General features: G+C 42.5%; 4 protein-coding genes across 5 annotated transcripts; 1 reads left to right on the plus strand and 3 right to left on the minus strand.

The window, feature by feature from the left end:
- Positions 1-462: 462 nt before the first annotated feature.
- ino80e (INO80 complex subunit E) lies at positions 463-7062 on the minus strand. Of its 2 annotated transcripts, none has more exons than XM_083760665.1 (8): positions 7006-7062; positions 5738-5820; positions 5561-5631; positions 4575-4627; positions 4366-4441; positions 2182-2290; positions 1759-1857; positions 463-816 (listed from the first exon to the last, which is right to left on the minus strand). In XM_083760665.1, the coding sequence occupies exons 1-8, from the start codon at positions 7043-7045 to the stop codon at positions 643-645; spliced, it is 705 nt and encodes a 234-aa protein (XP_083616791.1). In that variant the 5' UTR covers positions 7046-7062; the 3' UTR covers positions 463-642. The 2 variants fall into 2 exon arrangements, with proteins under 2 accessions (XP_083616791.1, XP_083616792.1); XM_083760666.1 differs by having other exon boundaries at positions 6981-7048.
- A 3705-nt stretch (positions 7063-10767) lies between these two features.
- LOC310856490 (zinc-binding protein A33) lies at positions 10768-16844 on the plus strand. Its single transcript, XM_083761960.1, has 6 exons — positions 10768-10900; positions 11416-11511; positions 12488-12721; positions 13460-13482; positions 13685-13800; positions 15003-16844. Exons 1-6 carry the CDS (start codon positions 10787-10789, stop codon positions 15560-15562), a joined length of 1143 nt encoding a protein of 380 aa, XP_083618086.1. The 5' UTR covers positions 10768-10786; the 3' UTR covers positions 15563-16844.
- Positions 16845-19450: 2606 nt separating this feature from the next.
- Positions 19451-45928, minus strand: LOC310856462 (uncharacterized protein). The gene is made up of 11 exons (XM_083761925.1): positions 45786-45928; positions 37928-37988; positions 34378-34398; positions 33921-34196; positions 30679-30799; positions 28925-29103; positions 27415-27557; positions 27115-27262; positions 24094-24278; positions 23676-23771; positions 19451-23559 (listed from the first exon to the last, which is right to left on the minus strand). Exons 1-11 carry the CDS (start codon positions 45795-45797, stop codon positions 22486-22488), a joined length of 2316 nt encoding a protein of 771 aa, XP_083618051.1. The 5' UTR covers positions 45798-45928; the 3' UTR covers positions 19451-22485.
- Positions 45929-47748: 1820 nt separating this feature from the next.
- On the minus strand, positions 47749-60689 carry mdc1 (mediator of DNA damage checkpoint 1). The gene is made up of 12 exons (XM_083762089.1): positions 60664-60689; positions 60206-60342; positions 59450-60091; positions 58970-59021; positions 56361-57439; positions 55911-55973; positions 51901-55277; positions 51519-51626; positions 50983-51165; positions 49205-49330; positions 48313-48423; positions 47749-48015 (listed from the first exon to the last, which is right to left on the minus strand). Exons 2-12 carry the CDS (start codon positions 60339-60341, stop codon positions 47806-47808), a joined length of 6087 nt encoding a protein of 2028 aa, XP_083618215.1. The 5' UTR covers position 60342; positions 60664-60689; the 3' UTR covers positions 47749-47805.
- Positions 60690-60948: the final 259 nt, after the last annotated feature.

Genomic DNA, 60948 nt, shown 5'->3' on the forward strand with positions numbered 1-60948 from the left:
ACTACAAAGATATGTAGTGATTTGTCAGTCTTTCTCCGAGAATTAATTAACCACTTAATTAAGCCCTATATGCGTTGTCATTACGACAAATAGCGGAAATAGTTGACCTGCTATTCTTGTACAAATAAAAAATATGTAATAAAATCTTTTTACATTTTTTAAAAATTGCCATTAATTGCCGTCTGGGTAGATTGTCTGGTTCGCCAGAGGAGGACCAGCAATTAGCTAGGAACCATGTCACAGACAGCGTCGCACGAAAATGTCAACTGGGGGACAATTTGTTTTATCCCTATTCTTAAAACTGTGTCTTCAATGATGAAAAACTGATATAGTAATTGATGTAAAAGATGAACATCCTCATAGTATCTACTCTGTATGGGAGAGTTTAGCAGTAGTGTTGCAGTTAAACCAAAGTCCACAAGGGGGTGCTTGGCTCTGCTTTTGCCAATGTGGAATTGGTGGTTTGCAGTGCAGAAAAGAAGACAGAAATAGTTACATATAAAATTACCACATTCCAGCTATTTCTTCACAAATACACACACACACACACACACACACACACACACACACACACACACACACACACACACACACACACACACGCACACACACACACACACACGACACACACGCACACACAGTTCACTCATTGGGGATATCGATGACTAGCTCTGCCTCGTCTTCTCCCCTGTCTTCATCTCGGTCGCTGTCTCCGTCGCTCTCGCCCTCCTCCTCGGCCGCGTCTCCGCTCAGCATCTGCCTGGGCACCCAGCTGAACGGACCGCTGGTCCCCGGGGACGCCATCGGCGCCACAACCTGACCAGAGCAGAGCAGAGAACCAAAGAGGGAGGGAGGGAGGGATGACGAAGGGGGGGGAGAGATAGAAGGAGAGAGGGTGATTGGATGAGGGAAGTGGTAATAGTTCTGTTGAGTAGATATAACATGTATAACATGTAAGTCACTAGTACGGATAGGAGCATCTGCTGTGATGCCTAAATAGTAAATTGTAAACATGTGGTTGTGATTTTACATGACAAATTATTTGCTTCAACATCAATATAGTGGAAGGCCACCCAGGCTTGAGTGAGTGGGAAATGGGAAAAACAATAATATACCAAAACTTTGTACTTTGTAAATCTACCCTAAGTACCCATACTGCCAAAGGTCTGTAAAGTTAAAATGAACAGCAATGTTATAATAATAAATTAGTCTTTAGGCTCTTGGTACAGTAAGGTATAAATAAACCTGGAAAAATTGGAACAGTCAATGCTAGAAATGGCCATTTCTCTTACCATAAGCCCTCAATGGGGCCTTGGGTTAGTGCCAATTTGCTTAATTCCATCGAAATAAGTAGTAAAGTGTGCCGCTTGAGATACTAGTTACATTATGAATACATTTATTTTTATTTTCGAGCGATGGAAATAAGCAAATTAGCACTAAAACCCAACACCCCATTGAGGGCTTATGGTAGGGGAAATAGCCAATAATGCGTTTTTGCACAAAATAACACCTGGACCACTTTGGTGGGGACCTAACAACAAATAAAGGTAAGAAAGCCTTCTAGCCCGAAATTCTACTTTAAGTGTAAAGGCACAGATGAAGTACGCTTTTGAAAGATGTGCTTATCACCATAAAAACAGACACAAACGGACAAGTATGTAGGAAAATATGTTTTTGTGATAGCAACTGACAGTATGGTTTATTCAAAACCACTGAATAATGGCCATTGTCCTAAATAGCTTTTCTCTCCTCTCTCACCTTCCCCGTTGTCTCTTTCTTGTTTTTAGTCGTCTTTGTTTTTCTCTCTTTCTTCATTCGCTCAGCTGGGGGAGCCAAATACTCTGGTGGGAAGGGCATCTGCCCAACACACACCGAGTGAACAGAGTCATGCACGCACGCACATACACACACACATCCAGGAAAAGACACACAAGCATGCAGACACACACAGACACAAAAATACAGTCACAAACACAAAAATGATGAAAAAGACAATGAAAAACAGAAATGCAAAAAGATTTTTAAAAAATAAACAAAAATTTGACATAACCGGTAACAACTTAACCAAATTATATAAATAATGTCAAATGAAAACAGGACATCATGTTCTGCTGATGAGATGGCGGCAATGGCAGTGTTGCTGCTGGTCATAATGGGACAAAGTGAGACAGGGACACTCACTGTGTTGAGGTAAGGTCCAGACTGCATGGAGTTGACACCAGGACGGGACAGTAGGGACAGATGTGAGGACGACGAATGAGGAAGGCTTGCACCGGGACAGCTCCTCCTCCTACGAGGGGCACCAGAGCCATGGTGAGCAAGAAATGGACAGACAGTCAGTGTGAGTGTGTGTGTGTGAGAGAACTGCAAAACTATAAATAATTGGCCCAGGCCGTAGCGTAACGGTCTGGGCACCGGACTGGTGATCCAGTCGCGGTGTGCCGCAGGTTCGACTCCCGGACCCGACATGGCCTTTACCGCATGTCATCCCCCCATCTCTCTCCTGTTTCCTGTCAGCCTACTTTCTATCCCTTAAAAAAAAAACAATAAAGGCGTAAGCCGCAAAAAATATCTTTAAAAAAAAAAAAAAAAAAAACTATAAATAATTTTACTTCTCTCAGAGAGACCATACTGGTCCTCATTTACATTCCTTTAAAGGATAATAATTGTGTTTTCATTCATTTTGAAGTGTTCCAATCAGTCAGTATGCTGCCTACCAATCCATAAGCATATTTTCTATATCTCCTCTGTGACCTGTTGTGTATCATGTGGTGGCATGTGGACCAGACCAGTACAGCCCATTGTTTCCACAACTAAAAGTCCTAAACACATGCAAACAGAGCAGACTTTGATTTCCCTACCGACCAATGATATTAACCACATGAACCCTAGTGTCCCCATATTCAGTAGGCAAACATTCACTGAAAAAAAGCTGATCTAAAGCTATTAGCTTGTAGATCAGTTAGATTTGGCGTCTTGGTTTAAATGAAGCAGAGCTGGTAGAGCCATGGGGGATGCCGGTCTAAAGGTTTACAGTAGGTGATTTTTTTTTTTATCCCACAATTTTGTAACCCATTTTTTTCACCCAGTGTCAATTATCTAATGTAATCCTGGGCTCTACAATTCCTCTGCCAATCTGGGGGGCAGCGGACTGACCTCATGCTTCCTTCTATGCATGAGGAGTCCAAGCTGCTTCTTTTCACCTGACAGTGGAGTTTCCCCGGCCGGACGTAGCACGTGGAAGGAACACGTTATTCCGACCAGTTCCCTTCCCCTCCAACAGGCGCCACCGGGCTGGCCAGAGAGAGGTTGTTTAGAGACCAGGATTACTGCATGTTTTGTGAGGGTACCTAGCCTAGGGGAAGAACATGCAAACTCCACACAGAAAGGCCCTTTCGCACTGATGACGCGGAGGAGAGAACACGCCCACAGCATCTCCAGCGGGAATCGAACCCAGGACCTTCTAGCTGTGAGGCGACAGCACTACCGACTGTGCCACCGTGCCCCCCGGTTTAGGTGATGACCAAATGGGAGGAAAATATATCCATGTACATAAAGGCCAGTGATGTGCTGTCAGGATCAGGACAGGGACTTATATTGTGCTTCATTCTGTTGTTACTTTGTATGTCCATCTTTGTCCGTGTTCTAGTTCCTCCTATTCATGCGCTGCCTGAATGCGTTAAAAAAGCCAACAGCTAAATGTGTCAACATGACTCACACAATTCATGTCTTGTTGTCAATGTCAAACATAAAATGAAAGAGTTGGACACATCTCTCCTGCATTAGCTGATTGGAAAACCCCAACTCAAACATTTCTCTTTCACCCTCCCCCTTTTTGATTTATTTTTTGCCATTTTTATGCTTTATTATTTCAGACATGAGTGTGTCTGTGGCCAAATACAGTCTGGAAACCAAAGGGTAGAGAGAGACATCACATGCAAGACAAGACGGGGCTCAGGTTCTAACCCAGGTCCTGGCACTCACAAAGAAGAAACATACGGTCTGTGCCACCAGGCACCCCCTCAACCAGTGTTGCCATGTGTCTGCTTTTTATAAGCGACTTTGGTCTTGTTTTTCTGGAGTCACTAGTAAATATTGGTGGTTGCGAGTTGCTATTTTTTGGGCTTGATTCTAAAGTGTAGATGCTTATTTAGGCTTGCTGTCCAATGTTCAAACCAGTGGTTCTCAATTTCAAGTCAAGGATCCCCAGATAAATATGCATTTGGCTACAGACCCCCATCTGAAGACATTTTGTTCCAGAGCGCGCCATGTTGTTGTGATGCGTTGTGAGCTTGTAGATCGGCTATATTCAAAATTGTCAACGGGTTCAAGTGGTAAACTTGGGCTTGTTTTTGTAGAGCTCACTTCTTTCCACCGTCTCTTTCTCTCTCCCTGGGCCCCTCCACATCGCTGTTGTCTGAGGACGCAGTTGCATCTGAATCTGGGACAAAACACATGGCATTATTGATCCAGTTGGAACAATGGAAAGGTTGCACAAGTGCTGAAATGCAGACGTGCACATTCCTTAACATTCAGTGATTTCTTCTTAAGATAAGAAACAAAAAGAGAATCACCTGATGAGTCTTCGTCAACCCTCTCATATTGTAGCAATCTGTCCAAGAGGAAGCTAGAAAAGATGTAAGATACCACAATATAAGATCATCTTAATTGGTGCACTGTGCAGCCAAGTTACTGAGGTTAAGTTTAGGAATACGTTTAGGGTTATGCGTTAGGCAGTTTATGAATAATGTTAGGTTTAGGCATAGTATTACTGGGGTTACGTTTAGGAATAAGGTTAGGTTTATGCATCATTTTTCAGAGGTTACGCTTCGGAATACCTGGTGGCGACTGGCAACCATTCCCAGGTTGCTAGATTTGCCCCGGAGTGAGTGTATTTTGGGGGCGAGTGTTCTTATTTCTGTGTACCAAGCAATAGGCAAATATATATAATACAAGTGCAATGGGATTCCCAAAACAGAGCATATACGGAGAGCTATCTACTCAAGATTAAGTAGCTGCAATTTGCAACACCAGATTGTTTTTTTTATGTGTTGAATCTAGAGTTGCAACACCAACCATTGACAGCCCATGCATCCAATCCAAACATCTGATTGTATTAAACAACATTAAACTCACCAACATTGAAGCCAACTATACGGAAATTAGCTACTTTCTGTCAAGAAATTCCGTGCAGGTGATAAGAGTTGGTGTTTGGAAGCGCTCATTTTCAATAACACAACCTCCTGCTGTCTCCTGCATTATGTGGCTGTGCAATTTTGAACTTCCAACGAGTGCTTCCAAACTCGGACACTTAGTAGCGCATAACATGTCTACATTGGATTTTTATGAAACAAGAACTTTGTAGATAGAAAGATAATTCCAGCTTTCCATACTACAGCTGCAATGTTGGTGAGTTTAACGTTTTAATACAATCGGATAGGAATTTTCTGTTTGTCAATGGTTGGTGTTTGTCAACTTTAGAGTAAATATATATTTAAAAAAATCTAGTGTTGAAAATTGCAGCTAAAGATTAAGATGTATTAATTCAGTTTCTACTCACCTTTTATCTCTGGAGACTTTAAGCAGTTTCCTCTGTGACCGCCTTAGTTCTTCTTGGAAACACTCCTGTTCCTGAGTGACAGAAAGGAATAAAAGAAACATGAGAGATGAGACCATAAAAGGCAAGATGAAGATTTAGTTTGAATCAGAGTTCTGAAAATGTCTACTTTATACTCACATAGATCAGAAACTTTAACTTGCGTTTGAGGTTTTTATATTTCCGCTTATAATCCACTTCTACATCGGCCTGGCCATTCATTTCTGAAAGACAACACGTCCATATATACCACAGTTATGTGATTTATTGATGTAATTATTAACAGTTTTCAGAATTACAGTACATTTCAAGTACAACTCAATACAAAAACTGTCAACTGTGAGTGGATGACACCATAAAGTATTACATTTGTTTACAAGAGGCTCCACCATTTTAAATTCATCATAACAGACGTACAAATATACACTTCTATATAGCCAAGAACAGGAAATCATCATAAAGGATGTAAAAAAGGGGGGAAAACATACTGTATACAGTGGGGGGGGAAGGGGTGGATGGGGATTCAGACTTTACGGTGGCCAGTTTTGAATTGCAGAAGTCCGTAGGTGCCCTTTGAGACCAGTTTTGAAGGAGTCAAGGGATTCACATGTCTTAATGACAGTTGGTAGGGCATTCCACATTTGTGTGGCATAGGAGCGACCCTTGTTTGTGCCGAATCTGGGTTGCACATGGTTTGAAACAACAAATGTAAAGAAAAAGAAAAAACGGTATGCACTAGTTTAATAGTTCTCAAACAGTGGTCCTTGAGGGTGGGTTCCAGGTGGTCCCCAGGTAAATTATGGATAGTTGGTAACCGAATGGACCCCTTTAGATCATTAACTCTTGACAGTATAAAATTAAACCAAAATGGACACTTAGGGTCCATTTGGTTTCATTTTACACTCTCAAGAGTTACATTATTGTGTTTAACAATTGGACTACTTAATTTACAAGAAGTCTACACAATTAGAGAATGTAGAAAATCTGTTATTTTGATCAACGTTTGCCTGGCTGGACGACATACGTCTACATAAATAGCATGGCATTGATTGTGGACAAAATAACCGTATCCGACTAGCCTAAATGTTTGGGCTAGTATCCGACGATCATAACAAAATACATATAATAATTAAGTCTTGGGCCCGAGAGACTAAATCTCATAATCGTGGTCCATGGCTCAAATCCTGAATAAATAATGGACCTTGAAAAGATGAAAAGGGTTGAAGACCACTGCACTATATAGTTGGTTAGCTAACGCTGTTAGCTACACTGAGAGCATGAGATAACTATGATGTCCTGAATAGACCTTTCAAATGAACCAACAGCCAAAACGAAGCAGTCATCATTTCAAAAGAGTCGATTAAATTAAAAGTACATATCTGACTTCGAAAGACTAGTATTATGTTCACCTCTCGTTTGAGTCTGCTGCCTGTGCGTCGTGTGCGACATGTTCTGTTGTTTACAACGGCGACGTCATGTTTCAGCGTCGTTTTGGGTGGAGCGGCAGCCTCTTGATGTAAACGCGTGCGTGTGCGTGCGTGATAGTTTCCTAAATTATTGAATTAAATTTCCATGAATATCTGAATTCAAGCGTTAAAGGCTATACTTAACGGAAGGGTAAGTGGCATTTTTTGGTTAAATAAATAAAAATAAAGGCCCTTAATTAAAACAAGGATCCAGACTTCCCAAAACAAACTGCAGGCTTCTATTTGGCCTCTCTCCCCGAACCCACCGAACCCCTGCCAACTTTGACAGGCTGGAATGGCTTAGGGTTGACGACAGAGTACAGCATCTTGCAATGGGTCTGGTCCACAAGATTCTATACAGCACCGAAGATACCCGCATGTAGCCTACCTGTATACTTCCAAGTTCCATGAAGTCCACTGTCCACACCTCACACCCACAACACCAGAGGGAGTACAACAAACCATGTGCAACCCAGATTCGGCACTAACAAGGGACTAAATTAATTTCACTCTATGCCACCAAAATGTGGAACGCCCTACCAACAGTCATTAAGACATGCGGATCCCTCGACTCCTTCAAAACTGCTCTCAAAGGGCACTGACTGCAATTCGAAACTGGCCCCGTAAATTCTGAATCCCCCATCCACCCCCTTTCCCCCTCACCCTATGTTATTTTTCCCCTTTTTGCCTCTATCATTTCCTGTTTTTGGCTATAGCCTAGTGTATATTTGTAGGCCTACTTCTCTAAATGTTTTGATTAATTGAAAACGTTCGGCCCTATTGTAAACAAGTGTAATGCATTCATGGTGTCGTCCATTCACAGTTAACAGTTTTTGTATTGAGTTGTGCTTGAAATGTACTGTAATTCTGCAAACTGTTAATAAATACTTCAATCAATCAATCAACCAAAAGGTAGAATCACTATATTCTCACTTCTTGTTCAATAACAGGGGTCTCCCTGTCTGTCCAGGACAGGTCTTTAAACAGAAAATACAATTTCATGTAGGTGAATGTCATTCATTCAGGGAGTAGTGTATGGCTAGAGTATAGATAGAGAGTATACAGTAGCCATTTGCAGCTTAATTGTCCAGTAAAAATGTGTCTCATTCTTTGTGGCATCACTTACAATTCCACTTGTTTTAATCTGTATCCTGACTGTGTTCTCTTTAAAGGAGCATTCAGTGATTTGGGTGATTTGGAAAACCCCCAGGGTCCGCCCTGGTAACGAGATTGTGCACATGCGTGCACTACAGTGGGGGGACACACAACAGGCCAACAGCACGCACACCAAGGCCCGCCCCCGCTCAATCATGATTGGCGGAAGGCCCCTCTCTATCCTGATTGGATGAAGACTGGGCCACCTAGCCAAAAACGAGGTTTTTTGACCGCAGGGGTTAACTGGGAACTCCTTATATGGTCAGCACACTCTATACTGATAGTAGGGAGGATTACCACAACAAAACCAAAAAAGAAGTGATATTTGAATTAGGGTGCCGGCCCGATTCCTGTGAGCCGGCCCGCGTTCGAAACGGTTGAGAAATGACAGTTACCGTGTGGGTGTGGGGGTCCCTCTACTGTACCTCTACTGTATTGTACTGTACTGTCACTGTATACTGTACTGGCACAACGGAAATCACCATATATACAGTTAATGTGTGCGTGTGTGTTTGTGTGTGTGTTAGGTTGCACACAGGTGGTGAAAAACAACCGTGCTGTTTTCGTGCTCAGACGCACCCACCCACCCACACACATAGCTCCGTGAGAGAGTGGTTGCACCAATCAAAAAAAAAGATTCATGAATATATAAAATCACATTATCCCACTATTTGACAAACAGAAACTGAAATAACAGTTATGCCCACGGTATGGCCCATGCAAGATCAGTTTATAAAATATTTGTTCAGTGCCACCCACTTCATAGTACTGTTACTGTAGTAGCTTACAGTACTGTAGAGGGCAGTGAGTTCTCTCTCTCTGTTCACCCTGCCTGCACACTCACATTGGCAGGACCCAGCATCATGAATTATAGATGAGGAACATTCTCAGCAGGGATGGAGGGATGAGTAATGCAGTTCCTGTAGGGGAGCCAGAATCTGCTCTCTCTCTCTCTCTCTCTCTCTCTCTCTCTCTCTCTCTCTCTCTCTCTCTCTCCCTCTCCGTGTGTGTGTGGCAGTGTGCGTGTGTGTGTGTGTGTGTGTGTGTGTGTGTGTGTGTGTGTGTGTGTGTGTGTGCGTGCGTGCGTGCGTGTGTGTTTTCAGTATACGGCAGATATAAGGTGGAGATTGGAAGATAGTGGTGGTATTGATATAAAAAATCACACCTGTGTGAAGGGAGGGGCGCTAATATATTAAAGTCTAACTCATGTTGCTATGATTAGGTGATGTAATGATGATGTAAAACAAACTGTGTCAAAACAAACATTAAATTATCTTTATTGTTAATGGAATTTAATGTTTGTGTTAGGGACAAAACAAACATTAATTTCTCTTCATTGTCAATGGCGTTTTTAAAACAAACTAACAACAAACATTAAACCTGTAGGAGGGGCTAGCGCCCCTCAAAATATATATCATAGGCCCAGACAGTACAGTGCTGTCATATCTGGCTGGGCTAGTACATACAGGACAGCATGTATACTCTCCCTCAGAGGAGAGAGAGGGATAAAAAGGAAATGCTGACTGTGTTTTGAGGCAGTGCGCCTCTCTCTGAGCTAATAAATAAATCCCAGCTGGCAACGGATAGCCAAACAGCATCCCTTTCTGCGGGCCATCACAGCATTGTCATCTTCTGTATAGTCGCCATATGGTGGCGACTATACTCTCAAACCTCTCGAACCCTCAGACAACATTAATAAACACAGTATAAAAATAAACAGTCGGTATCTCTCTTCCAGGCAGGACCACTCCCATGTAACATGAAACTAAATATCTATAGCTGCTATACTAGGCTGTTACTAGGCTGGTTTCTTGCTCCTATCTCCCATCCTTTTGTTTCCAAAGATACTGGCAGACAGAAATAGAATCTTCTGTATGTGTCGCCATAAATCGCTGCCGCCTGCCAGCTTGCCTTCCAGGCCCTCCTGGGCTGGCAGCTTAAACCCCCCTGCCTCCCACTCTACCATGGTGTCTCTCTCTCTCTCTCTCTCTCTCTGTTAATGGATCCATACTGTGGTCTCCACTCTCCAGCTAAGCACGTGGAGGCAAGAGCGCCTGCTTATTGGTGTGACTTGTGCTTGTCATTGTTAGCATACCTTTGTCTTTCCAGATTATTCCCCACCAGGGTGTCTAATAAATAGTTAAATACATATGTCATCAGGGCTTTTTGTGGCATTTGACAAACTGGTGGGTCAGATGGTGCAGGGTTTCCAAAGTGGGGTCCAGGGACTCCCAGAGGTCATTGAAAGGTTTCCGGGGATCCCAGCCAAACTAGTGATTTCCCTGTATTAACCTATAAATTCACTTAATTATTACATTGCACAGCATGCACAAGTGACTATATTCTAACAATACGTTTCAGTGTATTTCTCATCACATTTTGCAAACAGAAATCTAGTCCATTTGGGGATCTGTAATATGAAAAATGTTTTTCAGTTTGTCACCTGGTCTGGTGTTTGCCTGCCTATCCATTTGTCTGCTTGTCTGTCTGTCTGAAGCCCCAACCTCTCCCCTGTCCCTCCCTCCCCTTAGATCCCTCCCTCTCTTTCAGTGCACTGTCTTCGTTCCTCATGCTTATTCCCAAGAGTCCACCCTGTTTGTTTTCTGATCCTGTTGGAATGCACCAAAATTCCATTAAAGACACCAACAACAACTCCAATAAAAGTCTTCTCTCGGGCCAAAAGGTAAGCTTAATGTGCTTATTATTGTTGTAACCTCATTATTATAAGTCATGACATATAACAGGCAGCTGCTGACATGTGCGTTTTCTCATAAAGTCACAAACTTGATGGACATTTCAATCACGATTTAGGAGGCACGTAAATTCAATCATCATCTGTCAGATTTCATTGTAATGATACCACAGAAGTCATTGAAACGACCTGTCACCATTTTGCAATGTTTGTCTTTCTTTTTGTTTCTTTTGCTGTTTCTCTCTCTGTGTGTGTGTGTGTGTGTGTGTGTGTGTGTGTGTGTGTGTGTGTGTGTGTGTGTGTGTGTGTGTGTGTGTGTATGTGTGTGTGTGTGTGTGTGTGTGTGTGTGTGTGTGTGTGTGTGTGTCTGCGTGCGTGCGTGCGTGCGTGCGTGCGGTGTGTGTGTGTGTGTGTGTGTGTGTGTGTGTGTGTGTGTGTGTGTGTGTGTGTGTGTGTGTGTGTGTGTGTGTGTGTGTGTGTGTGTGTGTGCGTGCGTGTGCGTGCAGGAGAAGCTAATCCAAGCTATTAAAAGAATTAAACATGAGTTAGATGAATCCAGGGACGCGGAGAGATATGCTTATTCAGAGGCCCAGCAAGTGGAGGTATTACAATATTAATATTTGCTCTTAGCTGCATGTCCCATTTCTCTCCACTATCTCTATCGAATAAAGGCTTGAAAATAGCCACACAAAGTAGAATATGGCCAATTAGCAAAAATAGAATATACTGCATGAGTATGTATTCAACAATCAAAAGAGAATGAAGGTGAAGTTCTCATTTAAAAAAAAAAACTGTATTGTTAGCAGAATATGTGTGTGTTTTCTTTTTACAAATATTGAACCAATGAAAAGTATTAAGAAGTGCTTCTAACTAAACCTCCTAACTCCATTGGATCCTCAAAACTGTCAGTCAAACCAGCAAAAAACTCAGACGGGAAGAAAATCTCCACATTAATGGTCAAAAATGTGGGAAAGGCGATAATAAGGAGTAGGACACATTCAAGTATTTGACAATGTATAAGCCACTATGCCAACTTTGATGAGGCATTATTGTCTATAGCTGGTTATTGCCCGACTGGTCATGCAGTCTCATGATATAATTTGTTGCATATACATCTTAAATGTAATGCCTTCCCTCAACCAACCTTCCCATTTGACACAAGTAAAGGTAAGTAAACTGTGTGTTTGTAAAAAGTTATCACTAACATTGTGTTCCACAGGATCATATCCACAGACCTGTGTTTCACACCACAATTCATTTAAGTGTACAAAATGTCATAGATTATGTGAACTCTAAACGAAATCATAATTTCTGATATTGTTGTTCTCCATGACAGTATCTCATCATCATACTACTTTATTCTATGCGATGTCACTGAGCAGTATGGGTGGGACTGGGAGTGAGGCTTTTTCACTCCCACCCATACTGCTCAGTGACATTGCATAGAATAAAGTCATTATTCTTTCCTTTTCCTTTTGTTTTTCATAAGAAAAAAAATGATTGTATAATAATAAAATAAATATGTATTAATTTGACAAAATAATAAATATGTTTATCTACTTCTGCTCCTAATTCCAGTACAGGTTTGAATACCTGGAACGAGAGGTCAGGGCTGAGTTTGAGAACCTCCACCGCTTCCTGGACGAGGAGGAGCGCAGAGACAAGGAGCGCCTGAAGAGGGAGAGAGAGAAACAGGTGAAGTTGTTGAAGGAAAGAGAGCGGAAGATCTACCAGCAAGGGAGGGACCTGGAGAGAGCCATTGAGACACTCAACGCCAAGCTGACTGAGGACGATAGCCCTAAGCTTCTCAGAGTGAGTCCACTAGTACTGAGGACGATAGAGTCCACTACTGAGGACGATAGTCCACTACTGAGTCCACCCTTCACTGTGAGTCCACTCACAGACCAGGTTAAAGGATAGGATACAGAAAAAACATGAACAGATTAAGAATTGTATTTATAACGCACCATGCTGCAACACACTTTGGGTTTATTCCAGGTTGATGTAACAAGTCCCTGAGACTTGGACAACACTTCATGTAATGGGTCTTCAATGTGACTCGGCATAACAAATGTCCTTTTACTGGACCTTCGCACTGGCACTCATTGAATAATAGTAGGCAAAAGGACCATTTGACTTTATCTCAAACCTAAGAAGCACTGTTGCTATAGGTTGTCAGCTGTTTCTCTGTCCTCTGTTGACACTCATTTGATCAATTATAGGCATTGATTGGTTAAGCAGTTCACTTGCCAGGTTTCGCAGGTCTAAATCAATTTCTCATTTGGAGGTGGGAGGAGACAAGGCAGCCAGCGCTGCAGATAGGAATGAATGTGATGTGACAGTGGCATCTAGAGCTCACACTGGGGCAGTTTTTAATGCATTATTGAACATATCCCACACCTTTATTATGACATAAGAGCATGGCCATCATGTGAATATGGTTGGTCAGTTGTTGTTTAGCATAGGGGTAAAGTGTTATATATATTTTGTGCTATATAAGGCTGCCATCTATCATAACAGACAAGATTTCAATCAATTTTCTCATTACAGGAAATTCAAGACCTCGTTAAAAGGCAAGTCATGTACTAACTTCTGTCGTGGCATCTCCCCCTGTTCCTCCCCCAAGCCACATCAATCCTCTACCGTATGAATTCCTGTCCTCTCCATCCCTTTTCTGCCATCAATCTTCATGAACCTTTTTCTGACGTGTGCATCAGGGCTTGTCCCTCTCCTCTCCTCTCTCGTTCATCCTTTCCTCCTCCCCCGCCCATGCAGGTCTAACGTCAGTTTCTTTCCCCCGCCGGCGGTGGAGACGGAGGTGCGCTCTGGTCACTTTGTGGGTCCCATTCAGTACAGGATATGGAAACACATGAAGAGCTGCCTCTACCCAAGTATGTCCACATACACCCAGTGTTGTTTTCGTTGACAAAAAACTAAGATGAAAAATGTTTGTCGACTACCTTTTTCCACTGACAAAAACTGGAAAAATTGGAAACTAAAACAAACTATGACTAAAACTAAATATACTGACAATTTCGTCAACAAATAAAAACTAGACAAAAATGTTAGGAAGGGACTAGTGGACAAAATATCCAGATCCAAGTCCTTTAAACTTACTGTAGTTGCATGCTGAAAATAGCCGATCTACAAGCTCACAACGCGCCGCAGCGCAACGCATTGTGAGCTATTTTCAGCAAGTGTAAAAATAGTCATTACGACGGCATCAAGGCCTGCCAGAATACATTTTAGTCGACTAAATCACTTGTAGATTTAGTCGACTAAAATCTCATGAGAGCACTAACACATTCCAGGTGACTAAAATGTGACTAAAGTAAGTGAAAACTAATCAAAAGACATTATGACTAAAACTAAAATAGAAATTTGCTGCCAAAAACAACACTGCATACACCTTATGACAACAACATACCGTACCCACATATACTCAATAGTACTGTGAATATGAGTCGGACTCGGACGATGAATACGAAGTACAGCTAAGTAGACAGTCAATATATGAATATATACCGGTACACGTAAATAATATGCATAATGTATATAATACCCACACCTTTGACCAATGTACGATAGATAGATAGATAGATAGATAGATAGATAGATAGATAGATAGATAGATAGATAGATAGATAGATAGATAGATAGATAGATAGATAGATAGATAGATAGATAGATAGATAGATAGATAGATAGATTCTTTATTTTTGTATATTTTTGCGCCCAGCCCACATGGACTTACAGGACACACCATATCATTGCTTCAATATTGCATTGTGTACAATAAACATATTTACACAAACAAAGCATTTTGCTAAATTTTCCTAAAACAAAATTCCAGTTTTTCATAGTCCTCTAACCAGAAAAAGTTAGCACAGATTTTACAAAATAATACATGTCTTAATTCTTCATATAAAGGGCAGTAAAACAATAAATGAATTTCGTTTTCAATTTCTTTCAAATCACACACTAGACACACTAGTACGTTCGTTTTAATGTAATGCAGCCCAAACAACTTTTGTGTATTGTGTAACTTCAGTGAAACTCACCTCCTTCCTTCCTGCTTGTCCACCATGCACAGACATCACTTCAGTTACCTTTGACCCGGAGACGGCCCACCCCACCCTGAGCCTGTCTCCCTCCCACACCTCCGTGTGGTTCGAGGATGACAAGGTCGTCACGGGTTGCCCGGACAACCCGCGCAGGTTCAACTACTACTACCACCTCATGGGACAGCAGAAGTTCGCCGTCGGATTCGGCAGACACTACTGGGAGGTGGAGGTGGCCGGCAAGACAGCCTGGAGGCTGGGCGTGGCGCGGGACGACGTCAAGAGAGGGAAGGTGCCTACCCAAGGCAGCTCCAGCGGCTTTTGGACCCTCTCCCTGACGGGAGGCACCGTCATGGCCTGCACCGAGCCGGAGCCCACCGTGGTCACCGTGTCGAAGCAGCTCGTGCGCGTCGGAGTGTTCCTGAACTGCGAGGAGGAGGAGGTGTCCTTCTATAATGCTGTCACCATGGCTCCACTCTTCACCTTCAGCATGGGAACGGTGCTGGTTCCTCTGTATCCCTTCTTTAACCCGTGTGACACGGATGACGGAAGGAACATAGGCCCCTTGAAAATCTTCAGCCCCTCGCTATGATGAGAAAACTGGGGCGACTAGCTGGAATGTTCGCACTCAACAATGGTTTCAAACATTACATGGGATAGAATTAAAGCTCGTACATCTTTAATACCTAGAGGTTTCCCTTTCATGCCATCATCTGCCTCAACTGTGTTTTGAGGGACAGACAGACAGACAGACAGACAGACAGACAGACAGACAGACAGACAGACAGACAGACAGACAGACAGACAGACAGACAGACAGACAGACAAGAAAGAGAGAGAGAGAGAAAGGAAAGGAAAGAAAGAGATAAAGACAGGCAGAGAGAGATACTACAATAATAATAAGAGAGGCAGACAGACAGAGAGAGAGAGAGAGAGAGAGAGAGAGAGAGAGAGAGAGAGAGAGAGTGCAGTGTTATGGGGTATCTGGGGCGTACAGTTGGTGTCAACTGCACTGTGATGTTACCTTTAGCCTGCACTTTATTACCGTATATTAATATCTCCATGTGACTGACACCTACTCCACTGTGACCGTGGCCTGCAGAGGTATGGCTGAGGGAGCTATGCACGAGAGCACAGCAACTGGCAGTTGGGACTGGGTGGTGCTGAGGACCTGATTGGCTGACACAGGGGAAGGTGACACGCAGGGAACCAATTACACAGCTGACATTGAATGAGATAAGCAGTGATGGGAAAAAGTACTCAAATTCTTTACTTAAGTAAAGTAGCCTACTATAGAAAAACTCTGTTACAAGTCCGGAATTCTAAATGTACTTGAGTACTAATTGTGCACAATGGCCCATTTCAAGTTTTCAAATGTATAACAATACCATTGACAATAGCAGATCTACAAGCTCACAATTCGTCACATCGCAACGCATTGTGAACTTGTAAATCGGCTATTTTCAAATGGCCAAAATGTATATAGGGTTGAAGTGTTTAGTGTATGTTTTGTAATAATATTCAATCTACAAAGTAACTACCATACTAAGGTTTTCAAATACATGTAGTGTTCAATTTGGATCCTAGAAGTAGTGGAGTAGAAGTCAAAGTATTGGAAATACTGGAGATAAGTGAGGCGAAATGACGTCAGTCTTTCACACTCTTTCTAACGCACGCACACAGTGACACTCATAACTAATTTGTTACTCGTGGTGTGAACAGTCTTACTAAAAACGAGAGGCTTTGCATATTCTGATGCCATCCTTTTTACAGTACAAATAATAACAGGACGCCATATATGTCATAATCTTCTGTTTATTCTTAGTATCTCTTTAGACATGAAATAAAGAAAGAAACTAATCTCCTTTACAAAACGTCTGTGTGTGTTGTGCAAAAAGGAAGTGGGACGAGAGAAGAAACAAGTTGAACATCACACCAGGCCAAAGGACATGACGACCACCGAACCAGGGACAAAGACCAGCAGACGTAAACAGATGATCAGGGCAGAGATAGCTCACATAGTGCAAGAGGAGTGTCACTCGTAAAAAAAACTATAGTGTTTTTATATGCAGGTATTTTCATGCTTCTCAGTACCAGATACGCTAGAGCCTTGGCAAACTTGATCTTCTCTGAGATGTCAATAAATGCAAAACCAAGGGTTCCTTCAACCTGCTAATATACACAGATTACACACCATAAAAAGCCTGATACTTGTACGCAAGTGTCGGGCATTGGAAATAGCCGATCTACTGTGAGCTTGTAGATTGACTATTTTTGGTGTGCGACACGGCACACAACCAAATCTGGCATAGCTATCTGCCCCCTTTTTCTTGACATCTACACATCCTTGATTCATTACTAGTCTAGTCTATTCATTACTAGTCTTACCAGCTAACCTTTTCTTGACATGTGACCCCCTCTTCTTGACATATCCTGGCTATCTGCCTGCCCAACCTTTTGACATATTCTACATTCTCTTGACTATCTGCCTGCCCCCCCTTTTGAAATCTTGTACACATCCTAACTATCTATCTTATCTCCCCGCCCCCCTTCTCTCAACATCTTCATCGTCACAACCTGACTGCTGCCAGAGAATTGGTAGCTAGCTTGGAGTCACTGATTAAATTACAGCAGTAGCACACTTCAAAATAATGATTTTGTACCACACACACACATACATATTAATCAATCTAACACCCTAATATAATATCTGGAATCCATCTATTGTCATTAACTTACACACGCAACCTATGCCACTCAATTCCTATATTGAAATGGACGACGCGGCGACGCCTTGCTGCTATTGTGTTTTGTTTAATATGAAACCCTGACAGTCAGATTGATGAAGTAACAAGTTCATTATCAAGAGTCTTTTCAAGTGCAGACAAGGTGTGCCCAAGTGCATTATAGCCTATTTTCTTTTACAGCAAATATTTCATATCTCGTCTAAACCCATGACGTATTCCAGGAGTTCTATAGCCTATTATGCTAGCAGAATTCTCCCCATATTTAACTCCTTTAATGTGACCCTGTAAGAATGTGTAATGAGTGACCCCCTCTTGGGCCCCAGGACCACCAGCTGAGAAACATGGATCAGTCAGTGTGCTTATACTGTCCAGGTTGTGAATTCTGTGTAACTCAATGGTTCTCAACACCCATCCTAGACTCCATAAAACCGTTCACTTCATTCTAGGAGCTTGGGCAGATCTAATTTAGACCTGGGACACCAGGCAAATGCTGTTGATTATCTACAGAACAGAAAACCAGCAGTAAACTAGATCCCCACGGCCTAATAATATGTGTAACAAAAAGGTGCCATAAGGAGTCGAGACAAATGCCGAAATTGTACTCCATCATACGATAGTGTTGCGCGCAGAAAGTAGGCGATTTACAAGTTCACAACGACACAACGTCATACAACAAATTATAAATCAGGTTTAAGTAGGCCGGCCTGAATATTTCAGGCACTAAAACAAAGGCAAGAACAACCTCAGAGTTACACATATCCAATACAGGCTTTCCCTTGTGACATGAAACACTTATGACTAAAATAATATAACTCACGTCACTAATTTTTGTTTTTTGTTTCCCTTCACATTGCAAGACAACAGAAGCAGACACATGGATACGTTATAGTACCCACAACAGATGGAGATACACACATAAGGTCCAGTTTCAAATTTAACAAAAGTGCCGATACATTGATTCATGATGCACACTGCATACTGTACAGCCATAAACGCGCACGCACGCACACGCACACACACATACACACACACACACACACACACACACACACACACACACACACACACACACACACACACACACACACACACACACACACACACACACATTTTCTCAATGCATATTGAAAGACAATGCAAAATATTGAATATCACCGATCATCGATTCACACATATTTGTCTTTTTACAAGACAATATAAAATCTGTTTGGAGGACATGTCATGGGCATGCTGCAATAAATGCTTTCTTCATAAAGTGACATACAGTAGATTAATTATTTGAATACAATATGGAATACTGTGAGTGTTATGCTGTGAGTATCGTCAGGTCGGAATGGCAATCACAGAGTTGATCTAACATTGTCCTTGATGGAGTTTTTACAATATTTGGTTCATAAATTCGATTAACTTATTAGTGAATATTAGTGTATTTACTAAATAGCATTATGTGTATATATATATCATCTATATTCTGCATTTAGGTTTGTAAGAGATAGTTTGTATTAGTTGTCTTCTTTTATCAGCAATAATTGTATACAGTAAAAACATTCAACCTTGAAGGGGGAGTCTTTAAGTCAGCTTATACACATGCAATATTTACAAGGCTGGACCAAGTCAGCAGGACAAGGGATTGATTATGTGTGTGTGTGTGTGTGTGTGTGTGTGTGTGTGTGTGTGTGTGTGTGTGTGTGTGTGTGTGTGTGTGTGTGTGTGTGTGTGTGTGTGTGTGTGTGTGTGTGTGTGTGTGTGTGTGTGTGTGTGTGTGTGTGTGTGTGTGTGTGTGTGTGTGTGTGTGTGTGTGTGTGTGTGTGTGGATAAGTGGATAGATACGGCCTTAAGTGTTGCCAAAAACGTATTTTACAATTCCATCTTTGAACCTTGCGGAAGTGCGGAATGTCCTATGTATTTTGTGGGTGTAAGACCATCATCATTAGAAGACCTTCAGTCTCTATCCAGTATATCTATCACATATTGAGCACCATGACCTTTCAAATATGTCTATTGTTTCATCAGTTTGGATTATATACTTTATTCACTGATTATAGTATGATGAAATATGACAAAATCTTATCTTATGGCTTCCTAAGATGCTGTAGCATGTGTTTATAAGAAAATTCAAAAGTCATTCAAGTTTATAAAGAAAGGCCATCATTTGAGTTTGTCGAGGAGCTGCTTTCTAAAGTTCGTTTGAGTAAACGGTTTTCATTGGCCTTTCATAGCTCTCATTTTGTAGCCTGGCTAATAATCCAGACTCAAATCACAGTCGTGTGGCATTTGGAAATGGGTGTACAATTGCACCTCTCCAGACCGTAATCGGCCAGCAGGCAATTTTCTTTTTGCCAACGGCTGATTCGGTCTGGCTTATTAGCCAGGCTACTCATTTTGTGCTTCTCTGGGGATTCTTAAAATGCTTGAGTGCTGACTTAATGCACCAAGCTCGTACCATAGTTGTGGTCAGTTAAAACACTGAGGTAGAGATACACCTTTTTTTGTGAAGCAAAGATGCATCTACACACTTCCAGCCATAGAACACAGGAAATGGACTCCCATTATACTACATTACATTGCACTTCATGTCCACGCACGGCACGGCACGGCACGGAACCCCACATTTGAAACCTCATGGGACACTGCTCCAGAGACAATATGGTTGCTGTTGTGCAGAAACCTCTCACTATCTCCATACTTTTAACTGTGTGTGTGTGTGTGTGTGTGTGTGTGTGTGTGTGTGTGTGTTTAAATGAATGACCTATACTTCGTCATACTACAATGTTACACAAAAGTAGCAAAAATCTATAAGCTCAAAACATGTCGTGATATTTTGAATTAGAATTGTGAAAGGTAACAGTTTTGGACATGAGGTTTCCACCCGACAGCAACGATATGGTAGTACTTTGGTGATGGCCTCCAGCACTGTTTGGAAGCAGACACACAAGCACAAATATCACTGGTGCTCGTCTTGACACCACTCTGGATGTATATAGGCAATAACATTTGTGAAATGTTGTCTTCGGCATGTCTTAGATCGGTGGAGAAGTTGTGGAACATCGCCACATTGCTACTAGGAGCTGATCTTTTACAGAGCCAGTGATAGGTGTGTTATAGGAATGAAGGAAAAAAAGACAGAAGGAAGGATGGACAGAGGGAAGGAAAAAACAGAGGAAGGGAGGAAAAAAGGAAGAAAGAGAGGCAGGAACCTCCAGGTAGTTTAGAACAATCCTCAAGGGCAAACCCACCCCACCTGCCCATAATATACTGTATAATATGTATACTTCTATACGTAAAGTTAATATTTAACATTAATGATCTTAAAGCTGGATTAAGACTTATAATTAGTTACGTGCCCGTGTCCCTCACCCTCACCAACTAATCTACTACAAGCTCATGTGTTGCGCTTTGACAGTGTGAGCTTGTAGATCTGCAGTTTTCGGTAGACAACACTGCACACAACGAAGTATCATTCGTTTCATATTTCCAGCTTTTTCTCCCCACACTATGCCAATTATTAGTTCAACCATTTTGTTACATTTAACAACGGTACTATTACTATTATATACAGTGGTGTAGAAAGCCCAATAAAGAAGCTATACAGAATCACTACCACATTTTCGGCTGAGTTCCTCTGCAAATAAGAATAACAACAAGCTGTCGTAACAGAGGAGACATCGAAAGCCAGCAGCAGAAATGGCTGATCCAGACACTAGAACACATCAATAATAGAAACACGAGCACAGCGGGAGGAAGAAACTGGGGCGGGAGGGGGGGGGGGGGGGGGGTCTCTAGCAGAGAGGCTATAAAATGGTGATGTTAGTGCTGTAAGTAGATTTTAGTATAGTTACAGAATAATGCACCTTGAACCTTGCTTATACAGGTGATCGTACAACAGTACAGATGTTTCCTCAAGAAGAAGGCTGGCACATTTCAAATCCATTTCAGCTTTGAAGATGTTGGCTTTAAAATGTCTTCTTTCCGTTACTTTTGGACGATAGTGGAATACGTCCTCGTATTATCAAACTCACTTGTTCAGGTCGATGTTCGATGGTGCATTCCATGGTGCGTTCCAATAAGAACAAGAATGCATTATGTATATGCTTGAGAAATAGTTTCTGAACGTTTTCATGCTGTTTTAATGTCGTTTTTTTCCCACATGCTGACAGGGGAGCAGGCATCTTAAATGGGTGACAAATGTTATTTCATATCACTAATGGAATTCTAAGGATGGGTGAGTTCTGTCGATGTTGCCATGTTAACTCATGCGTCTGCGTCTGAAATGTTAAGTTGTAAACCATTCTGTCCATCTCTTAACGAGTGTTAGAAAAAGTCCTCAGGGTTTGATGTTTTCAGCTGTAAACTCTGCAAAAGGATTTTTATTTGCAGTCTGGCAGTCATACTGTGAAGTAGACAAATTAGAAAGGAGCCTACAGCTGTAAAAACAATATGCAGCAAGGAGTATACAGTATATAACTAAAAAGGTTTTAACAATCAACAAACTGCTCATACAACTACTATAGTTTAGTTAAGTGAACCGTTTCTGTGAGTTAGGAAGTATCTAAAAGGGTTAAGTGTTACAGGTACAGACAGGGGAGATGCTGTGATTGAGTTACTTCTACGTTCAGGCATTAGAAGTGTTATTGTACTGAATATCAAGGTTCTTGCCCCGGCTGCTGTGGTTCCTTCATTATTTGGTAGGGCGTGTTCGATTGTCTACTGTGGTGGTAATATGGATGATATCTGTGGAGCTTTTCTTGGACCTTTACAAAGTCTGTTCTCAGGTAGCGGTGGACTCGGTGGCCGCAGTGCCATCTTTGCTGGTAGGGGCATCCGCCTTGGACTCTAATGCTGGACTGGCAGAGTCCAGCTCTGGGGTTTTAGCAGGGGTTGCCTTTTGAGCAGATGCCCCGAGAAAATCAGCAGGGTCCGGGGTCAGTTTGGACTCTGGATCGGGCTCGGGTGTGCCGTTGGAGATTGGAACCGGCTCCGGGGTGGTTGGCTTGGGAGGCTCAGGAGTGAGAGCCAGGGCAGACTTCATGGGTTCAGGTGATGGAGTGGCCACTTTGGGAGAAGGAGCCAGGGGTGAGCTGGGCGTAGGTTCTGGACTTGGGCTGGGAGCAGGAGCCTTTAGCTCTGGCGTTTTCGCCTCTGGGCTGGACTTGGAGATGGGACTCGGGGGAGGCTTGAGGACAGGGCTTGGCATTGGGCTGAGCTTGATTTCAGGAGTCTTGGGGACAGGGCTTGGCATTGGGCTGAGCTTGATGTCCGGAGTCTTGGAGACAGGGCTTGGGATTGGGCTGAGCTTGATGTCAGGAGTCTTGGAGACAGGGCTTGGGATTGGGCTGAGCTTGATGTCAGGAGTCTTGGGGACAGGGCTTGGGATTGGACTGAGCTTGATGTCCGGAGTCTTGGAGACAGGGCTTGGCATTGGACTGAGCTTGATGTCCGGAGTCTTGGAGACAGAGCTTGGGATTGGACTGAGCTTGATGTCAGGAGTCATGAAAACAGGGCTTGGGATTGGACTGAGCCTGACATCTGCTGGCTTGGGGACATCCAATTTGGGTAGATCAGGAGTTTTCTTAATCTCAGGTTCCGCTACCGGGCTAGCCTTTGTCTCAGCCACAGGGCTGGGCTTAAGCTCTGCAGCAGGCGGCGCGCTGGGCTTGGTCTCGGCAGCGAGCGGGCTTGCCTTGACGTCCAGACAAATAGAGAGGCTCACGGCCTCGGACTCTGGCATTTGATCACCGGCCTCGGTGTCTGTGTCCAGTGGGAGTGCAGTGGTGTTGAAGCCCACCCCGGAGTCACTAGTCTCAAGGTTATTGCCAACCTCCTTGGAGGACACCTCCAGACCCTGTGAAGAAAGAGAAAAGACAGAACGTTATACAGTATATACTGTCTGCAGTTGGATCCAAACTCAGGTCCTATAACAACTGGCTGAGTTTTGCTGAGACCTCCATAAGTACTCACTTTAATGTCCACTTCAGTACTCTGGGATTTCTCTGTGTTGTTGTCAGCCTGGGAACATTTGGAATCTTCATTGAGTTGGGTGATGTTCTTCACCACCTGTGGAATACAAACACGAACACACATAAAGAAGGTTGAGGGGCATTATGGGCATAGACATGCCACACAGATCTGGAATCGAATGGAGGAGGTTGCAATTTCAGTACGTGACTGACTCTTCAACTACCGCACTGCACTGACAAATGGCATATTATTGCGAGTAGAGAACGTTTTATGATAATATAATCATTTTTTATTTAACACACAAAGTTAACACACAAAGTTTCATTACTTGAAACTGAAATGAATACAATAAGACAGAGGATCTACGTTTACCAACCGTAGATAAGCATGCGAGGTGTTTCTATTTCCCCAAACTGACCTGCCGGAAGGCGTCACCGCCCTCCTCCTCCTTGCCGGCATTCTGGGCGATCTTCTCCAGATCGGAGGCACGCTGGGCTCTCTTCTTCACCTTGTACAGACAGGACAGGAGGCACACCAGCAGCAAGAAGGCCAGTAGACCCAGCAGGGCAATGATGGCCACATAGACCGCTGGCAGTCTGTAGGCTATGGGTGTAGGGAACGGAGGGAGAGAGTGGCGGGAGTCAGGGTGAAGAGATAGAGGGAGACAAAGAGAAGGAGATAGGCCGGGGGGGGGGGGGGTACATAGAACGAGAGAGGGGCAGACAGCGAGAAGAGAGAGATGGAGATAGGGGGTGGACATGGTAGGAGAGAGAAGAGGGCACACAGGGGGAAGGGTGTTGACACATGTGAGATGACGACAGGGGGGGGGGGGGGGGGGAGAAAGGGAGGCAGAGAGCAAAGGAGTGGGAGAGTAAATTATTCAACTGACCTTTGTGTGAAACTCAGAGAATGAATGCAGCGAATGAAAGAAAGGAATTGTAATGGTGTCTTCTAGGTGAAAGAGCATGCCACTGATTGAGAACATTATTTCCACCTGTGCTGATTAGCAAGATGCCCTGCAGCCTGTTGTAGCCTCTGAAGGCCTATTCATAGTCTGGATTTTCGGTGGTGAGGTGACCACCACTCCGGTGGTGAGCTGACCACCGGAGCTGAAATAACGTTGAGCGGTGGTGAGTAAAAACAGAGAGAGAGGGGAAGGGCTGGAGCGGTGGCGGTGGTTTGCTCTTCACCGCGGCTCGTGACGTCATGTTGTAGTTCGGTGGTCACCCCACCACCGTAAATCCAGACTATGTATGAGTGTGTGTGTGTTCAGTTCTGCTTTGAGAGTCACCAAGTAAAGACCTGTGTTTGAATGCTCTCCGACTCCAAGTGTGGTTATATTTAGAGTCCCAGAATATTACCGGAATGATAAACTTCCTCTGTGGTGTCATTCTGTGGTAATGGAATGGTTGAAGCATTATGACCCAGTCTGGGAACCCATTGGCAAAACAAAGGAAAAACAGCACCCTCTTTTCCTTTGATGTGAGTCAAACAGTCTGTCTCTCGAGAGAGAGACTACTTCTGACCTTACCCTCTAGTCTACTCTATACACAACCCCTTTGATGCCAAGGCCATTCACACTGTTATTCAAACATTCACGGCCTGTACGTGAAGTCGACTGGATGCTTTTTATATACAAAGTAAACACAGTGCGAGTCTGTGATATATTTTCACAACACCATCAATCAACCTGCAATTAACAGATTGATTGAGAAATCACGAAAGAGTGTGATGATTGCTGTAATGCTTCCATTTGTCAAATGACGTGACAACACTTTTCAGGGCCCTACTGAGACAATAGAGTGGGGAAACGGAAGAGAGGCAGAGTGGAAGGGAGCGGTTTAGACGTGTATTTGATAATGGAAGTAGCGTGATTGAGGTGTGGTCCTGCTCCTGAAATTCTGCTAATAGATAGCTCCAATTCGAGGCTTAGAAGTAGAGATGGTGTCATCTAATGTTGGTGTTTTAAACATTATGTTATAATTTAGCTATTTTTGAAAAATCGTGAAAATATTTATTTCAGAAAACTGGAGGATTTAGAAGATTTATTTATATTTTTAGGTCTAAATGGGTTAAACACCTTGCCCAATGGCACTTTTGTGGCAGTCACTCTCTTTATCTCTTACAGAATAACACCAACACCAGTATGGTTGCAACTCTCGGTTGTCTTCTAAACAATTATTCTATTGCTTACTTTTTAGATTAATGGAATAATCAAGAAGCATGTTTTTTTTTTACATATTAGAAAAACATTATATATCAACAATCAATTACCCACTTAAGCATTATTTTATTCTTTATTGCATGTTTTCATGCAATAAAGTAATAATAAAAGGCAAATAAAGGGCAAATAATAACAGTAGGTAACTAGAAAAAGTGCCCTTCTGGGCACAGGTCTCCACCAGGATAGGAATGTAGGACATTGCAGCTTGCCTTCATCTGGTGGTTGGATAAAAGGGCAACAAAAGTAAATTATCCACAGATCCGTGCAGTTAGAGGTAAAAACACTTTTCGGCCAGTTATATCGCCACCTTGAGGCTGAGTTGAAATTGTTCATGTGGCATTTCTTCCTCGGCCTAGTGGGAATGTGCGTGCACAATTTCACGGAAATCACGCGATGTGTTCATGATTTGCAGCATTTTGTTTGAAACTGAGCACTCCTGTGAACTTTGGAAGCCAATCTTAACCAATCAGGATGGAGTCTGAGAAATCTGAAAGACCGGTTTCGTTGAATGGCTCTAGAGAGACTGTGTACCAATTTGCGTGATGTTTGGACAAAATCTGTAGGTGTACTGTGCAAAAACTTGTTTTGCACAAAGCGGCCTCCTGGTGGCACTATAACAGGCCGTTCTGGAAAGTTTGGGGCAGAGGTTCATCGTTGGCATCCAGGGAGTGTGTGTGCAAAACCAGGTTAACGGTGGCCGAGATTAGCTGCTCACGGACACACACACACACACACACACGGACGGACGGACGGACGGACACACGGACGGACGGACGGAGTGCCTTCGGCCTGGTGGAGACAATAATGTATTTATTAGTAATGTATTCATATACATGTAACAAATAGCCCATCTACAAGCTCACAACTTTGAGCTTGTAGATCTTCTAATTTCAAAATAATGTTATTCCGCTAGAGGCTGGAGCAACGCGAGACTGGTGACGTACAGCGCAAATGTAAACACAACCTAACAAGACTACAACTCAAAATGATTATGGAGACATCAGATTTTTGTCCCGCTGCTTCCAGTTCATCGTTTCTGCTTGAGAGAGAGACCAGATGCAGGCAGGAAGAGGGAACTTGTGAACTCAATCTGGCCGAGTCAGGTTAGCCCAAAATAATGATTGATTAAATTATATATAATTGTTCATAATCAATCAAATCGATACAAGCCTATAATTCACATGCATGGGACAACCTCCCCTCCTTAGTCCTTACGGTCTACTTTCAGGTAAACGTTGGCGACGACAAATTCCTTCATGTCAGTGATCTTGAAGTCTCCTGCATCAGAAGTCTTGACCTGCTCGAGAATGATCTCAGAACCCTCCAAAGATAGACGGCCTTCGAAACCCAACGAAGCCTGAGCCTGGAGAGAAAAGACATGACATTTTGAGTTAAAAAGATAATGTAGGGCAGATGCGTGTACAAGCATTGAACACAGAAGTATGAGAGAGCATGACATGCTATCATACACCATACAGTTAAGTAAGTATATATCATTCTTTTAAGAGTAGTTACACTGGTGAGTTCTCCCTTGTCCAGCAGGATGTGGGGCTTGGGGTCGGCTGCGGGGGTGTACTGGATGAGGGCCGTCGAGCTGTTAACGATGATGTTGAACTTCATTTTCCCCCCATAAGGAATATTGAGGAAGATGTGGTGTTCTGAAACAAAAATGAGGAGTGGGAGAAAAATTACACTAGAAGAATGACCAGCTTGCTGTTTTACAACAACACCCTGCTTAACCCAATGATTAATTTCATCTTTATGCTCAAATATTGAAACCATTTTAGGGCTGGTGTGCAGGTGTTGTAGGGGTAAAGTTCCTGCTCGCCACCACTGTAGAGAGTAGAGACTGATGTCTCCATGGTTTGGCAGGGTGGACACTGGACACACTGTCTGACAGTATTTGCAGGTACGTAGGAAGCCTTTTTTGGGGGGAAGAACTCTCTCTGTCGTTGAACTAGCGATTCCTACAGCTTAGATTGGGGCACTTGTTCAGCAGGAAGAAGAATTGAGAATGATTTAAGGACTTCTGGGGTGTACACTACAGAACCATAACAGATTATGGTTGTTATAGCTATGTTTTTGTTATGTATGTTATAAACATTTCATAGTAGAGATGAGATATTTATGAATGTAACAACAATTATAATATCATGTGGTTTATCAACGGTCTCTATTAGCAATTATTATTCATTGCTATTGGAGACACGGTAGTTATTCATATATTCATAATCACAAGATATTATAATGTTAATGTATAACAATAGGCTACATCTAATTATTGTTACAGCTGATGAGTATTATTTACTCAAGAGATGAAGCTCAGACAAATGCGAGTATCTATATTCTATCCTATCAAAGACATTGGACATTATTGTTTTGTTTTGGGGTTTTTTGGCATTTCATGGTACACTTTCAGCTTGTGTGAAATAATTGTGACCTACTGTATAAGAACACACACACACACACACACACACACACACACACACACACACACACACACACACACACACACACACAATTCTACTGCAGAACATAACCCTGATAAATGTGAATGTGTTTACTATAGCACCATGGAGCATCTAAAATATGCATTAGTCTGATGGCGCCCATTAAGGCAGTGCTCTTTAAAAAGCCATTATGGCAGACAGGAAGTGAGGAGTAACAACAAGAAGGACAGATTATTACCCAGATAGCATGAGGGGATGGGGGGGGGGGGGGGGGGGGGGAGGATACTCAACATGCGCCCCAGGGACTGCCCTGGTCCATACATCTGCCAGTGTGTCCATGATTCGCCACAGGTTGTGTTTAACTGATGGAATGTCTACCTGTTGATTCACTGTGAACAAGTGTCAGTCAAATGTCCTAAATTGTTTATTAATAACATGTAAGCCTGCCTCTTTGTTTCTCCCATGTAAGGCAAAAAAGTGATTCTTTTTTGCATGTCTTAAAGGCCATGCATGTGTACAGATTTAATCCATCCAATCCATCCAACCTTACTTCATTGTGGGTTTTGACCGCTCACCTTTCACTTTGAGGCAGACCTGCCTTTGGATGGTTCCTGGGCTATCCCTAACGGTATAGCTGCCCTCATCGGCCCCGGTGACACCACTGAGGGCCACGAAATGATCGCTGTGATCAATGATGCGACCCTGGTACCCCTCCTTGGCTTCACCCGTAGCGGTCAGCAGTACTTGAGCAGGCCTGGTAGGACACATTACCATAAGGTAAGCTATGGTTATGGTAAATTGGTAAGGTCAGATAGGTTAACTTAATTGTCAACTTCCTTTGTTGAAAGAAGAGTTGGCATTAACACTGCCTGGTTTCAGTTTGGTTTAGATTGTAAACCAAACCAAATTCTAAACTTTAGAATGATTGCTTTGAAAGCTGATTAAGGAGTCAGTTACGGACAGAATATACTTGTCGTGACTGTGCAGACGTGAGTATCTGGAGACAGTGGAGTCGACACGACGTGGTTGGGATTGAACAACAATTTATGGTTGCAGATGTGCATTCATAGGTTTTTAAAAGAGTTAAAACAGTTATTGAACTAGCAAGCCTGAGGTCCAGTGGCAGGCTGTTCCAGAGTCTATAGGGTCCGGGGCCTTGATTGCAAAGGCTCTGTCACACATCTGGATTTAGGAACAATTAGAAGATCTAAGTCACTGCATGGCAACCAGTGTGGACCAGCTAAAACTGGAGTTAACGTGTTCCGACCTCCCTGTACCGGTTCTGGGGGCTGCCGCATTCTGCACCAACTGCAAGCGTTGTAGGACGCTTTTGCCGAGGCATGATGAGAAGATGAGCATTACAATGATCTAGGCAGGATGAAGTGAACTGTTTTGAGTAGACAGGTTGATCTAATTATAGAAACGTATGTTGCACAGATGGACAAAACACGTTTCAACAACTCTTTTTCACTTGCACACACCCAGACTTTTGCAACCGGTTTTACATTTGCAGTCTTGCAGACATTGAGTTAAGATCGATCCCTGTCATGATCTGTAACTAGGGGGACTGGCAGGAATCGGATTTAGTCTTTAGCCAGCTAAAGGTCAGAGATCTTAAACAACCATTATCTTTGCACAAAATACTAGGCTATAACCTGCTGTCTCTTTTACTCCTACACCTTCCTTATTTTGTACTATTCACTGCTGACTGCCGCAATTAAAGGCCAGGGTTTTCAATCCACCCCAAACACTAGCTACACCAGCTGATGTCACTAATTAGTTCCCCTTCTCTCTGGTTGAAGTTGTGTTAAATACTGAAATCAGCTGGTGTAGTGTTTGGTTGGAAAACCTGCCTAGTGCAGACTCTCCATTGTGCTTGATAGTATGTCACAGGGGAACAATACAAGCTTCCCTGTTATTGAATGACCCTGCGCGTGGCCACGCTTGACAGAGAATTGATATCTGGCCTGTCTGTCTATGTCTGTCTGTCTGTTTGTTAGCAAGATAATTTACAAATGTATTGGCAGACGGAATGATCAGTAGGCTGCCTGCCTGGCCCCAAGACATGATTAACCGTTTAAAATGTTAAGCCCTATACATTCATTATTGCATTACTCATCGTACGAAAAATAGTGAAAGGAGCCGGTTGCGAAGGGTGTTGAGTTTGTAGATCTGATTTTCCCTTTCTTTTTGGGGACCAAAATTGGGTAGTGTGGTTACGTTTAGGTTGGAAAGGTCAAGGTCACAATCGAGGGGCAAGACAGGTTATTCGGTGTTTGGTTAATAAATATCACACCATTTTTAACACACACAATTCAGCTGACAATACCTATGTGTCTGGTTGGCCTCGATGTCACTGGATTTGAACTCCAGCGTGATGGGAGCGGTCACCCCCTGAAGTTGGATGTGGAAATCATCTCCATACTTCACAGTCTGTTCGTTGGAGCAATCTAGAAGGAAAGAAGAGCAGGGTGATAAAGCAGGAAGAAAGCAAGGGTGCACAAATATCACAGAGGCTAGAACAAGGAGGCAAGGATGGAACCCAAATTGAGGCAAGGGGAGTTTAAAGACAGGATGAGGACAGGCTAAACAATAGGGAGGGAAGGATGGGGGGTTGGTTTGACAGTTAAAGAACCGCATAATTACTGGCTGGGGTTTGCTGCACGCTGTTCAGTGCTGCAAACACACATATTATGCAGGTGCACGCACACACACACACACACACACACACACACACACACACACACACACACACACATTTGTGCCTGTTCCATCTCTCTGCACATTGCCGGCTCCATATGGCGTTTCTTCCACATCCTGTTACACTGCAGTCCTCTCCCGTGATGCATTGTGTGTGTGTGTGTGTGTGTGTGTGCGCGTGCGTGTTTGTGTGTGTGTGTGTGTGTGTGTGTGTGTGTGTGTGTCATTGTGTGAACAAGTCACAATCTGTTATTTTTGCTATTTTAGCAAATTGTGAAATTAGATTTTTGTATTCTATTTTTATATTTACGAAAAAGAAAAAGAAAAAAACATTTAAAATGTTTTGTTTCAAGGTGGAGAATTCAATGAAAGGATGGGGCACTCACACACACACAAAAGAAAGAAAACAGAAGGTATAAATGAGGTCACAGGGATCAGTAAGTCAAGTAAATTGTTTTTTTATTTGAAATGTTTTGTCTTAATGGTATGCCCAAAATAGGACTGCCAGGTTGAAAGGGGGTAAGTGCAGAGATCCATTTCAGACCACAATGCATCAGTTCCACGGTGCCGAGTCAACGGTGTTGCGACACACAAATGGCAGATCAGATGTCTACTCCATACGCTAACACTGACAGGAGATCAGATAAAAACAGACTCGACTCAATCAGAGGTTATCTCATCTCTAATGTCCAAACATTTCCTTCCAGTAAGTGAAGTTTCTCCTTGAATCACAGAGTTATATAGGGCCAGGGGATGAGGTATATATAGCCTAATGGGATTCAAGTGTTGTGATTAGAAAAAGCATGCTGCAGGTGGGTGGGTTGAGCGGGAAGCACCCTATGATCCGACGGACCATTGCTCCGAAGGAGCATTGGTCCGAGGAGCATTGGTCCGAGGTGTGCTGGGGGTCGGGAGAGGGTTGGGGTTAGGTTTAGGTGTCTGCCCCGGGGGAGGTTAGGGTTAGGGTGAGGGTTTGAGGTAGGTTGTCGATCGGACCAATGGACCGTCTGCATATTGACGCGGACCCGGGTTGAGCTTCTAGTTACTATATAATCCCTCACTCAGACCTTGGACTTTGTTAGTCACTCTGACTTTAACTTAGAGCATCTGCTGCATTCCTAAATTATATATTTTATATTAATTGATACATGCGGGTGAGATTAAAAGCTCTACTCAAACCCCACCATAAACCACCCTAACCCAAACACCATTAGAATTAAATGTCCTTTTTTTCTTAAAATAAATTTGTCCCACAATTTTGTAACCCTTTTTTCACCCATGCAGTGTCAATTATCTAATGTAATCCTGGGCGCTACACTTCCTCTGCTAACCTGGGGGGCAGCTGACCGAGCTCATGCTTCCTTCTATGCATGAGGAGTCCAAGCTGCTTCTTTTCACCTGACAGGGGGGAGTTTCCCCGGCTGGACGTAGCACGTAGAAGGAACACGTTATTCCGACCGGTTCCTTTCCCCTAGTTTAGAGACCAGGATTACTGCATGTTTTTTTGAGGGTACCTACCCTAGGCCCTAGGGTAGGACACGGGGAGAACATGCAAACTCCACACAGAAAGGCCCTTTGCTTTCACCAACCCCGCCTCGGGTATGGGCCCCCTCGGCACGGAGGAGAGGACACACATCCCCAGCGGGAATTGAACGACCTTCTATAACTGTGAGGCGACAGCACTACCGACTGTGCCACCGTGCCCCATATTGTCCATTCAATGTTATTGTATTATTCCACAAGTCTTGTAGGCAATGAAGCCAAGTGTAACATTTAACACAGAGGATGTCGCTGAATTTCAATCATCCACTGTATTGATTTCAGTTTCAGTATACTGGTAATATGTCATCTGGGAAACAAGTATAAAAAATCCTCCCAACTCTGTCATTTGTACTGCAGAATCCAGTGAAAATGTACTATTCTGCTCAATCTTCACACTGTCTATCAATGTTAAATTAGCACAGGATTAGGGCTTGATCGAAAATATCCGATCTACAATTGTAGATGTATATGCCGGACGGCAAGAAACTAAGTATAATTTACAGTGTAGGGACAGATTCTGTATGATCTCATTGGGTTCTGCTGGTGGGCACTGCAGTTCCACTCAGTCCTTGGTGCAGGTGCTGTACTGTGGACTCCATGCCAAGTGAGCTCAGTGCAGCAAAAGGAGGCTACCGGCCACCTACTGACATTTAATATGTCTGGTAGGCCTAATTACCAATATGCAGGATCTGATGTAACTATCCCTTGTATAAACCCCTTTCAAAATGGAATTTAACGAATGTGTTAAAACCTAGTTTGTGGTGAAGGTGAGATGATGACTATCACTTATAGACATGATGATTTGTGTACAATACATTCTCAAAAGTCAACAAACGTGCGCATAGCTGTATTGCCGAAATGACGGTGAGATTGGTACAGAATTGGCATACTATATAGCCGACCCTTTTCACAGCCATCGTGATGGGTAAACACAGCTGAAGTTAATAACATTCATTGACGGTACATGTGTTCTCATTTGGGTGTTGCTGTGTGCCAGCATGGACAGCTTCTGTACAGATAATTCCATGCTGGCACACAGTAAGTCTGTCTGGGTTAAAGTGTTATTACTGTTTACCCATCATTACAATGGCTGCTGCTACTGTACATATCTCGTATATTAGAAATAGCAATATTACAGAGGGGTGCGTAGCGTTAGCCTGACGTCCCAATAATCCGACATCACTAACCCTACCCCTAACCATAACCATAACCGCATGCGTAGGTCACGGGTGAGTCTTAACCGGGCCACGCATGTTGGACCAACGGGATGTCGGAATAACGCGTGCCCCACATTACAGAGCAGCCCATGGTCACTCTATACACCGATACCTCGGACGATGAGCGCAACGCGGTGGACTTCATCCGGCGTCTCTGGGTTCTTCACCGTGTAAACGCCCTCGTCTGTTTCGACCACGTTGTCCAGCATCAGGAGCATGAGCTGGCGGTTGAGCTTGGCCCGGGTCCCCACCGTGTTGCCCGACTTCATCAGCACCGCCTCCGGCACCCGCTGGGCCGAGTTGCTGCGGAGGAACGTGACCTCCACCGCCAGGGAGGTCAACGGGATGTGGAAATCGTCTCCGTGGAACTTGGTCTGAGACTTCTCTTCTAGAGGGGGACATTTTGGAGGGAAATTATGAGGGATATATTATTTTAGCAAAGGTCCATGGTTTATTTGGAATTTATTCTCGATTAAAGAAGAATTTATGAATTAATGAAACATAGGAGGGCAAGTAAAGTGCATGGCGTTAAATTCATATAAAGAAGATTCACCAGTACAAAATCTTACCTTTCACAGGGGCAGAAAGAGCTATAAGGGAAAAAAGACGAAGAATTCAGATCATCAATGTTACTGTCCTACTACAGAGAGACAGCTTCCTTGTATCTTCCAAAAGATACTTTATGCCTTGAAGCTAAATTAATAGTTAATGCTGAAGTTAAACATCATCTCCCAGGCGAAAAATAAATATATTTATTCCATACTTAAGTACACTTTTAGCACAGAAAGTATGTTAAATATATGCTTGTAGTGTCTCTAATCATATTAATAGTACATTTTTGTTAAATATAATATAAGTGAACATAAATTAATTTGTGATTTAGCACATTTGTGATAAGTTTACTAAATGAGAAATATATTTCAAATAGTACTTAAATACATATAATCACAAATACATTTGTGATGATTATATTTTAAGTACTTTATCAATATATTCACAACAAGTTCTCCTGAACATGCATTTATTGTAAGATGTACTTTAATTATAATAATAAAAAATACATTTGTGATTATTATATTTTAAGCACTTTATCAATATATTCATAGCAAGTTCTACTGAACATGCATTTATTGTAAGATGTACTTTAAATATAATAATTAAAAATACATTGGTGATTATTATATTTTAAGTCCATTAGCAATATATTCATAGCAAGTTCTCCTGAACATGCATTTATTGTAAGATGTACTTTAATTATAATAATAAAAAATACATTTGTGATTATTATATTTTAAGTCCATTAGCAATATATTCATAGCAAGTTCTCCTGAATATGCATTTATTGTAAGATGTACTTTAATATAATAATTAAAAATACATTTGTGATTATTATATTTTAAGCACTTTATCAATATATTCATAGCAAGTTCTACTGAACATGCATTTATTGTAAGATGTACTTTAATTATAATAATAAAAAATACATTTGTGATTATTATATTTTAAGCACTTTATCAATATATTCATAGCAAGTTCTACTGAACATGCATTTAGTGTAAGATGTACTTTAAATATAATAATTAAAAATACATTGGTGATTATTATATTTTAAGTCCATTAGCAATATATTCATAGCAAGTTCTCCTGAACATGCATTTATTGTAAGATGTACTTTAATATAATAATTAAAAATACATTTGTGATTATTATATTTTAAGTCCATTAGCAATATATTCATAGCAAGTTCTCCTGAATATGCATTTATTGTAAGATGTACTTTAATATAATAATTAAAAATACATTTGTGATTATTATATTTTAAGTCTATTAGCAATATATTCATAGCAAGTTCTCCTGAACATGCATTTATTGTAAGATGTACTTTAAATATAATAATTAAAAATACATTGGTGATTATTATATTTTAAGTCCATTAGCAATATATTCATAGCAAGTTCTCCTGAACATGCATTTATTGTAAGATGTACTTTAATATAATAATTAAAAATACATTTGTGATTATTATAGTTTAAGTCCATTAGCAATATATTCATAGCAAGTTCTCCTGAACATGCATTTATTGTAAGATGTACTTTAAATATAATAATTAAAAATACATTGGTGATTATTATATTTTAAGTCCATTAGCAATATATTCATAGCAAGTTCTCCTGAACATGCATTTATTGTAAGATGTACTTTAAATATAATAATTAAAAATACATTGGTGATTATTATATTTTAAGTCCATTAGCAATATATTCATAGCAAGTTCTCCTGAACATGCATTTATTGTAAGATGTACTTTAATATAATAATTAAAAATACATTTGTGATTATTATAGTTTAAGTCCATTAGCAATATATTCATAGCGAGTTCTCCTGAACATGCATTTATTGTAAGATGTACTTTAATATAATAATTAAAAATATATTTGTAGATTGTATTTTTAAATGCACTCTTAGCATATTTTAAGTAAATATATTTGTAGATTGTATTTTTAATACATTATAAATACAATACAAGTCTAAACTTTCAGTATATTAAGTTTAAGTATATTAAGTACTAATGTGCTATAAATACTGCCAGGTGAAATGGGAGTGGCTAGAGGAAGTCCATTTCCCAGCATACACTGGGGCGCCAAGGACCGTGTGTTATTGTTCTTATTTGTGTTATTATTTGAATATTAGAATGTATACTGGAGTTATGTTATGGGTAATTGTGTTTAGGGTTTTGTTGTGGAGTTATTTGGTGATTTATGTTGTTTTATGTGATTTGTTAGTAAAACCATGAATCTAAATGTCTGTTGGTTTAGTCAGTCTCTCTCCCCTTTTCCCATTCATATGTATAGTAACATGGTTGCTACAATTAAGAGTTATATATGCAAATGTATACTTTTCCGAAGTATATATATAATATATATATACTTTGGAAAAGTATAAATTTGCATATATTTGCATATATATTATATATAATGCTTCAATTTTATTTGGAGTAAAAAAGTCATTAATTTGAAGTATACTTGTATTAGTTTCAAGTATACTATCAAATATATTTTAAGCGCATTAGTTTGTAATGTTATTATATTAACACATTGGTAGTATATTTTAAATGTATTTATTTAATACTTGATATACACTTATAATACACTATAAAAATACACTATAAATATAATATAAGTATGCTTTTCACTCATCGGAAAAAGTATACTTGGGATACTGGAAGTATATTTTCAATTTAACACTATTTTTTGTCACAAAAGGGTTAAAAAGTATAGAAAAAATATATTTAAGATATGTTTAAGTAGATCTGATAGTGTATTCGAGATAACAAAGTATATTTTAAGCACATTAGTTCATAATGTCATTATATTAACACATTGGTAGTATATTTTAAATGCATTTATTTAATACTTGATATACACTCGATATATTCGAAAATACACTATAAATATAATATAAGTATGCTTTTCAAAAGTATACTTGGGATACTGGAAGTATATTTTCAATTTAACACTATTTTTTTGGTCACAAAAGGGTTAAAAAGTATAGAAAAAATATATTTAAGATATGTTTTAGCACATCTTAAGTGCAACTTAAGTATAAAAAGTACAACTTAAGTAGTTTCAAAATAGCACAATTTAAATTCAAATAGTTTCAAGTACAAATAAGTACATTTAGTATACTTTAAAAAAGTATACTAAATATATTTATTTTTCGCCTGGGCTTACAACCTTTAACTGCAAATATATTGTCTTTAATTTGCGTCTTTAAGCACTTAAGCCCTATATTCAATTGACTGGAGTCCCCCAGGGAACTAGGCCCCTCCTTTTGTCCCTCTACACCAAATATATTTGCCTAAAATAGCCAATCTACAAGTTAAAGCAATGCTATGGGTATAGATGTTATTTTATGTGAATATTCGCCTCTACTGTAGGGACACAAAGTTACATAGACTATAGACTTTGTTTGTGACTTGCCAATTAATTCAGTGTAACATTTCAGTTGATGTAAAATTCTGAAATCCACACACTGACAAGTGACAAAAGACACAAGACACATTTCTGTTTTAAGAGTATATACAGAGGAACATCAATAACATGACATGACCTACAGTACCTGTACTGAGCAGAAAGCTCAGTGCGACCACGCTGACCGCTGTTCTCATCTTCTCTTGGGCCTAGGCAGATACAGAACACACACACACACACACACACACACACACACACACACACACACACACACACACACACACACACACACACACAGTTTAACAATTTATTCAAGGATATGTCCTCATGATATAGGCCTAATACACACATCACTTAGCACTCCTTGGGCACAAGCAGTGGCAGCTCCGCCATAAAGGGCAGCAGAGATGGCACATTTTGCCAGCCTTGCATGTCTTGTCTTTGGACACCTACAGTATAGTAGGTGCATGGATTGACGGTAGTTACAACGGAGCAGTTTAACATCATGCCCAGGACACACACACACACACACACACACACACACACACACACACACACACACACACACACACACACGGCAAGGTCAAATTTGCTCATACAAATGTAAAAGAAAGCAGTAAACCTATTGCTTGTAGCCTAATAATAACGTCCTCAGCATACTTCTTACTGCCAGCTGCTTCAAGTTTCGACAATGTAGGAATTGGAAGGTTATTCTCAGTATTTTCTGGTCCCTGGGGGGACCTATTTTGTTGGTTCTTTGCTTGCACGGCTTCACCTAGCAGATGCCTGATCAGTACACTCAGATGAGCGCACAGGAGGGAGCTGTTATGTGTCCTGCTCACTGACACTTCAACTGACAGTGCCAACCTTTTCATTACCAGACAGCCTCTTATCTCCACTCCTTCACGTATGGCCACCTTTTGTAAAGACTATCAGCTATAACTAACTGCCTAAACATGTAAACAAGCGAAGGTCATTCTCTATCATGCTTCCACATGCTTGTGTTAATCTTATTCTATGCCTCTCTTCTGTTTCGAGTTTAAGCAATTAGGATACATCTAACCTCTTGTCACACGGCGACTACTCAATGAGTATACAGCAGACAGGAATGGCATCCACACTATTTGGAACTTAGCTTGTGTATTCTGTCCGTCATGACAGATTTGTTTCAGCTTAGCAATGGAGAGCATCTCGTTCAGCCATCTCTTGAAACATGGAGAAGCTGGAGACTTCCACTTTTATCAGAATATTTTTTTTGGCAGCCACCATACCTGCCTTAGTTTTTGGTGGGAAGGAAGGGCCCTTGTTTCATCAGAGCAACCAAAGAATTATTGCTAAACAGCAATCTGGCTAAATACCCTATCCAGTTGTCTGGAGTTCATTTAAAACTTTAAGAGCCAAACAACTGGAATGCCATCTGAACTATGCTTGCTCTCAAAGCTTGCTCTTGACTTTGTAAAGTGCCAAAGTGTAGAGTGCCAGTGATGAATCAATACTTAATGACACTGGAACATTTGTGCTGGCTGTGCGTTCTGGACAGTGAAGCATTTTAAATGCTCTGTTCTCCCATCGCTTTAACACTGTGGCACTGTGGAGGTTTTAACTGGAATGTTGTTTTCATCTCACTGTCTTTCAAACTAAAATGCTGTTATTAGCAATGTGTACTGATCACATGGGTGTTCATGACTCATGACATGAGTAATAAGACGATCTCTCTGAGTTCAACGTCAGTGACTCACACATTACACATTTCCAACAACAGGGCGATGAGCAGACATCTGTGCTCATTGCTTGTAAACACATCCGGCCTATACCAAATCCTGTCCCTTACACCCAACAAACGTAGGCCTATCAAAGACTACCTTAATAATATTCACTCATTTGTGATGTTCACTATTATTCAGTTTTACGCACAGTAAAACAGAGATCTCCATATGTGGGTATAAAAGGGACAAGGACTGACAGATACAGATATCTCCATATAAGGGCATAAAAGGGGCAAGGACTGAACAGATACAGAGATCTTCCATAATATGGGCATAGCAGTCAGATTGGAGGTGTGACGTAGGTGAGAGGGATGCGTAGTGGCCTGAGCTCCAGATTTGAATACGCTAAACGCAGATGTGAAGTCACATCTGCAACAGTAAACAGGCCACGGTCCTGAGGCTTTTTGCTGCATCGCCCACCCCTGTCTCTCTGATCGCTGTCTCAATGTGAACAAAACAGAAATGCCAAATTCAGTCATATGGGTTTCACCTTATCTGAAGAAATGCTACAGTCTTTCATATCCAACCAAAAGACAAATCCTACGGTTTGTGTTGTTTATTTATAGATAATTCTGTTTCATTGTCATGCCACCCAGGTGTCAAGCTAGCACCGACTCTAAAGACGTACCCTTACATCATGTTACACAACTTATCAGCCAAGGAAAATATTGTGTGATGGAAACACCTACTGTATATCTGTAGTGCTACCTAAAGAAATCTCACATTGCTATAATAAAGTTGATATTAAGGTACTGTAATAATACTGTGTGGTTGATCACACAACCAACCAAAACATGGTCTTTGCCCCATAATCATTACATTGACCATTCCACACAGTAAACAGGTACTCTCAAAGTAGGCTACTATCTATTATTCTAAAAACAATCTATTATTTCTTCCTTCCTTCCTTTCTTTCTTTCTTATTTCCTCTCTCTCTTCCTTTCACCGTTTCTCTCCTGTGCATGCTTTAAGTACCACGTTTCACTAGGAATCAAATTAGGTTATCTAAGAGGTCTAAACTCCCTAAAGAGATTGTAGCTGCAGTCAATCTTTGCGGTCTGCAGTAAATTCAATTGACCCCCCCATTGCCTAGAGGATATTATTGGACGTGGAGACAAAAAAAGTTGCCGGTGGAACAAAACGGCCCTTTTAGATAACAAATGAAAGTGTCATCGTGGTTTAATAGCACGTCTCGATTTAATTTAAGTCCAGACCTCTGAGGCTATGACAAAAGACACTATCATTCTTCCAGAAGTCTTTTACAGGGGCATATTGGACTGTTTTGCCATGACCACCCTGCGTACCACCTGGCCTTGTACCACCACCATCAAGTCTATTGATTAGATGCCCCTGCAGGATGCCTGAAGTAAAACAGAACAATTCATGGCACGGCGATAATTAGAAGCATAGCAGTACAGTAGGTTATTGTTTGGCTGTGCATCAAACAATAAACAATGCAGCGGTAATACTATTACTGTACAGTAAAGAATGGAGTGATTCCTCATTTCTGAAGGTGTAATTGAGATGCTGTTATTAATATTGGAACATTGAGAAAGTTATGATGATCTGAGCTGTGTCTGATATCTGCTGCTGGGGAGCGAGATGCAACAGCTCAAGGACACTGTGATTTTGCTGTGGTTTTCATTCCTGGAGCCAATAAGGGAGGGGCTCAAGAAACGCCTGCAGTGTTCACACTAGCAGACAGTGGTTGAGAACACTGTATTCACTATGTATAGTATTCACTATGTAGTATTCACTATGTAGTATTCACTATGTAGTATTCACTATGTGTAGTATTCACTATGTGTAGTATTCACTATGTGTAGTATTCACTATGTAGGACAGAGAGAAGCGGTGATATGATGTTGATGAAAGGAAAGGGTCAGTCCAGTCCACAGCTTGGGAGCCAGAAGGGAGAAGTGTCTAGGATGCTACGGTAGGCCTATTAGTCTGCACGTACACGGACTCTTATCCATCTGTCTGAATGTGTGTATAGTCTGCAACGCATTCCGGTCGTGTGAATTCACATCACCATGTGTCTTTTGCAGACCGGTCTGGCCCCAAGTGCTGGATGGGTATTTTGCAGAACGTGGAAGAGCCAATTTTGCAGAAAGTGGAAGCGTGGGAGTGGGAGCGTTTGCACTCAGGGGACTGAGATCGACAGACCCGAATGGCTCTTCTCCAACAACAAAAAACATCCAGCGCTTGGGGCCAGTCCGGTCTGCAGAAGAGTAAAGACACATGATAATGTGAATTCACGCGACCCGGATGGTTTACCAGGCTACCTATTGTACATATGCATGAACACTCGTCCTGTGTCCAGTCTCATCCGTCTGTTTTTGTGTATCCTAACAGCCCTATTGGTAGGAATCCGGTGCCAGGAAGCTCCTCATCATTAATGAGAGGAATTAACATTTGTGTCATAATCTCCACGTTCACGCTTGCTGAGGGCCACAGGCCAAACGTCTGCACTCAGGCCGGATGTCTCTCTCTCTCTCTCTCTACCACGCATTAGGCACAAGTCCTAAAAGCCTTCTTATGTTATTACATCTGAAACAAAAGATGGAACAAAACAGCGTCTCTCCAAGCAGCTTGAATAACGCAGTTAATTTAACCACCTACGGCCTCCATTGTTTGTAGACCTGAGTAACAGAAAATCACTTCACCAGAAACACCCGATCTATAGAAGCTCACAAAGTGTCACAAATTCTCACAATACAGGGCAACAACCCCAGAATCGGGGTTGTTGGGGTTCAAGTAGCCTCGGTACCAGGCTTTCATTTTTGTTGGTGCAAAAATTGAAAGCCTGGAGGAACGCATTGGCCGCTCTGGTCTAAAAGTGGAGTCAACCCTTCCGGGTGGGCGTCGCTCCAAATGATGTGACGTAGCGCTGCACTAGGGGGGAGAGGAGGGGCCGGGGGTGACGGACAGATCGATGAGATCCAATCAGGGCGTGCGCAAATCTGAGCCGCGACCCGCCCCTCTAGACCAGAAACCTAACACCTTAGCTCAGGCTAGGGTTCAAGTGGTTTAATGCCAATATACCTAACAATTTTTTATTTTTATTTTTTTGCGTTAAGTATCGTTGTTTGACATCAATGCATTATTGCGGAGACACAGCTTCCATTATGGGGGAAGAAGACTTTGACCATTCACTTTCATCATCAATGTTTAATTAGTATGGCAAACTGACGGGGGATGGGACTGGTCAGAGGGACGGCGATGATGGTCAGTGATGGAGGCACGTGGCCCATGTCCATGTGTTTCTCAGCAGTGAGCCTACGTGGAGGGACCAGAGCAATCTGCCATTTCCAGGACACCTTTCGTGAAGCCGAAAATAATTCAAAAATGGTCTCCTTTCTTCTGGGAAAGGGGAGGAAATAAATGAATAACATGTTCGCAACCATTCGAGGCCAAAAAACGAATTCTATGGCTCACCGAGCACAATTATGCACGCACGCACACACACACACACACACACACATGCAGGCGTGCGCATGCCCACCCGCCCGCCCGCACACACTAACACGCACGCAAGCAAGCATGCACATATGCACGCACACGCACACACACACACACACACACACACACACACACACACACACACACACACACACACACACACACACACACACACACACACACACACACACACACGTGTCCTCTCTGTCCTTTGAGCTGTTAACCATGGGCTGACAGACACAGACAAAATGTGCCATGTTCTATCCTTCCCTTGCTCCCCTCAGCACCTCTCATTCCATCGTTCGACTCCACTGCTGAACTGCATTTCTTCTTCTGTTCTTCCATTCACCTCCATTTTAATTGTTCGATTTTCTGTAGCCATTCTTGCCTCTTCTAAAGTTTTTTTTTTTTTTTTAAGTATTTGCCCTATAGTTTTTTCCTGTCATCTTGTCATCATGTCGTCTAGTTCTCTCCTCTCACTTGCATCCCTCCCTTTTCCATCCCTCTCTCTCTCTCTCTCTCTCTCTCTCTCTCTCTCTCCCCCCTCTGGCCATCTCCATCTCACCCCACTCTATCTAATGTCATGTAATCACTTGCTTTTCTATCTTTGCCGTCTCCCCTCTCCCTCTGTTGTCATTTATCTCTCCTCCTCTAACGACATGACCTCTCTTTCATGACGTCTCTCCTCTCTGTCTGTCCTCTCATTCTCCATCTCTCTCTCTCCTCTCTTTTACCCCTCTTTCACAGCATCTGTCTCTTCCCTCACTCATGCTCCGCTCAACTCAACTCAACTCTCTCTCTCGTTTCCCTTTCAACCTCTCCTCCTCCTTGTCTTATATAATCCCAGCCAGTGCATCCCACTCTCAAATCAAAGCCTGTGCCTGTCTTCCGTTTAACTCCAGGCTCCCCTGCACGCCGTGGACACACACACGTCCCTTTGTCCAGGGCTTTAAAGAGGCGGAAAGGCCCTCAATGACTGCAGATGCAGATGCGGGGTCCCCCACAAAGATACCCTCTGTACCTTCATCGTTTCCCTTTCGTTCGCACGTCCCCCCTCACGTAAAACCCAGTGGCAAGAAGCAATGACTGTAAAAAGAAGGGGAAAAAAAGGGAAAAAAAGGGAAAGTGCATCTCGCTCTCTTTCTCTCTCGACAGCAAGGACACAAACTCTGTGGGGGAATTACAAGCCACACACTTTTAAATACACACACTGAAGCACTATTTCTCTCCCTCTAGCTCACTCATTCACTCACTCTCTACACACACACACACACACACACACACACACACACACACACACACACACACACACACACACACACACACACACACACACACACACACACACACACTCACACTCACTCATGCAGCCTATTCTACCTACAATGCTTGACATTTATAATTCACGAGAGCAGAAAAAAAGAGTATTCGCCTGCATATGTGGATTTTTTTGCAGAATAACAAGTTTTGCTGTAAATAATATCACGTCGTTCACAATTCAAATGCAACTCATTCAAACATTTCAGCTGTCTGCCTGACTGAGAGTGGTGGTGGTGGTGATGATGATGGAACTATACCAGCTATAGCCTTTGCAAATTCAATTTCAATCTGCAAAGTGCATTTAGAGACATTGAGCAAGGCACTGAACCACCTGCTCACCACTCTGGCAACTCTCTCTAATTATCCACGAGTAAATGACCCATTTTCTTAAAAAAATTATAATAAACTGAAAGATGACAGGTTTTCCACCATATTGCTTGCACCTGCCAGATCCACTGAAGATCAATGCAGACGTGATGCAGGGCTACAGGAGAGTGGAGACTAGGGTATAGCCTATAGGTGCATGGGTGCCTGGGTGGCTGTTGCTAAACCGTAATAGTTAGGCATAGAATACAGCTTAAAATGTGATTTCGTATGGAGATATAATCAGAAGAGCATGGTGGTCGGACCGTCGGAGGCTAGCTGGAGCCTGCCTTTTAGGTGTGTACCGGTATGCACCAGTGTGGCATCAATAGGCTACTGCAGGCGGGGACGACAGGGCCACACCGCTAGCGGTACGTGTAATGGGCTTGCACCCGCATAGTGCCTACTACTCCGTAGTACAACGGTGTCACGCGACACCATGGCGTGATGGAGTAGCCCACAACAGACTATAGAGTCTAGACACATTATATATTTTGAAGCACAGCACCTAATGATGATAAAACTTGTATTAATTGTTATTATTATTATTATTACACCTGACCATACACAGAGACCCCTCAGACCCTGCATTTCGGGATTAAAAAAAAATCCCAAGTTTTTTTTCTTCCGGATAGTCTACTACAGGCTACTATCCAATAGGCCGCCATGCAATGCGCATTCATATTTTAAATAATCTGTGCCAAATTGTAGGAATATGGATTAGGCCTATGCGTAAATATGTATATAGCCTAGCAATGTTTTAAGCAATCTGCACTGGAATTAATTAAAGGTATCCTCTTAAATTCTAATTAATCTCTAGATCCAGATAAAGCCTATCTGGTCCAGTCTTGGACCAATCAATCCAGCAAACAAATGGGATGGGCAGATTCTTTCTCTTACCTCCTCCATATAAGCCGATATGCTATCTAAACTAAAAATAAAATGCAGAAATATAAGCCTAAAGTCCCAGCGGGCTGCTTGGGACAGCCTATAAGCATGTCTACCCAAAAACTGCAGAATTTAACCCGTCACGCGCCACCACACATGCACATGGAAAGACGCGCACCCGAAATAACACGTCTCCAGTTCACTTACCTTCAATGGCATGATTTGACTTCTCTAGCGGAGGCTTCGGTATGAGATCATAAGTCAAAATAAATCGTTGCCTATAGCCTAGATAGTCTCTGTCTGTCTCTCGGTCTCTCTCTGTCTGAGCGTCTCTCCCTCTCTCAACCTCGCCCCCAACTGTAGGCTGCTAAAGGATGAAGATTTGGAAGATGCTGAGAATATGTCGGACTCTGCTGCTCACTATCGGAGTCACTCGAGTGATGTCGGTAAATATCGGCCTCACACCCTGAGGTGCCTTTTCCTCGGTGTGAATTAATTTAATTATAAAGAGCCAGTGGCATATAGGCCTACTATGGGTGAGGTGACGTGGCCCCGTTAAAGGCAATTCAAACGTGTTGACAGAACAGAAAACATGAGAACAAATTAATTCACCACAGGACAGGATATCCTTATTTATTTGTAGGCTAATTGCATTATGGATGGATAGGGGATTTAATACAGCATAGCCTATTATTCAGTTGGTGGAACATTATGCTTTCAATAGGAAAGAACGGATCTAAAGGATGGATTTTAATGCAGCATAATTCCCCTTTATATCATTCTATCAAAAATAAAGTTAGCCTATAAGCCATGCAGGGTAGCCTTAGCCTAGCCTACTGTATGGTTGTGAACAAAATCTTAATATGACTCGAAAGATGTCAACATAGAGACCACTCATTAACATGGTGGAAGAAAATACCTCACAAGTGAGCAGGTGGTTCAGTGCCTTGCTCAATGGCACTTACAGGCACGTCTTCATGCACATTGCAGAATGATCATCATTGAATTAGCAAAGTCGAAAATATATAAATATTACTGTAGGCCTATATGGTAACATTAAAAAGCATATAGCTCATGTACAAAATGTTTATTTTTTATTAAAGACAGCAGAGATAATACAATACATACACACATTTTCACACATTGAAGCAGCATCGGTACAATCATCTGTTCATCAATCAGTTTGAATATAAACTAAGACATTAAGGTCTCTGTTACGTTTGCAGAACATTCATCACTGTACCTATAGAACATTTGTTTAATAGTAAGGGCATTTTATCAGGTATTTGACCAATCTGGGAACTAAATCGTTACCAAGAAATTTCATCACCAATGTGTTTCTAAAGGTGTCTAATAACATGTACTAAAAGTTTGAAATTCAACTCCCGGGGGAAATTGAGTTATTAGCATAATATGTGACCATACCCATAACATCCTATATAAAGAAAAAAAGTCCAAATTTCATCATTCTTTCAGTAGCATGTGACATATGAAACTAGGGGGTTTTCATGATTCTGAATCCATTCCAAGCATTAGTTTTGCACAAAAAACACTCCTTGGGAGGAAAACGGCCATAGCCGTCATCACAAACGTGATGAGGTCAGCACATTTGGTCAAGTGGATATGGCCTAATTTAGCCCAAGGAGTGTTTTTTGTGCAAAACTAATGCTTGGAATGGATTCAGAATCATGAAAAACCCCTAGTTTCATATGTCACATGCTACTTAAAGAATGATGAAATTTCCCACAAGAGTTGAATTTCAAACTTTTAGTACATGTTATTAGACACATTTAGAAACACATTGGTGAAGAAATTTCTTGGTAACGATTTAGTTCCCAGATTTTCATAGATTTCTCTTACTATAAAGATACATTCCATGTTAAGATAAAAAAAAGACAAGAACAAAAACAGTTCAGCATTCAAATCAAATGCAGGCACTCACAGGTTACAGTTAATAACAATCTGCTTTGATTTGAATGGGAATGTATAAGCATCCAAGATTCAACTACCTCTTTAGAATTATTAAAAGTCACTGACAGTGAAAGGTACGTGTAAGCTCAGGGGTGAGGTGTCAGTGTACGGGAACGGTAAAATTGGGGTCAAATGTGGTTTATTTGTTGTCTCCAGTCTCCAAATATTGGAACTATCCCATTGAGATAGAATGAGCAACGCTAGTGTCGCCACTCTCTTACTAGATTACTCTGAGTTTACAATGCCAGTGCTGACCCTATGCCTTCTTCTTGCCCCTCCCTCTGCCTGCTGCAGCCTGGGGGCTGGAGTTGGCAGCGGAGATCGACAAGGTGTGGGTCTCCAAGTCCACCTTCTGCTGAAGGATCCCCGTTAGGATGAACTCGGCGGTGACGATGGGGAGAGAGGCAGAGGCGGCCGGGCGGCACAGTGCCCAGTCCTCCTCGCACGAGATCACCACTGTGTGGGCCTGAGATAGATGGAGAGAAAGAAATGGCATCCGTATCCTGGGGCAAACACTTAGCAGATCTACAAGCTCACAACGCAGTTCAATGCGTTGTAACGTATACTGTGATCTTGTATAGGTCAGCTATTTTCAGCGAAGAGATTTGGTGTAGAGGGACAAAAAAACAACAACTAATGAAACAAGATGAATAAAATATAGAAATATAGGAAATACATTTGAAATTTTGCAAGTGACATAAATGCAGCAAAGAAAAACAAGGTGCTTATTAACTTATCTCAACTCCAAAACTCCAAATGGTACCTTGTGTTTAGTGGGCATCTTGGGTAGATATTTAGCTCCACTGCAGCAGATGATGTCTTTCATATGGACGGGCTCTGGCTGAACTGACTTTGTGACATGGATTTCATAACCCTGAGCGAGAGAGAGAAGAAAGAGAGTTATAGTTATAATTTATTATTATATAATATAATCTTTGTTGTATCGTAGTAATACACATCCATGTGTCAGTAAACAGTCTGATAAACTCGTATAAGACTAGTATCAAGCACTAAAGACAAAGGCGGCGATCCGTGCACTCAAAAGGTTAAAAAAATGAGGAGAGGGTGGATAAAAATAAATAACGAAATGTGGCACTTTTTACATTCAAAGAGTTAAATGAACGTAGGGCTTTACAGTCTAGATGAGCATCACCTGAACGGGGATCTGTATCCGTGTTGACGCATCCCAATAACTCTCCCATTAACCAACCACCATTATGACACAGGAGGAGGCTCCGTAATGAGTCTGTAATGAAGACTCAACATGCAGTAATTGTCCACTTCCGTTGGAGGGAAATGCCAGTAAAATACAACCGCTACATTATAGCTGAGGTCCAATGGCTTCCCCACAAGCCTCAGAAAGATGGGAAACAACAGGCACTGTGCCTCTCGACCAACTAGCTCAGATTCTCCACCTTTTACATTTTCAGAAATGCATTAGGCCACATTTGATTTAAAAAAATATCGCTGGGACCCCAATCTATAACGTAAACTCCTCAGTGTTCATTTAACTCTAAGAGGGCACAAATGGAACGGTAGTATTTGGTTCCATTTGTACACCCAGAGTTACAGCCTCATAAGGTTTCCATAACGCATCCATAAACAAACAAATGGGTCTCGCACATGACAGTCTGACAGAGTGAGTTAGTGGATACCTGTAGGAGAGGCTGATTACGGGCCATGCTTATGGATTCCTGGAGACAGAATTTAAACTTCTTCTCTTGTTCTGTGTCCTTCACGATGAATCCATTAGGAGGAAGGAAGCTGCCAGCTTTACCACACTGACAGAGAGAGAGAGATATGATTATTAAATTAGTAGAGGGAATGAAAGCCACATTAGTGTCTTTCGTGCAAAACCAAATATGTTTATTACACTCTTTGCATCTTTTATGATTGCCTTCCATTACAACACAGCCAATCTATGACAAACAATCAAATTGCATGCATCTCATGATCCACATGGGATCTTGGCTATCATGTGACCATTTCATCAGTCATCTGACATATCCATGATGTGTGACTCCAAATCTAAAATTTAGGCAAGGTTTCAGTCCGATCCGAGCCCCATTGACTTCCATCATTACGGTTTAAGTTAAATATTAAAAAATCACACCCGTGTGAAGTGAGGGGCGCTTTACCAACCCTTATCATCTTACATCATCGCGATATAAAAAGAATAGGGTGCATTTTGCATCCCAAAACGCAGTTTAGAGTTAAGGGACGCAATAAAATGGGATGGACTACTGTACTACTGCTGTTTATTCTAGTTTATTTTGCTAGCTTTAGTTATAATAATCATGTCTTCTTCTGTTTTCTACATGAATATAACCACATTATGAATCTAAAAGAACATCCCTGCATCCCGGGACTCATTACATTGAAAACCTATTTACATCACTGGTTAGTGACAAAACAAACAATGAACTCTGTCCATTGTCAATGGCGTTTTTAATGTTTGTCTAGACAAGACAAACATTAAACCTGTATACAAATATATATAACATATGTTGCGATTCTCTCTCTCTCTCTTAGATGACTCCTGCATGCGCCACAGCATAAAACATCCCTCTGTGTCTGTAAGGGCAACCGAACAACAAAAGATGCCAGTGAGGGATATGGTGTGAAGCTCTTTCCAACGCGTGGTGATGATGACAGTAACTCAGGTCGTCTCGTTGAGTGCATTTAAAAGGTTTTATTTTTGCTTGCAGGATGGATAAAGCATGACATAAGCCGGGTACTTAAACTGTAACTTAAACAATAACTTGTGATGCAAAATAAACCAAGGATAACTGAAAACAACTGAAAATAAACAAAACACGCACGGTTGAAAAACTGTGTGGCTTCCCTGTGGCGTTTCCCAAATTCCCTGCTGCTGTGCACCTGTGACACATACAAATAGGCTGTGCCTGTGATTGGCTGAACCCACCTATGCCCAGGTTGTCATAGCAACTTCACAATAAGTTAACCACAGTATAAAATCATCAAATTGGCAGTGTCCTTACGCAGAAGGACACTGCAGTGTCCTTACGCAGAAGATTATCACCTGCTGGATTCTAGCTCCTGGAAAAAACTATTGCAGACTGTGCAGATTTTCTGTATGGTTAGCATATTTTTGCATGTTGGTGCAAAAATATAGTAATTGTGTAGTGAGCATAGAGATTGATGAAAGTTGAGAATTTGGTATATATGCCGAATGGTAGTTTGTGATGGAAATGAGACAGCATTTACCGTTCTCCCAGAGCTCAATTAATATTTACAGAAAAGACTAAATCAAACATGTAGTTCATCACAGGATTGTATTTATGCAACCCTAGTGTGTATCGTATGTGTGCACACATACACTGTACTGCCTGTATGCATCACAGAGTGAATGTAAAGATAGTCTGTGACTATCTTTACATCTTTACATTTAACTGTCAACATGTCAACTAACCTTCTGTAGCCATTGGGTGTCCACAATGGGGATTCCCCTGGCGATGGCACACAGGAACTTGACTGTGCGGCGCACCTTGTCTGTCACCAGGTAGGTCATGTCCCACACATCCCGGGCCAAGCTGCCTCCCAGGCGAGACAGCGCCTTCTCCCCTGTCTCGCCCGCCACGCCTGTGAACAACACCTGAGAGCGAGAAAGGAATATTTGTTCTTCCTAAACTGAAATTTAAGAGCGATATTTTAGAAGGAAAGAGAAAATACCTTTTGGTGCCATTATGTGGATCAAAACATTATGAAATTACTATTTACTGTATACCGATTCCTTATCTACAGACACATACTGACTGTAATTACAAGTAATATATAGGATCATCGCTGCAAATTGTGATCTGTGTTATTAATCCAAGATTATTAGTGTTGATTTGGATTAAAAAAATGAATTTAGCAGTGCATCCAGGGCAGGGCTTTAGTGTTTTTAATGTAGCCAATGACAATATTCTGTCATTATTAACTGTACAAATAAGCACGGACACCGACCTTGCAGGTCTGGTTAGCAGTCCTCCCAGATAAGCGAGGAGTCTTAATCACGGGAGAGGAGTCCATTGGAGGCCCTCGCTTCCTGGAGACATTAGGGGTCTCTGGGAGCTAACAAGGAAAGGCAAGTAGAGAGAAACAAGTACTCAGTAAAACACTCTCAGTAATGGTGAGGGACAGCGGTATTCAGGTTACTCAAAGACCGGGAGAGAGCCAGCAAGTGACTAGCGCTAATTGAACAGCAACAACGCCGACGTAATACACCCTGTATGCTTAGATACAAATACTTTCTTCCTAACACTTACAGTATGTTCCAATCAAAACATTTTACAACATTACAGCATTTTACAAACAAAATGTTTAAAAACTGACTATAACAATATACCTCAAGTGAGGTGGTTCCTTTTGATGACGACACATTGGCATCCTGGACTGTGGAACCGTGAGCCGAGGTTTCTCCATCCTCCTGCCCCTCTTCTTCCTTCTTCTTCTGAGCTGCCGACGGCCTGCCTCTGCCCCTCTTCCTAGGAGTCTCCTCTTCCATTTTCTCACTCTCTACTTTGGACTCCCCATCGACAGATGGCACTTTTTCGCTCTTCCTCCCCGGGGCTCTGCCCCCCCTATTGGCGGGGGGGCAGAGCTCTTTCTCAAGCTCCCTCTTTCTTCCTTTTCCTCTGCCAGTCTCTTTAGCCTCAGCTTCTTCATTGACGTCAACCGCAGCATCGACAGGCTTTGCCTTTCGCTCTTGACCCCTGCCCTTGACATTGCTATTAGGTTCTGGCAAATCTTCTGTGGCACTTTGTTCCACCTGAGTTGTTCGGTCCTCTGCAGCTGCAGCAGTGTGCTCAGTATCACTGGCTTTAGCTCGCCTTCGCCCTCTTGTGGTACCAGGCTGCTGGGATTCTGCCTTCTCCTCAATAGCTGGAGAAGCATCGTTGGACGCAGCCTCAACTTTCTGAATCTTCCTGCCCCTGGCTGAGGTTTTAGGAGCCGAGGCCTGGTCATTCTGACTACCTCCGACCACAGCCATCTCAGGCTTTGGAACCGTCCTCCTGCCTCTTCCTCGACCTCTGCCCAGTGAACTTGCACCTGGCGTGGGAGCATCGTTGCTCTTGCTCTCATCTGCCCTGTCGCTCTTGGAGGACTCTCCAGTCACTGTCGCTCGCCTGCCACTGGATCTGTTCCCAGCGGGCGGCCGACTGGTCTTTGGGGTCCCTCGACTCGGACCCTGGCTGTTGATGCTGGAAAATGATGTCTCAGAGCTGACGGAGTTGGACGAGTTGGAGCGAGATCTGGTTCTGCGGAACGGGACATCTATGCTGGTTGAGTTACCCGGCTCGGGTTCCAGTACCTCTGCAGACGTGGCAGCGGCGGTTGTTCTGCTTGCCCTTCGCCCTCTTGTGGTACCAGGCTGCTGGGAATCTGCCTTCTCCTCAATGGCTGGAGAAGCATTGTTAGACGCAGCCTCAACTTTCTGAATCTTCCTGCCCCTGGCTGGGGTTTTAGGAGCCGAGGCCTGGTCATTCCGACTACCTTTGACCACAGCCGTCTCAGGCTTTGGAACCGTCCTCCTGCCTCTTCCTCGACCTCTGCCCAGCGAACTTGCACCTGGCGTGGGAGCATCGTTGCTCCTGCTCTCATCTGCCCTGTCGCTCATGGCAAAGGACTCTCTGGTCACGAGCTTCTCTCGTTCCTCCCTCTCTTTTCTTTCCCTTTCTATTCTCTCTTTCTCCTCGCTTTCCAGCCTCTCCTTCTCTTCTCTTTCCACTCGCTCTCGTTTCTCCCTCTCCTCTCTTTCTGCCATTTCTCTCACTAGCCTCTCTTCCTCCTCTCTTCTTTCTCTCTCAAGTTGCTCTTTCTGCTGCTGTAGCCGTTCTTTTTCTTCTAGTTTCTTTCTCTCCCTTTCTGTTCTTTCTTTTTCCTCTCTCTCTGAATTCTCCCGCTCCAGCTTCTCTCGTTCTTCCCTGTCTTTTCTTTCCCTCAACTCTCTTTCTTGCTCCTCTCTTTCCTTTTGTATCCTTTCTTTTTCCTCCCACTCTTTTCTTTCCCTTTCTATTCTGTCTTTCTCCTCTCTTTCCAGTCTCTCCTTCTCCTCTCTTTCCAGTCTCTCATTCTCCTCTCTTTCCACTTGCTCCCGTCTCTCCCTCTCCTCTCTTTCTGCCATTTCTCTCACTAGTCTCTCTTCCTCCTGTCTCCTTTCCCTGTCAAGTCGCTCTCTCTCTACCTGTTCCCTTTTTTCCGTCTCCTGTCTTGTTCTTTCTTCTTCTCTTTGCCTCTTTTCCACCTCTATCCTCTCCCTCGCTTCTTGTTCCTTTTGCAGTGTGCCTTGCATCTCAGAGGATTTCCTGCCTCTACCGCGTGTCACTAGCTCAACCTTCGCCTCTTCCTCACACTCCGCGTCCCCTCCCTCCGCCTCCTCTTCGGGGACTGCCACCCTCCCTCTCCGCCCTCTGCTGGTGGTCTGGCCCCTACCTCTCGTCTGTCTCCGTGGAGGCCCTGAGGGCTCCTCCTGCACCTCTGCGGCCACTCCTCTGGACGATCTCCCTCGCCTACCTACACCGGCCTCAAACTCTCTCCCTTTCCCTCGACCCCGAGGCCACCTTGCAGTTTGTGCCGCGGCTTTGGGTTCGTCTTCCTTCCCACTCTCTTCTGTTTCACACGTGGCTATAGGCTGTGACTCCTGTGATTCAATGAGTCTCTGAGCTTTGGCTCTTCTCTTGCGTGCGACTGGAAGTGGCTCCTCTTCGTCACTTTCCTCAGTTTCACTTGTAGGCGCCATGGGCTGAGTTTCAGCAGTGTAGAGCAGAGAAACCGTTGCGAGCGATGACTCCTGCGATTCAACGAGTCTTTTAGCCTTGCCAGTTCTTTTGCGTGTGACTGGAAGCTCCTCTTCGTCGCTTTCCTCAGTTTCACTTGTAGGCGCCATGGGCTGAGTTTCAGCAGTGTAGAGCGGAGAAACCGTTGCGAGCGATGACTCCTGTGATTCAACAAGTCTTTTAGCCTTGCCAGTTCTTTTGCGTGTGACTGGAAGCTCCTCTTCGTCGCTTTCCTCAGTTTCACTTGTAGGCGCCATGGGCTGAGTTTCAGCAGTGTAGAGCAGAGAAACAGTTGCGAGCGATGACTCCTGCGATTCAACGAGTCTCTGAGACGTGGCTGTTCTTTTACGTAAAGCTGGAAACAATTGGGTTTCAGCCATGGCGATAGCAGCTGTGGACGAGGATACCAATGGCTGCGTTTCAGCCGTGGCGAGGTCGGTCCTCGCTTTACCGTCTCCTTCATCATCCTCCGTATCACTGTCAGTCTCCGGGATATATGTCTTTGTTGCGTCCGTTGCTACATCTATCTGCTGGGTGGGCTCCTTCTCTCCACCGCCATAGACCTGTGTAGCCTCCATGGCTAAATCGTACTCTGTGGATGTTCTGTCTGCAGGAGCGACCGGTAAGTAGGCTTGGGTAGCTTCCAGACACACATCCCCGACCATGGAGACAAAGTTTTGGGTGCTCTCCATGGCTAGACATTGGGCTTGGGAAGGCGGCGTTTTTTTCAGCCCACGCTGAAAAGAGTCTCCTGCGGTGGAGGCCTGTTCCTCCTCAGATAAAGGTTCCAGGGCAAAAGATTGGGTGTCGTCCAGGGTGGGGTCTCCTTGAAGATTGGCCTGGCGGTCTGGGGTCTCCAGTATGAAGGACTGGGTCTCATCCACAACACGGTCATCATCCTCATCATGGCCGTCTGAACCGGATGGTAATATAGGTGGAAAAGGGCCTTGGAAAGACAGAAAAGACAAAATTACATTTACAATATACACAAGACAGTACACATTGTGGAGGCTCACATTAACATGTCCACACGATTAATGTGTTTCTTTTGCACTATCTCACGGCTCTGTCTTAATGTCTCAATGCTTAGAGGTTTATGTAATGCAGGAGTGCCCACACGTTTTTCACTTGAGAGCTACTTTAAAGATCACAAGCTCAACAAGATCTACCCACCCCTGATGTAATGTAAAGCACTGAATTTACTTCTTCAATTGTGCTAATTGTGCTAATTAAACTCGCCTTTCTAACTGCTCAAATGGGTAAAGAGAGAGGACAGGGCTTCCTTGAAAAAGAGATCTTCCTGTTACGGCAAGGTAGGAAAAGGATGAGGCACGGGATTAACATCATAAACCACAAATACTACACATTATCAAAGGTTCCCAGGTAATACTAGTCCAGTGTGGGCTATTGAGGCTCTCTAAAAATGAAGCCTCCATTTCCGTGTCATTCGCTGTACAATTGTCTTGTACATTTCTGTGTATTCATATAAATGTCTCTTGAACCAGAGACATTTCCAGTCCACTGTCCGGTACAATGGTACAAGTTAGTTGAGTGATAATTTCTTTGTACCATTACTCACGTTTGAATGGATCTGGAGGAGAATTAAAGAATGCCTGAGTCTCCATTTCCTCTACTGCTCCCCCTGTCATCATAACAATAGGAAACATATATTTATATTTTTATATTGATATATTGTGAAGCATTGTAAGGCGTGCAAGATTGTGGCTCAACTAGAAATTGGGATTCTTAACATTCTTGTGACAGTAGTTAAAATGACTGCTGTGAAAAAGGTCTGTTTCATTGTCAGAGCAAAGTTAAGAGTAACATAACACATTCAGTGTGTCCAGAGCACACACAAACTAAGTTCATGTAGTAAGATTGGTCAGAGCCTTTGATGAAAGGCACCATTTTACATAGCCAGAAGATATTGGGAATTGTTATGGCAGATTTTCACTTCCTCACAAAAATAGGAATACTATTAAACACAATTCATCGAACAGTCCTTCAAAACACAATAAGTGTGAATTACCCTTTGGTGTAGAGAACTTCTGCAGTTGAGGTATAACGGCTGAGAACTGGCCTCTGCCTGCCCGTTCACTGCCTTTCTCCCCATTCTCCTCATCGTCAGTAGTACTGACTGGAAACAGGTCGGCTACGTTAGCGGCTGCACCAGCAGTTGATGAGGAGTCCGTCGTAACTTTGGTCAATGATGATGGCGTGGCACTTGCTTCCTTGGCAACAACTTGTGGGAGCATAGGTGCATCCTCCTCAAGGTCTGTATCGCTATCAGATAAGATCTCCAGTTCAACACCCGTGTCAACAACAGCCCCTGTGAGTTGGCCGGTAACAACAGGGACGATGCTTTCATCATCCGTGTCACTGTCCGAACACAGGTTGCTAGGAGGAACGGCAGACATGGATTCAACTCCGCCAGAGTTTGAAAGGACTGTTGGGGTTGCCTCTGGTTTAGAGCTAGCGTTCTTTGGCCCACTGTCAACACCTTGCACCTCCTCCTCAACATCTGTGTCACTGTCTAGATGGGAATCCACCAGCTGCGCTGAAGAGGCAGAAGTATTGGTGGCAGTCTCCGACACAATTTCATCATCGGTGTCACTGTCCTCTGCACTGAGGCCTGTTGGCAGAATGACCGGAATATGTCTGGTGGGTTTGGCAACGTCATCGGAAGTGTGGACTGATACGGCACCTGCGTCTACAACGACACGACTCTCGTTTTCCTCGTCGACATCCGTGTCGCTGTCCATGTGAAACTGGGACAGCTTCAATGGCGGGTCGGCTGCTGGTGATTGGGAGGCCAGTAGACCCGCGCTGCATATCAACTTCATATCCCCCTCCTCCTCCTCCTCCTCCTCAGTATCACTGTCCATGTTAAAAGCAGGTGATGCCAGCATAGACACAGATGATCCATCTTCCTCGGGCAGGCTGAAATCACGTGACTTTCCCCCAAGCACAACCTGTCCACTCCGCTCCCCACTTTGTTTCCGCAGCTGCTGTCGCCCTGCATCCACGTCACTCTCGTCGCTGAAGCTGACACGCTTCTTAGGTGTCAGCTTCAAGTGTCTGCTTTGAATGGAGGATGGTGTGATGGGACTGCACAGTGGAGAAACAAGTGGTCAAGTTAGAAGTAAAGAAGAGTGTTGATTAGGTACTGTAGGCCAGTGGTTCCCAAAGTGGGGTCCGGGAACCCCTAGGGGTCCTTGAGAGAGTTCCAGGGCGTCCCCAGCTAAATGATAATTAGGAACCAAATGGACCCTTATGGGTCTGTAACTCAGACTCTCAGACTTAAAGTAACTGTACATTGGGGTCCCAGAGATAAAAATGCAATTAAATGGGGGACCATAGCAAAGTTCAGGTCAAACCGGGGGCCCTTGAAATTGAAAATGGATGAAAATCACTGTAAAAACCTTCTCTTATGGGGCATATATTTTCAAATGGGGGTCCTTGACATGAAAACGTTTGTGAACCACTGCTGTAGGCTTATGTAATAATAAGTCTATAAAGCACCGAAGACAAAATTTACCTGGGTTGCGTTTTCCCCCCCATTCTGAATTCCAATACTTTTTTTTAGATAAGGACTGTGTTCCAAAAATAAACAAATGATCGCGGCAGTTTCACTCATATAGATATGAAGAATCAACTGCGAGAAAACGCTAATGTTACTGCCGCCGAATTAGTTACTTTTTTTGCCAGTATCAGATATGAGTGACTATCATAAACGATACAGAGACACCTCCCTGACAATATCACAGAGACAGTGTGTTTATTTTTGGACCACAATACTTATATGAGACGATTCTAATATGACCCAATGTTACTTTGGTACTCTATATGCACATGATCTATGCACCGGTAGAAGCACTTGTACTTACTACTTACTTACTTAGTACTTACAAATGTAACAATTACTTGTAATGACATCTGAATTTCCCTCTGGGGATTAATCAAGGTTTATCTTATTAACTTAGCTTATAGCTGGGATTGTGAATCATATATTGTTGTAATTATATAGTTAGTTACGTATATAATGCAAAGGCTGGCTGTATCTGCATCATTGTGACGCTCTCAAGGCCCAAAATGAGCTGTTCATGCTATACATCCAGACTAAAGGGTGCACTAGCTGAAGTGCCTGACCTGTGGATCTTTTTAATTATTTTACTTCCTTCCGTCTTGTGTTTTTTTTTCTTTGTTTCTTTCTTTTCTTTTTTTTTCTATGGACCTGAGTCCGCTAATTGAATAGCCATTCTCAAGATTTCCTTTTTTCAGTATTATGAATCACAATACATACAGTAAAGGTCCCTGCACACTGCTGCGTTTTTTTGATTTTTTCGTCGGTTTTCAGAAAAACGCATCCAGTGTGCAACCACCTTAAGTATTATCTTTTAATTATCACAACAAAGCAATCACTAAGTCAGATTGAATAATACTTGAGAATGGCAGCTAGAAGTTACAGTTCTAGTCGAACTTTCAGCTGAAGTCCTACGTGATAAACATTAACTACACAGTAAACTGACTGACTCCTATAAAGGATTTAGGACAAGTCACACACTAACTACTATTTATTTTTAAATTATCCTTCAATGTCAAAAACACTCTTTGGTTCTACCCGTATATTGAATTTACCTCTCTGGGATGAAGTTGCCTCTAGGACTGGACATGGAGTCAGATTCAGACACTGAGAGAAAAAGGAAGAAACTAATTAAAACATGTTGTCCACTGAATGCTACACACAACATTCGTGTTGTGTGTATGTATATCACTCCAAAGATGATGGACAGGACTCACTGTTAAAGCTTCATATTTTATTTTTCTAAATAAAAGAGGAGGCATTAACCAAGTCCTGTCCACCATTTTTTGTCTTCTTATATTCATTATATTGTCCACACACACACACACACACACACACACACACACACACACACACACACACACACCTTGAACTATCATACTACGGTTATCTCTGGATGATCATAGAAGGGAAAGAAAGAAACAATTAACTAGATTTAGACCAAGCTACATGAAACGCAAACAAACACAAAACAGACAAGACAGACATCTCAACGCCTTACGCACAGAAAACAGTATTTTACACAGTTTACCTACCAACAGTTTTTCCCCGCCAGCTTGGTCCCCTCTCTTGCTCTCCATCCGAGTCAGATTCTGGGACTAGGGTTTCTTGTAGCGGTGTTCGACTTCTGTCAGAGCACAAGACCGTGGTCCTGGCAGGAGTGTTCCCTGACTCTTCTTCATCTGACAACAACAACAACCTATCTAACACCTTTTTGTTTCTATTGACAGATTTCTCAATGTCTTCGCTTGTGCCAGTCCTGGAGTCTTGTTCCCCGTTGGTGCCAAAGGGTTGAGCCTCTTTTTCTATGTCAGAAGAACCATGAGCCCTACCTGAGTTGCCACTGTCCACTGGATTTCTCTCTGCCTGACTATGCGTTTCGTCCACGGGCAAGCTGACATACTGGCATGGGATGTCTGCCACCACTAAGCTGTCCCCCTCACTTAGGGCATAGCGAACATGAGGCGTCAGTTTGCGGTGGCCTTTACGGGTCCCGTTCATGCTTCCCATGTCCCACACCAACACCTCCTTGGCGCCTTCGCCGCAGCGACTCTTGCCACGGTAGACAGTGAGAGAGATGGTTGTGTGTTGTTTGGATACTGAGCGGGCGAGGAGGGGCACGTTACAGGTGCTGGGGTCACGGCCCAGTACATTTTCTCCCAAATAGAGGGGCAACTCTAGGTGAGAGAAGAAAAGCAATTGCCAGATTATCAAGCAAAGAGATTAGCAGATTGCAGGTGAACATCAACAATAATTAATTAAACATCAGATATTAATTACTTTCCACTAACCAGTGTCAGGAATATGTTCATTCTTTAACACTCGCAGTTTGGCCAAGGGTTCTCCCCTCTTGTTTTCTCTTTCCTCTTCTTCTTCATCTTCATCTGACTCCACTACATAGGCATCAATCATCTGAGTAGCATCCATTCTTCACACAGGACAAGAGTCACAAAACAGAAATGTTGTGGTAAATTAAAATGAACCATGAAGTGATTGTTGTCTTTGAAAATGTAGATAACTGTCCCGGGCACTGGGAAAACAGCTACAGTAGTAATACCAGAAAACGTGGCTCTATTATGAAGGGGAAACGATTCTGTCAGGACGCAAATAACAACTACTTTAGTCATTTATAACATGCATGCATCATTATGTACGTTTCCCCTACAGACCGGTAGATGAAACGTTTTATTTAGAGCTAACTGTTGTTTATTATGAAGTGTTTGTTTACATAATTATTTGCAGGACTTACCTTGCAAAACAAAAGAGTCGACTCGATTACTGGTCGCGCTTCCTGGAGGAGGTACACTTCCGGTTAAAAATCACCCCGCCTACACTAGACGATTTCACACATGATTGGTCAATATGAACGTCAGTCAACTTCAGACATGTAGTCATTGGATATTATTAACGCCACTCCAAATGCAAACGTTTGTGATTGGTACTAAGTAGTAACACTAGAATATTGACATTTTCGCGCGATCATAAAGGGGGTGTGTTCTGACCCCATTGTTCTGACTGTAGATTTTTGGAAACA

This window comes from Protomyctophum parallelum (genome assembly GCF_964188405.1).
Source record: "Protomyctophum parallelum genome assembly, chromosome: 3".
NCBI lineage: Eukaryota > Metazoa > Chordata > Actinopteri > Myctophiformes > Myctophidae > Protomyctophum > Protomyctophum parallelum.

Coding starts and splice junctions, on each gene's coding strand:
- LOC310856462 (XM_083761925.1), bottom strand. Junction 29,104..30,678: donor GAGGCCAACCAGACACATAG/GTATTGTCAGCT, acceptor GTGTCCTACCAG/GCCTGCTCAAGTACTGCTGA. Junction 27,558..28,924: donor GGTCTGCCTCAAAGTGAAAG/GTGAGCGGTCAA, acceptor TTTTTGTTTCAG/AACACCACATCTTCCTCAAT.
- ino80e (XM_083760665.1), bottom strand. CDS start 7,045: ATGTCGCACACGACGCACAGGCAGCAGACTCAAACGAGAG. Junction 5,632..5,737: donor AGTTAAAGTTTCTGATCTAT/GTGAGTATAAAG, acceptor TCTGTCACTCAG/GAACAGGAGTGTTTCCAAGA. Junction 1,858..2,181: donor CTGGACCTTACCTCAACACA/GTGAGTGTCCCT, acceptor TGTGTTGGGCAG/ATGCCCTTCCCACCAGAGTA.
- LOC310856490 (XM_083761960.1), top strand. CDS start 10,787: ATGCTTATTCCCAAGAGTCCACCCTGTTTGTTTTCTGATCCTGTTGGA. Junction 10,901..11,415: donor GTCTTCTCTCGGGCCAAAAG/GTAAGCTTAATG, acceptor GTGTGCGTGCAG/GAGAAGCTAATCCAAGCTAT. Junction 12,722..13,459: donor ATAGCCCTAAGCTTCTCAGA/GTGAGTCCACTA, acceptor TTCTCATTACAG/GAAATTCAAGACCTCGTTAA.
- mdc1 (XM_083762089.1), bottom strand. CDS start 60,341: ATGGATGCTACTCAGATGATTGATGCCTATGTAGTGGAGTCAGATGAA. Junction 59,022..59,449: donor CTGGCGGGGAAAAACTGTTG/GTAGGTAAACTG, acceptor TTTTTCTCTCAG/TGTCTGAATCTGACTCCATG. Junction 49,331..50,982: donor ACACCCAATGGCTACAGAAG/GTTAGTTGACAT, acceptor TCTCTCTGTCAG/TGTGGTAAAGCTGGCAGCTT.